Source organism: Phyllobates terribilis, unplaced genomic scaffold, assembly GCF_046119375.1.
Source record: "Phyllobates terribilis strain yellow unplaced genomic scaffold, ASM4611937v1 Scaffold_12__6_contigs__length_324123572, whole genome shotgun sequence".
NCBI lineage: Eukaryota > Metazoa > Chordata > Amphibia > Anura > Dendrobatidae > Phyllobates > Phyllobates terribilis.
The window spans coordinates 89,504,300-89,558,108 of NW_027362772.1; the positions used below are offsets into that span (position 1 = coordinate 89,504,300).

The window sequence follows — 53,809 nt, forward strand, 5'->3', positions numbered from 1 at the left end:
AGGGGGCACAGTGTATAATGTACAGGAGTATAGAGGGGGCACAGTGTTATAATGTACAGAGTATAGAGGGGGCACAGTGTATAATGTACAGAGTATAGAGGGGGCACAGTGTATAATGTACAGAGTATAGAGGGGGCACAGTGTATAATGTACAGAGTATAGAGGGGGCACAGTGTATAATGTACAGAGTATAGAGGGAGGCACAGTGTATAATGTACAGAGTATAGAGGGGGCACAGTGTATAATGTACAGAGTATAGAGGGGGCACAGTGTATAATGTACAGAGTATAGAGGGGGCACAGTGTATAATGTACAGAGTATAGAGGAGGCACAGTGTATAATGTACAGAGTATAGAGGGGGCACAGTGTATAATGTACAGAGTATAGAGGGAGGCACAGTGTATAATGTACAGAGTATAGAGGGGGCACAGTGTATAATGTACAGAGTATAGAGGGGGCACAGTGTATAATGTACAGAGTATAGAGGGGCACAGTGTATAATGTACAGAGTATAGAGGGGGCACAGTGTATAATGTACAGAGTATAGAGGGGCACAGTGTATAATGTACAGAGTATAGAGGGGCACAGTGTATAATGTACAGAGTATAGAGGGGGCACAGTGTATAATGTACAGAGTATAGAGGGAGCACAGTGTATAATGTACAGAGTATAGAGGGGGCACAGTGTATAATGTACAGAGTATAGAGGGGGCACAGTGTATAATGTACAGAGTATAGAGGGAGCACAGTGTATAATGTACAGAGTATAGAGGGGGCACAGTGTATAATGTACAGAGTATAGAGGGGGCACAGTGTATAATGTACAGAGTATAGAGGAGGCACAGTGTATAATGTACAGAGTATAGAGGGGGCACAGTGTATAATGTACAGAGTATAGAGGGAGCACAGTGTATAATGTACAGAGTATAGAGGGGCACAGTGTATAATGTACAGAGTATAGAGGGGCACAGTGTATAATGTACAGAGTATAGAGGAGGCACAGTGTATAATGTACAGAGTATAGAGGGAGCACAGTGTATAATGTACAGAGTATAGAGGGAGCACAGTGTATAATGTACAGAGTATAGAGGGGGCACAGTGTATAATGTACAGAGTATAGAGGAGGCACAGTGTATAATGTACAGAGTATAGAGGGGGCACAGTGTATAATGTACAGAGTATAGAGGGAGCACAGTGTATAATGTACAGAGTATAGAGGGAGCACAGTGTATAATGTACAGAGTATAGAGGAGGCACAGTGTATAATGTACAGAGTATAGAGGAGGCACAGTGTATAATGTACAGAGTATAGAGGGAGCACAGTGTATAATGTACAGAGTATAGAGGGAGCACAGTGTATAATGTACAGAGTATAGAGGGAGCACAGTGTATAATGTACAGAGTATAGAGGGGCACAGTGTATAATGTACAGAGTATAGAGGGAGCACAGTGTATAATGTACAGAGTATAGAGGGAGCACAGTGTATAATGTACAGAGTATAGAGGAGGCACAGTGTATAATGTACAGAGTATAGAGGGGGCACAGTGTATAATGTACAGAGTATAGAGGGAGCACAGTGTATAATGTACAGAGTATAGAGGAGCACAGTGTATAATGTACAGAGTATAGAGGGAGCACAGTGTATAATGTACAGAGTATAGAGGAGGCACAGTGTATAATGTACAGAGTATAGAGGAGGCACAGTGTATAATGTACAGAGTATAGAGGGAGCACAGTGTATAATGTACAGAGTATAGAGGGAGCACAGTGTATAATGTACAGAGTATAGAGGAGGCACAGTGTATAATGTACAGAGTATAGAGGGAGCACAGTGTATAATGTACAGAGTATAGAGGGAGCACAGTGTATAATGTACAGAGTATAGAGGAGGCACAGTGTATAATGTACAGAGTATAGAGGAGGCACAGTGTATAATGTACAGAGTATAGAGGGGGCACAGTGTATAATGTACAGAGTATAGAGGGAGCACAGTGTATAATGTACAGAGTATAGAGGGGGCACAGTGTATAATGTACAGAGTATAGAGGGAGCACAGTGTATGATGTACAGAGTATAGAGGAGGCACAGTGTATAATGTACAGAGTATAGAGGAGGCACAGTGTATAATGTACAGAGTATAGAGGAGGCACAGTGTATAATGTACAGAGTATAGAGGGAGCACAGTGTATAATGTACAGAGTATAGAGGGGCACAGTGTATAATGTACAGAGTATAGAGGAGGCACAGTGTATAATGTACAGAGTATAGAGGAGGCACAGTGTATAATGTACAGAGTATAGAGGGAGCACAGTGTATAATGTACAGAGTATAGAGGGGGCACAGTGTATAATGTACAGAGTATAGAGGGGAGCACAGTGTATAATGTACAGAGTATAGAGGGAGCACAGTGTATAATGTACAGAGTATAGAGGAGGCACAGTGTATAATGTACAGAGTATAGAGGGAGGCACAGTGTATAATGTACAGAGTATAGAGGGAGCACAGTGTATAATGTACAGAGTATAGAGGGAGCACAGTGTATAATGTACAGAGTATAGAGGGAGCACAGTGTATAATGTACAGAGTATAGAGGGAGCACAGTATATAATGTACAGAGTATAGAGGGGGCACAGTGTATAATGTACAGAGTATAGAGGGAGCACAGTGTATGATGTACAGAGTATAGAGGGGGCACAGTGTATAATGTACAGAGTATAGAGGGAGCACAGTGTATAATGTACAGAGTATAGAGGGAGCACAGTATATAATGTACAGAGTATAGAGGGAGCACAGTGTATAATGTACAGAGTATAGAGGAGGCACAGTGTATAATGTACAGAGTATAGAGGGAGCACAGTGTATAATGTACAGAGTATAGAGGAGGCACAGTGTATAATGTACAGAGTATAGAGGAGGCACAGTGTATAATGTACAGAGTATAGAGGAGGCACAGTGTATAATGTACAGAGTATAGAGGGAGCACAGTGTATAATGTACAGAGTATAGAGGGAGCACAGTGTATAATGTACAGAGTATAGAGGGGGCACAGTGTATAATGTACAGAGTATAGAGGGAGCACAGTGTATAATGTACAGAGTATAGAGGGGGCACAGTGTATAATGTACAGAGTATAGAGGAGGCACAGTGTATAATGTACAGAGTATAGAGGGGGCACAGTGTATAATGTACAGAGTATAGAGGAGGCACAGTGTATAATGTACAGAGTATAGAGGGGCACAGTGTATAATGTACAGAGTATAGAGGAGGCACAGTGTATAATGTACAGAGTATAGAGGGGGCACAGTGTATAATGTACAGAGTATAGAGGGGGCACAGTGTATAATGTACAGAGTATAGAGGGGGCACAGTGTATAATGTACAGAGTATAGAGGGGCACAGTGTATAATGTACAGAGTATAGAGGGAGCACAGTGTATAATGTACAGAGTATAGAGGGAGCACAGTGTATAATGTACAGAGTATAGAGGGGGCACAGTGTATAATGTACAGAGTATAGAGGGGGCACAGTGTATAATGTACAGAGTATAGAGGAGGCACAGTGTATAATGTACAGAGTATAGAGGAGGCACAGTGTATAATGTACAGAGTATAGAGGGAGCACAGTGTATAATGTACAGAGTATAGAGGAGGCACAGTGTATAATGTACAGAGTATAGAGGGAGCACAGTGTATAATGTACAGAGTATAGAGGGAGCACAGTGTATAATGTACAGAGTATAGAGGGGGCACAGTGTATAATGTACAGAGTATAGAGGGGGCACAGTGTATAATGTACAGAGTATAGAGGGAGCACAGTGTATAATGTACAGAGTATAGAGGGAGGCACAGTGTATAATGTACAGAGTATAGAGGAGGCACAGTGTATAATGTACAGAGTATAGAGGGAGCACAGTGTATAATGTACAGAGTATAGAGGAGGCACAGTGTATAATGTACAGAGTATAGAGGGGGCACAGTGTATAATGTACAGAGTATAGAGGGGGCACAGTGTATAATGTACAGAGTATAGAGGGAGCACAGTGTATAATGTACAGAGTATAGAGGGGGCACAGTGTATAATGTACAGAGTATAGAGGGAGCACAGTGTATAATGTACAGAGTATAGAGGGGGCACAGTGTATAATGTACAGAGTATAGAGGGAGCACAGTGTATAATGTACAGAGTATAGAGGGAGCACAGTGTATAATGTACAGAGTATAGAGGGGCACAGTGTATAATGTACAGAGTATAGAGGGGGCACAGTGTATAATGTACAGAGTATAGAGGAGGCACAGTGTATAATGTACAGAGTATAGAGGGAGCACAGTGTATAATGTACAGAGTATAGAGGGGGCACAGTGTATAATGTACAGAGTATAGAGGGGGCACAGTGTATAATGTACAGAGTATAGAGGAGGCACAGTGTATAATGTACAGAGTATAGAGGGGGCACAGTGTATAATGTACAGAGTATAGAGGAGGCACAGTGTATAATGTACAGAGTATAGAGGGAGCACAGTGTATAATGTACAGAGTATAGAGGGGCACAGTGTATAATGTACAGAGTATAGAGGGAGCACAGTGTATAATGTACAGAGTATAGAGGGGGCACAGTGTATAATGTACAGAGTATAGAGGGGGCACAGTGTATAATGTACAGAGTATAGAGGAGGCACAGTGTATAATGTACAGAGTATAGAGGGGGCACAGTGTATAATGTACAGAGTATAGAGGGAGCACAGTGTATAATGTACAGAGTATAGAGGGGGCACAGTGTATAATGTACAGAGTATAGAGGGGGCACAGTGTATAATGTACAGAGTATAGAGGAGGCACAGTGTATAATGTACAGAGTATAGAGGAGGCACAGTGTATAATGTACAGAGTATAGAGGGAGCACAGTGTATAATGTACAGAGTATAGAGGGGGCACAGTGTATAATGTACAGAGTATAGAGGGGGCACAGTGTATAATGTACAGAGTATAGAGGGAGGCACAGTGTATAATGTACAGAGTATAGAGGGGGGCACTGATATATATCATTACACCGGGTCCGCACCTTCTTCACGGACAGGTTGATGTTCTCCAGGATCCGGTCTTTCACCTCCCGCGGATCCATCCGCCCAGATCCACCGGTTCTTGAGCTCCGGGGCCGTCATGTGACTGACAGGAAGTGACGTCAGGTCTCGGGGGGGAGGGGGAGCGCTATCAGAGCGCGTGGTTATGGGAATGAGACCAGTATATCGCTGTGTGGGGGGCGGGGCTACCGAATATTTTGACCTGACACGTGACTGTGGTTGTAGGCGTCCACGCGATACACTGCCAGCTGGGAACTACAACTCCCAGCATCCCGAGCTGTAGCACTACTGCGACCAATCAAATTACAGTTCTCATTTGTAGGAAAATGCAAGCAGCGACCGGATTGGTTTGTGAGCGCTCAGCAGTCTCCTAGCAACCATAGATAAAGCCGGCGTCCCTGGTAACCGGCGGCTGCAGGTGTTGTGATGACCGCGGGTCTGGATGAGTCTCTGGCAGCGGTCGGTGTTTTTGGCTCGGGGGTCGATCACTCGGCACATCTTGGCGATCGTTGTCGGCGTCTCCACATCGGTCAGATTGCGGGGGCGTCTCCTGTGTACAGCGCCCTCTTCAGGTCACCACAGATTGCCCCTCAGCGGCTCCAGAGCTTCAGAGGTCGCTCAGGGTCGTTGTCTGGTGAGAGGTGAAATTCCTCCTCATCTTCAGCTTTTATCAGCGGCCGGAAGGTTCTGATGTAGAATTGCCTGATATTTGTTCTCTCCATAAGCCCCGCCCCCTTGGCTAATGCCCCAGATGCAGCTGCTGAAGACCAGCTCCAGAACACAATGCTACCTCCACCATGCCTCACTGTGGGGATGGTGATCTTTTGGTGATGACCGGTGTTGGCTTTGTGCCTTGTGGGATTATGGCCGCAGAGTTCCCCCTCTGTCTCATCACACAGAACACGTCTCTGCTTCTAGCCGATGTGATGGAAGAAGATGGCCGGCCTGGAGGTTTAGTAAGAAAAGGCTCCGTCTCCCCCCCGACCTCACAGGCTGGAGATGCAGCGCTGCTCACCATTATCGGCACCCTTAATTTTTTTTCATAGACTGTACAATATCTTCAGAAATAAATGGAAATGAACCAAAGTTATATCCTCAGGATTATTTAATTAGTGTCCAAAGTAATAGAACAATAAAACATTGCAACATGAAAGTTGAAAAATAATTTCAAAGAAGAAACAGAATAACCAGCATGTGCAGCAATAAAGGCCCCCTAATTAATACCTGGTTGCCCCCCTAATTAATACTCTGTTGCCCCCTAATTAATACCTGGTTGCCCCCCTAATTAATACTCTGTTGCCCCCTAATTAATACCTGGTTGCCCCCCTAATTAATACCTGGTTGCCCCCCTAATTAATACTCGGTTGCCCCCTAATTAATACTTGGTTGCCCCCTAATTAATAATTGGTTGCCCCCTAATTAATACCTGGTTGCCCCCCTAATTAATACTCGGTTGCCCCCTAATTAATACCTGGTTGCCCCCCTAATTAATACTCGGTTGCCCCCCTAATTAATACTCGGTTGCCCCCCTAATTAATACCTGGCTGCCCCCTAATTAATACTTTGTTGTCCCCCTAATTAATACTTGGTTGCCCCCTAATTAATACCTGGTTGCCCCCTAATTAATACTTTGTTGTCCCCCTAATTAATATCTGGTTGCCCCCTAATTAATACTTGGTTGCCCCCTAATTAATACTTGGTTGCCCCCCTAATTAATACCTGGTTGCCCCCTAATTAATACTTGGTTGCCCCCCTAATTAATACTTGGTTGCCCCCCCTTTGGCATTGCTGACGGCCTCCAGACGTTCCTTGTAGTCATCTATAAGCTTCTTGCACTTCTCAGCTGCAGTTTTCTCCCATCATCCTTTGCGGTTTGTTCGAGCTCTTGAATGGTTGCAGGGTCTTTTTCCCAATGGCAGATTTCACCCCAAAGATTCAATAGGATTGAGGTCAGGACTCATTGTGGCCATTTTAAAATAGTCAATTTTTTCTTTCAACCATTCCTGTGTACTTTTGGATGTGTGCTTTGGGTTATTGTCTTGCTGGAGGACTCATGATCTTCTACTCAAACCAAGTTTTCTTACACTGGGTAGGACATTTTGCTCTAAAATCTTTTGATAATGCTCTGATTTCATGATTCTTGTGATACGATCAAGGCCTCCAGTACCAGACGCAGTAAAAAGAACCCCACAGCATTATGGATCCTCCACCATGCTTAGCTGTTGGTAAGGTGTTCTTTTCCATTTAAGCTTCATTGTGCCGTCTGTAAACAGACTGTTGCTTTGCATTGCCAAAAAGCTCTATTTTTGTTTCATCTGTCCACAGAACATTTTCCCAGGATTGTGGCTTGTCAAGGTACTCTTTGGCAAAGATCAGTCATTCCTTTTTATGTCTTTTCTTCAGAAATGGTTTCTTCCTTGGCCTTCGCCAATAAAGCTCTGCTTGGTTTAGTGTGCGGCTTATGGTATTTGTTGAAACCATGACCCCAGACTGTTCCAGGTTGGCCTTCAGGTCTTTGGATGTTTGACGTGGTGTTTTTTTCCACCATTCGCTCCAACCTTCGAAAACATCTCTTCTCAATTTTCCTCTTTCCCCCCCAAGTCCAGGGAGGTTCTTGACGGTTCCATGCTTGACAAACTTCTTAATAACATTGCGCATTGTTGAAACTGGGATATCAAGGTCTTTGGAGATGGCCTCATACCCTTTAGAAGGCTTGTGTTTGATAATAATATCAGTTCTGATGTCCTTAGACAGCTCCTTTGTCTTCACCACTGTGACAAAGGAACAGGGCCTACCATGTGGCTTTTAAAAACAGTGAAGTCATCATTCATTGGCTAATTCATGTCACATGGGCACCAACAATTAATCACAGGTGAATCTCTTTTGTGATTTACCACAGGCGAGTCACAATGTGTTTCCATACTACATTAATGTGAAGGTGCCGATACCAGCGAGAGCAGCTTTAGGTTTTTCTATTTTCCCTCCCATTGTTCTTGGTTATAAATTATTGTTCATCATTTGCTCTTTTGTATTTAACACGAGTCTCTATACAAAAAACTGCTTCACTGGATTCATTTTTTCAGTAGATATTCCACGTTATGTACTGAAGCTTCATGAGTGCAAATAATGATGAGCAGGACTGTATGAGGATTACGGGAGATTGTGGTCACATGCAGGATACAACCAGGACTGGTCAGAAGCTCCTGCAGCTCCTCTAATGTTGTCTCAGCCTCTTGCAGCCTCCAGCACCAATGTTCTGGTCTGTTCATCATGGAGGGACGTCCAGCTCTGGGTAATGTCGCTGTGCGGCCGGATTTCAGCCCCTTCTTGTGAAGTCATCAGTGCCGATGGTGGATCTGATGCCTGAGAAACGTTCTTGTACCTTCTCCTGACCGACAACTTTCCACATTGAGATCCTTTGCTGTGTTGTCAGCTGTTTGCAGACCAGAAAATGTCAGGAAAATCCTCAGAGAGCAGCGACACTTTCTTTAGGGTTAATCAGAATCGATGAAATGATGGCGGCCGGGCGCTGACTACTGTGTAACATGGGGGAATATGATCGGCTGATCACAGCCACAATTATAGCAGGGTGTGCACACTTATGCAAATACATTATTGCAGTTTTGTCATTTTTATTTCCCTTTTATACAATTTCAGTTTCGCACTGGGTTGGTACAGATTATAGCGTGAATAAAGGGGGAAAAAGTTTTGAGAAAATCAATATTTATTAGATTTTATAATGGTCCAATCGCACAATAAAGAGCAAAAAAGAAAAGGATCGGTGGACCATGGACGTCCCATAGACACCATCGGCCGGCGCTATTGTTCCCTGTATAGATGATAGTTACCCGTCCACGTTTATATTGTTGACCCCCCAATAACCACAGACCTAACACGTTTCCTGACTGGGGGCTGCCGCTGACTGTGAGCCCTGATGGTGGCACAAGCCCCAACTATTCTGTGGATCCCTCACAGGTCACCATTGCAGGCTTATCTCTATGGGACATCCATATTCACATTGATCCTAGTCTTTTTTACTTCTCTTTGTGTGCTCCGTTGATTATTAGATTTGCCATAAATAGGAATCACATAATAAACATTCTGATTTCAGCTGATTTTTTTTTTGTAGTTTTGGATTATTTTGGATGCTGCAGTGATTTATGCTGAAAAAGTTATGAAATGATTGGGGTTAGGATTTCCTTTTTACATGACAAATACCTGGAATTATATCCAGTGTTTGTATCCTCTTCCCACTTGTGGTTGGGGTTCCTCAGGGCTCAGTTCTCAGTCTTCTCTTCTCTCTTGCGGTCAGAGCTCACTCTTCGATACCCTCTTTTGGTCGGAATTACTCAGGGCTAACTTTTTGCTCTTCCCTCTTCTGGTCGAGGCTCGTCAGGGCTCAGTTCTGGGTCATCTCTTCCCTCTTGTGGTCGAGGCTCGTCAGGGCTCAGTTGTGGGTCATCTCTTCCCTATTGTGGTCGAGGCTCGTCAGGGCTCAGTTCTGGGTCATCTCTTCCCTATTGTCGTCGAGGCTCGTTAGGGCTCAGTTCTGGGTCATCTCTTCCCTCTTGTGGTCGAGGCTCCTCAGGGCTCAGTTCTGGGTCATCTCTTCCCTCTTGTGGTCGAGGCTCCTCAGGGCTCAGTTCTGGGTCATCTCTTCCCTCTTGTGGTCGAGGCTCCTCAGGGCTCAGTTCTGGGTCTTCTCTTCACTCTTGTGGTCGAGGCTCCTCAGGGCTCAGTTCTGGGTCATCTCTTCCCTCTTGTGGTCGAGGCTCCTCGGAGCTCAGTTCTCACTCTTCCCTCTTGCGGCCAGGGCTCAGTTCTGGGTCTTCTCTTCACTCTTGTGGTCGAGGCTCCTCAGGGCTCAGTTCTGGGTCATCTCTTCCCTCTTGTGGTCGAGGCTCCTCGGAGCTCAGTTCTCACTCTTCCCTCTTGCGGCCAGGGCTCAGTTCTGGGTCTTCTCTTCACTCTTGTGGTCGAGGCTCCTCAGGGCTCAGTTCTGGGTCATCTCTTCCCTCTTGTGGTCGAGGCTCCTCGGAGCTCAGTTCTCACTCTTCCCTCTTGCGGCCAGGGCTCAGTTCTGGGTCTTCTCTTACCTCTTGGAGACATGGTTCCTGAGGGCTCAGTTCTCGCTCCCTTCTCTTCCCTCTTGCGGTTGGGCTCCTCCAGGTTCAGTTCTTGCCCTTCTCTTCACTCAAGGTCGGGGCTCCTCAGGGCTCAGTTCTTCCTTCTCTTCCCTCTTGCGGTTGGGCTCCTCCGGGTTCAGTTCTTGCCCTTCTCTCGAGGTCGGGGCTCCTCAGGGCTCAGTTCTTCCTTCTCTTCCCTCTTGCGGTCGGGGCTTCTCAGGGCTCAGTTCTGGGTTTTCTCTTCCCTTTTGTGGTCGGGGCCCCTCAGGGCTCAGTTCTGGGTCTTCTCTTCCCTCTTGTGGTCGGGGCCTCTCAGGGCTCAGTTCTGGGTCTTCTCTTCCCTCTTGTGGTCGAGGCTCATCAGGGCTCAGTTCTGGGTCTTCTCTTCCCTCTTGCGGTCGGGGCTTCTCAGGGCTCAGTTCTGGGTCTTCTCTTCCCTCTTGTGGTCGGGGCCCCTCAGGGCTCAGTTCTCCCCCTTCTTTTCTCTCTTGCAGTTAGGGGCTCCTGAGCGTTCAGTTCTAGGTCTTCTCTTCCCTCTTGTGGCCGGGGCTCCTCAGGGCTCAGGTCTGGGTCTTTTCTTCCCTCTTGTGGCCGACGCTCCTCAGGGCTCAGGTCTGGGTCTTCTCTTCCCTCTTGCAGTCGGGGCTCAGGTCTGGGTCTTTTCTTCCCTCTTGTGGCCGGGGCTCCTCAGGGCTCAGTTCTGGGTCTTTTCTTCCCTCTTGTGGCCGACGCTCCTCAGGGCTCAGGTCTGGGTCTTTTCTTCCCTCTTGTGGCCGAGGCTCCTCAGGGCTCAGGTCTGAGCCTTTTCTTCCCTCTTGTGGCCGAGGCTCCTCAGGGCTCAGGTCTGAGCCTTTTCTTCCCTCTTGTGGTCGGGGCTCCTCAGGGCTCAATTCTCCCTCTTCTTTTCTTTTTTGCATTTGGGGGCTTCTCAGTGTTCAGTTCTGGGTCGTCTCTTACCTCTCGGCTCAGTTCTGGGTCGTCTCTGGGCTCAGTTCTGGGTCGTCTCTTACCTCTCGGCTCAGTTCTGGGTCGTCTCTGGGCTTAGTTCTGGGTCGTCTCTGGGCTCAGTTTGGGTCTTCTCTGGGCTCAGTTCTGGGTCTTCTCTGGGCTCAGTTCTGGGTCGTCTCTGGGCTCAGTTCTGGGTCGTCTCTGGGCTCAGTTCTGGGTCGTCTCTTACCTCTCGGCTCAGTTCTGGGTCGTCTCTGGGCTTAGTTCTGGGTCGTCTCTGGGCTCAGTTTGGGTCTTCTCTGGGCTCAGTTCTGGGTCTTCTCTGGGCTCAGTTCTGGGTCGTCTCTGGGCTCAGTTCTGGGTCGTCTCTTACCTCTCGGCTCAGTTCTGGGTCGTCTCTGGGCTTAGTTCTGGGTCGTCTCTGGGCTCAGTTTGGGTCTTCTCTGGGCTCAGTTCTGGGTCTTCTCTGGGCTCAGTTCTGGGTCGTCTCTGGGCTCAGTTCTGGGTCGTCTCTGGGCTCAGTTCTGGGTCGTCTCTTACCTCTCGGCTCAGTTCTGGGTCGTCTCTGGGCTTAGTTCTGGGTCGTCTCTGGGCTCAGTTTGGGTCTTCTCTGGGCTCAGTTCTGGGTCTTCTCTGGGCTCAGTTCTGGGTTGTCTCTTACCTCTCGGCTCAGTTCTGGGTAGTCTCTGGGCTCAGTTCTGAGTCTTCTCTGGGCTCAGTTCTGCGTTGTCTCTTACCTCTCGGCTCAGTTCTGGGTCGTCTCTGGGCTCAGTTCTGGGTCGTCTCTGGGCTCAGTTCTGGGTCGTCTCTGGGCTCAGTTCTGCGTTGTCTCTTACCTCTCGGCTCAGTTCTGGGTAGTCTCTGGGCTCAGTTCTGGGTCTTCTCTGGGCTCAGTTCTGGGTCGTCTCTGGGCTCAGTTCTGAGTCTTCTCTGGGCTCAGCTCTGAGTCTTCTCTGGGCTCAGTTCTGGGTCTTCTCTGGGCTCAGTTCTGGGTCTTCTCTGGGCTCAGTTCTGGGTCTTCTCAGGACTCAGTTCTGCGTTGTCTCTTACCTCTCGGCTCAGTTCTGGGTCGTCTCTGGGCTCAGTTCTGGGTCGTCTCTGGGCTCAGTTCTGGGTCTTCTCTGGGCTCAGTTCTGCGTTGTCTCTTACCTCTCGGCTCAGTTCTGGGTAGTCTCTGGGCTCAGTTCTGGGTCTTCTCTGGGCTCAGTTCTGGGTCGTCTCTGGGCTCAGTTCTGGGTCGTCTCTGGGCTCAGTTCTGGGTCTCTGGGCTCAGTTCTGGGTCGTCTCTTCTCTCTTGTAGTCGGGGCTCCTCAGGGTTCAGTTCCCACTCTTCATACTTATAGTCGGGGTTTCTCAGCCTTTGTATTGACTAGGAGGCAGGATACATCTTCCCAGCAGAGTGGCAGACGTTCCCACCAGAGAATGGACCGGTTGCCTTTACTTCCCAACACCCGGGAGGAGCGGGACGGAGTGGCAGATGGCCCTGCTGTTCCACTCAAGTCTATGACCCTGGTGCTGCCCACTCCTCTCACTCGGCTGTCCTTGTCAGCATCTTCTGTGGAGCGATGAGGGGCTCAGAGGTGGCACCCACCTATTTTACAGGCATTACCTAATGAATGGATAAGTGGCTGCTCTTCTAAGTCTCTTCACATCTGCATCACGACTTCTACCACGAAGCAGTGTCTGATGCATCACATGACTGATGTTGGCGGCAGCCGGAAAGGCAAATTAATAATGGGGTCAGTCGGGGCGTCTGGTGGGACCAGCAGCCTTGCTGTCACGGGTGTGTCAGGTGTAATAGTCGCTCTGGGTCTGGCTGTAGAATGTCACTGCGCTTGGCATTGCAGACACCTTCTTAATCCTTCTTCATGACCCAGCGGCGACCTCCCTCCTACTGCTGATTGACACACTCTTGCATGGGAGTTAAAAACTCTGTTTGCTCCAGGCAATTGCCGGTGATACTTCTATGTTCTGTTGTGCATGCTTGGAGCACTAGCTGTTTCTGGCTTCTTCTCTGGTGCCCTTGGAGGACAGTTGGTGTTACTCCTCTGGTGTCTGCTCAAGCTAAGTTAATCCCCTTTGCTTGTCTACCTTGTTGTCTTTAGTTTGTAGTGGGGCCTGACCAGTGCTCACTCCTCCCTATCTAGGGCCTAGCTCTAGGGATATACAGGGTTTAGGGTCCTGCTCGGCGATTGGTGTGGAACCTATATAGGGTCAATAGGGTGATATTAGATCTGCCTTGGGGTCTCCACTCCCCCTTTCCCTAGTGTTTGGGCTTCCTCCCCCTCTTTACTTCGTGTTGCAATTAGTCTTTCCCACACCTTGTGTGACATCTGCAGGCAGCTGCGATCTCATCAAAGACGATGTAACGACGGCCTACGAGACAAGCATCCTGTGCGGCAGGAGATCGGCAGGCTCCTGTTCAGAGGGTGACAACAGAAAGCAATAGCTCAGATTTCACTGCAGCGGAGGAGGAACAGAGGCGGTTTTCTGGAGCGGGATGGTCGCCGTCGGTGGATACAGCCGCCTCATGCAGATATTTCTCTTATGTATTCCCGTGATGGTGGCACCACCCCGCACGTGACCGGGCAGAGCTGACTCATGCATCATTCAGTGACTTTCCTCACCTTGACTGGAGCTGCATTAAAGCTTTTCCTCCAGTCACATCCAGAGCTGCGTTTAATATTCTGCCGCCGCTTGTAAGCAGACACATGACCTCACCGAGCTCCCACAATGCACTACAGTCTTACGGTCCCGACGGGCGTAATCAAACGCGATTGTGGCTGCAGCTTTGGATGTGACCACAGCAAAAAAAAAGGAAACAAATAACCAAACCATGGTGTAAACATAAAACTTTTTACTTTGTTGTGAGTGGGCGGAGGAGACGGCGCTCCGGGAAACTGATAGAAAACGCATCATTATGGCTCTGGGGTTTCTGTAGACTGCCCCCTACAGCTCGGGCGTTGCACCAGCAGGGGTCCTGATTTCGGCTGCTTTCATGGCTACAGACAGTCCTGTCGGGATCTCGCCCACAGGACGACATTCAGGGCGACCGCCGCAGAGACAAGGCTGCAGACCCCAGCGAGCGGGTCCTGTCCTTCGGTGGCTGCCAGGAGCGGAGATCTCCTACAACGGCCTGCGGAGGTGGCACAGCTGCACTCGCTTATGTGGGCACTACAATGTTCTTGGCGAGTAAAGCGAGCAGCGCCAGCTCCACGTCCCCGTCAGCTCTTTCCAGGGCTACAAGGGCATCCTGCCTGGTGAACCCCGCGGCCACAATGTGCTCCACCGCAGAGGGCGGATCTATAGGGTGCATAGAGGGGCTCCGTTCACAGACCACCCCCTCAGGGTCAGCGCTTAGTCCTGGATGCCGCTCATACCCTGCCGCTGAGTCTCCGGAGATACTCGCGGCCCCAGCGATCGCCCCATGGTTCAGCACAGCGTCAGGCAGGGGCTGATCAGGAGCAGATCTACCTACAGACTCCATGCAGTCACTAGAACAGTCTCCGGGGATATCGGCCACGTTACGCTCAGCGACTCGGCCGCTCCAGCCGTTCTGCTCAGATTCCTGATGAAGGTCTTGATTCAATTCACTACAATCGGCCCCAGAGCGATGAGCGCCATCCTCCCCTCCGGCCCGCTGACCGCTGAGGACCACCAACTTATGCAGTTCTTTCAAAGCGGAGGCCAGGGAGAAGCACCCGTCCTCCCCATCATGGCCGCCGTCCTCCCCATCCTGGCCGGAGGCGGCCACTGGCTTCGGGCAGTCTTGCGCGGTCACACTGCACGCGTCTTCAGACCTCTCGGGATTAGGGGGGAGGTTGGTACAGGACAGGTTTTGGCACTCCGGACCCTGGATAGTGAGGATCCCCTCAGATCTGCAGCCATCAAGATCAGGAATCACTTGTGTGTCCAATTCCATCATGTCTTCAGTGATGGCACAAGGGGCCGGCGTCACTTCTCCACCTTCCACTGGGGACGATGTGGAAGGAGGAAGCGCGGCCATAGGATGAGGCCTTCGCTCAGATTCCTCATAAGCCGCTGAGCCAGCATCGGAGGTCAGCGTGGGCCCCAAGCCCCGATCAGCAGCAGAGGTCAGCGTGGGCCCCAAGCCCCGATCAGCAGCAGAGGTCAGCGTGGGCCCCAAGCCCCGATCAGCAGCAGAGGTCAGCGTGGGCCCCAAGCCCCGATCAGCAGCAGAGGTCAGCGTGGGCCCCAAGCCCCGATCAGCAGCAGAGGTCAGCGTGGGCCCCAAGCCCCGATCAGCAGCAGAGGTCAGCGTGGGCCCCAAGCCCCGATCAGCAGCAGAGGTCAGCGTAGGCCCCAAGCCCCGATCAGCAGCAGAGGTCAGCGTGGGCCCCAAGCCCCGATCAGCAGCAGAGGTCAGCGTGAGCCCCAAGCCCCGATCAGCAGCAGAGGTCAGCGTGGGCCCCAAGCCCCGATCAGCAGCAGATGATGGAGAATCTGAAGACTCTGCTCCGGGGAGGTCATCAGTGACTGCAGATCTGAACGCATCGGACATGTCACCCGTATGCCCACTGCCGCCTGGATGGAAGTCGCCGCTGCAGGTGACATCTGCACAGGGAACGTCTGTGGCACCGGATGGGGTGGGCACTGGAGAGGCAGGTGGGATGGTGTCTGAAGCGTGGGCAGGGTGGCCAGATCCATCCAGCGGTGGCACCAGTAACGGACCTGCCTCTGAGGTAGATTCCTTGTCTGCAAAGGAGAAAACAAGAATCATTCATCACAGCAGGAGATCCATCCATCACCAGAGATCAGCGGTGACATCACTGAGAATGCCTCCTATCCATCACTAGAGATCAGCGGTGACATCACTGAGAATGCCTCCTATCCATCACTAGAGATCAGCGGTGACATCACTGAGAATGCCGCCTATCCATCACTAGAGATCAGCGGTGACATCACTGAGAATGCCTCCTATCCATCACTAGAGATCAGCGGTGACATCACTGAGAATGCCGCCTATCCATCACTAGAGATCAGCGGTGACATCACTGAGAATGCCTCCTATCCATCACTAGAGATCAGTGGTGACATCACTGAGAATGCCTCCTATCCATCACTAGAGATCAGAGGTGACATCACTGAGAATGCCGCCTATCCATCACTAGAGATCAGAGGTGACATCACTGAGAATGCCTCCTATCCATCACCAGAGATCAGCGGTGACATCACTGAGAATGCCGCCTATCCATCACTAGAGATCAGCGGTGACATCACTGAGAATGCCTCCTATCCATCACTAGAGATCAGCGGTGACATCACTGAGAATGCCTCCTATCCATCACTAGAGATCAGCGGTGACATCACTGAGAATGCCTCCTATCCATCACTAGAGATCAGCGGTGACATCACTGAGAATGCCTCCTATCCATCACTAGAGATCAGTGGTGACATCACTGAGAATGCCGCCTGTCCATCACTAGAGATCAGAGGTGACATCACTGAGAATGCCGCCTATCCATCACTAGAGATCAGCGGTGACATCACTGAGAATGCCTCCTATCCATCACTAGAGATCAGCGGTGACATCACTGAGAATGCCTCCTATCCATCACCAGAGATCAGAGGTGACATCACTGAGAATGCCGCCTGTCCATCACTAGAGATCAGAGGTGACATCACTGAGAATGCCGCCTATCCATCACTAGAGATCAGCGGTGACATCACTGAGAATGCCTCCTATCCATCACTAGAGATCAGCGGTGACATCACTGAGAATGCCTCCTATCCATCACTAGAGATCAGTGGTGACATCACTGAGAATGCCGCCTGTCCATCACTAGAGATCAGAGGTGACATCACTGAGAATGCCGCCTATCCATCACTAGAGATCAGCGGTGACATCACTGAGAATGCCGCCTATCCATCACTAGAGATCAGCGGTGACATCACTGAGAATGCCTCCTATCCATCACCAGAGATCAGCGGTGACATCACTGAGAATGCCTCCTATCCATCACTAGAGATCAGCGGTGACATCACTGAGAATGCCTCCTATCCATCACCAGAGATCAGCGGTGACATCACTGAGAATGCCGCCTATCCATCACCAGAGATCAGCGGTGACATCACTGAGAATGCCGCCTATCCATCACCAGAGATCAGCGGTGACATCACTGAGAATGCCGCCTATCCATCACTAGAGATCAGAGGAGACATCACTGAGAATGCCGCCTATCCATCACTAGAGATCAGAGGTGACATCACTGAGAATGCCGCCTATCCATCACTAGAGATCAGCGGTGACATCACTGAGAATGCCGCCTATCCATCACTAGAGATCAGCGGTGACATCACTGAGAATGCCTCCTATCCATCATGACTAGAGATCAGCGGTGACATCACTGAGAATGCCGCCTATCCATCACTAGAGATCAGAGGTGACATCACTGAGAATGCCTCCTATCCATCATGACTAGAGATCAGCGGTGACATCACTGAGAATGCCGCCTATCCATCACTAGAGATCAGCGGTGACATCACTGAGAATGCCTCCTATCCATCATGACTAGAGATCAGCGGTGACATCACTGAGAATGCCTCCTATCCATCACTAGAGATCAGCGGTGACATCACTGAGAATGCCTCCTATCCATCACTAGAGATCAGAGGTGACATCACTGAGAATGCCTCCTATCCATCACTAGAGATCAGCGGTGACATCACTGAGAATGCCGCCTATCCATCACCAGAGATCAGCAGTGACATCACTGAGAATGCCTCCTATCCATCACTAGAGATCAGAGGAGACATCACTGAGAATGCCTCCTATCCATCACTAGAGATCAGAGGAGACATCACTGAGAATGCCGCCTATCCATCACTAGAGATCAGCGGTGACATCACTGAGAATGCCTCCTATCCATCACTAGAGATCAGCAGTGACATCACTGAGAATGCCGCCTATCCATCACCAGAGATCAGAGGTGACATCACTGAGAATGTCTCCTATCCATCACCAGAGATCAGCGGTGACATCACTGAGAATGTCTCCTATCCATCACCAGAGATCAGCGGTGACATCACTGAGAATGTCTCCTATCCATCACCAGAGATCAGCGGTGACATCACTGAGAATGCCGCCTATCCATCACTAGAGATCAGCGGTGACATCACTGAGAATGCCGCCTATCCATCATCAGAGATCAGCGGTGACATCACTGAGAATGCCTCCTATCCATCACCAGAGATCAGCGGTGACATCACTGAGAATGCCGCCTATCCATCACTAGAGATCAGCGGTGACATCACTGAGAATGCCTCCTATCCATCACTAGAGATCAGCGGTGACATCACTGAGAATGCCGCCTATCCATCATCAGAGATCAGCGGTGACATCACTGAGAATGCCTCCTATCCATCACCAGAGATCAGCGGTGACATCACTGAGAATGCCGCCTATCCATCACTAGAGATCAGCGGTGACATCACTGAGAATGCCGCCTATCCATCACTAGAGATCAGCGGTGACATCACTGAGAATGCCTCCTATCCATCACTAGAGATCAGAGGTGACATCACTGAGAATGCCGCCTATCCATCACCAGAGATCAGAGGAGACATCACTGAGAATGCCGCCTATCCATCACCAGAGATCAGAGGTGACATCACTGAGAATGCCTCCTATCCATCACTAGAGATCAGCAGTGACATCACTGAGAATGCCTCCTATCCATCACTAGAGATCAGAGGAGACATCACTGAGAATGCCGCCTATCCATCACCAGAGATCAGCGGTGACATCACTGAGAATGCCTCCTATCCATCACTAGAGATCAGAGGAGACATCACTGAGAATGCCTCCTATCCATCACTAGAGATCAGAGGTGACATCACTGAGAATGCCTCCTATCCATCACTAGAGATCAGAGGAGACATCACTGAGAATGCCTCCTATCCATCACTAGAGATCAGAGGAGACATCACTGAGAATGTCTCCTATCCATCACCAGAGATCAGCGGTGACATCACTGAGAATGTCTCCTATCCATCACCAGAGATCAGCGGTGACATCACTGAGAATGCCGCCTATCCATCACTAGAGATCAGCGGTGACATCACTGAGAGTGCCGCCTATCCATCATCAGAGATCAGCGGTGACATCACTGAGAATGCCGCCTATCCATCACTAGAGATCAGCGGTGACATCACTGAGAATGCCTCCTATCCATCACTAGAGATCAGAGGTGACATCACTGAGAATGCCGCCTATCCATCATCAGAGATCAGAGGTGACATCACTGAGAATGCCTCCTATCCATCACTAGAGATCAGCGGTGACATCACTGAGAATGCCTCCTATCCATCACCAGAGATCAGAGGTGACATCACTGAGAATGCCTCCTATCCATCACTAGAGATCAGCGGTGACATCACTGAGAATGCCGCCTATCCATCACCAGAGATCAGCGGTGACATCACTGAGAATGCCTCCTATCCATCACTAGAGATCAGCGGTGACATCACTGAGAATGCCTCCTATCCCTCACCAGAGATCAGAGGTGACATCACTGAGAATGCCTCCTATCCATCACTAGAGATCAGAGGAGACATCACTGAGAATGCCGCCTATCCATCACCAGAGATCAGAGGTGACATCACTGAGAATGCCTCCTATCCATCACTAGAGATTAGCGGTGACATCACTGAGAATGCCGCCTATCCATCACTAGAGATCAGCGGTGACATCACTGAGAATGCCTCCTATCCATCACCAGAGATCAGCGGTGACATCACTGAGAATGCCTCCTATCCATCACTAGAGATCAGCGGTGACATCACTGAGAATGCCGCCTATCCATCACCAGAGATCAGCGGTGACATCACTGAGAATGCCGCCTATCCATCACCAGAGATCAGCGGTGACATCACTGAGAATGCCTCCTATCCATCACCAGAGATCAGAGGTGACATCACTGAGAATGCCTCCTATCCATCACTAGAGATCAGCGGTGACATCACTGAGAATGCCGCCTATCCATCACCAGAGATCAGCGGTGACATCACTGAGAATGCCGCCTATCCATCACCAGAGATCAGCGGTGACATCACTGAGAATGCCGCCTATCCATCACCAGAGATCAGCGGTGACATCACTGAGAATGCCTCCTATCCATCACTAGAGATCAGCGGTGACATCACTGAGAATGCCTCCTATCCATCACCAGAGATCAGCGGTGACATCACTGAGAATGCCTCCTATCCATCACTAGAGATCAGAGGAGACATCACTGAGAATGCCGCCTATCCATCACCAGAGATCAGCGGTGACATCACTGAGAATGCCTCCTATCCATCACTAGAGATTAGCGGTGACATCACTGAGAATGCCGCCTATCCATCACTAGAGATCAGCGGTGACATCACTGAGAATGCCTCCTATCCATCACCAGAGATCAGAGGTGACATCACTGAGAATGCCTCCTATCCATCACCAGAGATCAGAGGTGACATCACTGAGAATGCCGCCTATCCATCACCAGAGATCAGCGGTGACATCACTGAGAATGCCTCCTATCCATCACTAGAGATCAGAGGTGACATCACTGAGAATGCCTCCTATCCATCACTAGAGATCAGAGGAGACATCACTGAGAATGCCGCCTATCCATCACCAGAGATCAGCGGTGACATCACTGAGAATGCCTCCTATCCATCACTAGAGATTAGCGGTGACATCACTGAGAATGCCGCCTATCCATCACTAGAGATCAGCGGTGACATCACTGAGAATGCCTCCTATCCATCACCAGAGATCAGCGGTGACATCACTGAGAATGCCTCCTATCCATCACTAGAGATCAGAGGAGACATCACTGAGAATGCCGCCTATCCATCACCAGAGATCAGCGGTGACATCACTGAGAATGCCTCCTATCCATCACCAGAGATCAGAGGTGACATCACTGAGAATGCCGCCTATCCATCACCAGAGATCAGCGGTGACATCACTGAGAATGCCGCCTATCCATCACTAGAGATCAGAGGTGACATCACTGAGAATGCCGCCTATCCATCACTAGAGATCAGCGGTGACATCACTGAGAATGCCTCCTATCCATCACTAGAGATCAGAGGTGACATCACTGAGAATGCCGCCTATCCATCACCAGAGATCAGCGGTGACATCACTGAGAATGCCTCCTATCCATCACTAGAGATCAGAGGTGACATCACTGAGAATGCCTCCTATCCATCACTACAGATCAGAGGTGACATCACTGAGAATGCCGCCTATCCATCACTAGAGATCAGCGGTGACATCACTGAGAATGCCCCCTATCCATCACCAGAGATCAGAGGTGACATCACTGAGAATGCCGCCTATCCATCACTAGAGATCAGAGGTGACATCACTGAGAATGCCGCCTATCCATCACCAGAGATCAGCGGTGACATCACTGAGAATGCCGCCTATCCATCACCAGAGATCAGAGGTGACATCACTGAGAATGCCTCCTATCCATCACTAGAGATCAGCGGTGATATCACTGAGAATGCCGCCTATCCATCACCAGAGATCAGCGGTGACATCACTGAGAATGCCTCCTATCCATCACTAGAGATCAGCGGTGATATCACTGAGAATGCCGCCTATCCATCACTAGAGATCAGAGGTGACATCACTGAGAATGCCTCCTATCCATCACTAGAGATCAGCGGTGACATCACTGAGAATGCCTCCTATCCATCACCAGAGATCAGAGGTGACATCACTGAGAATGCCTCCTATCCATCACTAGAGATCAGCGGTGATATCACTGAGAATGCCGCCTATCCATCACCAGAGATCAGCGGTGACATCACTGAGAATGCCTCCTATCCATCACCAGAGATCAGAGGTGACATCACTGAGAATGCCTCCTATCCATCACTAGAGATCAGCGGTGATATCACTGAGAATGCCTCCTATCATCACCAGAGATCAGAGGTAACATCACTGAGAATGCCTCCTATCCATCACCAGAGATCAGAGGTGACATCACTGAGAATGCCGCCTATCCATCACCAGATATCAGAGGTGACATCACTGAGAATGCCGCCTATCCATCACCAGAGATCAGCGGTGACATCACTGAGAATGCCTCCTATCCATCACCAGAGATCAGCGGTGACATCACTGAGAATGCCGCCTATCCATCACCAGAGATCAGCGGTGACATCACTGAGAATGCCGCCTATCCATCACCAGAGATCAGTGGTGACATCACTGAGAATGCCGCCTATCCATCACTAGAGATCAGCGGTGACATCACTGAGAATGCCGCCTATCCATCACCAGAGATCAGCGGTGACATCACTGAGAATGCCGCCTATCCATCACTAGAGATCAGAGGTGACATCACTGAGAATGCCGCCTATCCATCACTAGAGATCAGCGGTGACATCACTGAGAATGCCGCCTATCCATCACCAGAGATCAGCGGTGACATCACTGAGAATGCCGCCTATCCATCACTAGAGATCAGAGGTGACATCACTGAGAATGCCGCCTATCCATCACTAGAGATCAGCGGTGACATCACTGAGAATGCCGCCTATCCATCACCAGAGATCAGAGGTGACATCACTGAGAATGCCGCCTATCCATCACTAGAGATCAGCGGTGACATCACTGAGAATGCCTCCTATCCATCACCAGAGATCAGAGGTGACATCACTGAGAATGCCTCCTATCCATCACCAGAGATCAGAGGTGACATCACTGAGAATGCCTCCTATCCATCACTAGAGATCAGTGGTGACATCACTGAGAATGCCTCCTATCCATCACCAGAGATCAGCGGTGACATCACTGAGAATGCCTCCTATCCATCACTAGAGATCAGCAGTGACATCACTGAGAATGCCGCCTATCCATCACCAGATATCAGAGGTGACATCACTGAGAATGCCGCCTATCCATCACCAGAGATCAGCGGTGACATCACTGAGAATGCCGCCTATCCATCACCAGAGATCAGCGGTGACATCACTGAGAATGCCGCCTATCCATCACCAGAGATCAGTGGTGACATCACTGAGAATGCCGCCTATCCATCACTAGAGATCAGCGGTGACATCACTGAGAATGCCGCCTATCCATCACCAGAGATCAGCGGTGACATCACTGAGAATGCCGCCTATCCATCACTAGAGATCAGAGGTGACATCACTGAGAATGCCGCCTATCCATCACTAGAGATCAGCGGTGACATCACTGAGAATGCCGCCTATCCATCACCAGAGATCAGAGGTGACATCACTGAGAATGCCGCCTATCCATCACCAGAGATCAGAGGTGACATCACTGAGAATGCCGCCTATCCATCACTAGAGATCAGCGGTGACATCACTGAGAATGCCGCCTATCCATCACCAGAGATCAGAGGTGACATCACTGAGAATGCCTCCTACCCATCACTAGAGATCAGCGGTGACATCACTGAGAATGCCGCCTATCCATCACCAGAGATCAGAGGTGACATCACTGAGAATGCCGCCTATCCATCACCAGAGATCAGTGGTGACATCACTGAGAATGCCGCCTATCCATCACCAGAGATCAGCGGTGACATCACTGAGAATGCCACCTATCCATCACCAGAGATCAGAGGTGACATCACTGAGAATGCCGCCTATCCATCACCAGAGATCAGAGGTGACATCACTGAGAATGCCGCCTATCCATCACTAGAGATCAGCGGTGACATCACTGAGAATGCCGCCTATCCATCACCAGAGATCAGAGGTGACATCACTGAGAATGCCTCCTACCCATCACTAGAGATCAGCGGTGACATCACTGAGAATGCCGCCTATCCATCACCAGAGATCAGAGGTGACATCACTGAGAATGCCGCCTATCCATCACCAGAGATCAGAGGTGACATCACTGAGAAAGCCGCCTATCCATCACCAGAGATCAGCGGTGACATCACTGAGAATGCCACCTATCCATCACCAGAGATCAGAGGTGACATCACTGAGAATGCCGCCTATCCATCACCAGAGATCAGAGGTGACACTGAGAATGCCGCCTATCCATCACCAGAGGTGACATCACTGAGAATGCCTCCTATCCATCACCAGAGATCAGAGGTGACATCACTGAGAATGCCGCCTATCCATCACTAGAGATCAGCGGTGACATCACTGAGAATGCCTCCTATCCATCACCAGAGATCAGAGGTGACATCACTGAGAATGCCGCCTATCCATCACCAGAGATCAGAGGTGACATCACTGAGAATGCCTCCTATCCATCACCAGAGGTGACATCACTGAGAATGCCTCCTATCCATCACCAGAGATCAGAGGTGACATCACTGAGAATGCCGCCTATCCATCACTAGAGATCAGCGGTGACATCACTGAGAATGCCGCCTATCCATCACTAGAGATCAGCGGTGACATCACTGAGAATGCCTCCTATCCATCACCAGAGATCAGAGGTGACATCACTGAGAATGCCTCCTATCCATCACTAGAGATCAGTGGTGACATCACTGAGAATGCCGCCTATCCATCACTAGAGATCAGCGGTGACATCACTGAGAATGCCGCCTATCCATCACCAGAGATCAGAGGTGACATCACTGAGAATGCCGCCTATCCATCACCAGAGATCAGAGGTGACATCACTGAGAATGCCTCCTATCCATCACCAGAGGTGACATCACTGAGAATGCCTCCTATCCATCACCAGAGATCAGAGGTGACATCACTGAGAATGCCACCTATCCATCACCAGAGATCAGAGGTGACATCACTGAGAATGCCTCCTATCCATCACCAGAGATCAGAGGTGACATCACTGAGAATGCCTCCTATCCATCACCAGAGATCAGAGGTGACATCACTGAGAATGCCTCCTATCCATCACCAGAGATCAGAGGTGACATCACTGAGAATGCCTCCTATCCATCACCAGAGATCAGAGGTGACATCACTGAGAATGCCACCTATCCATCACCAGAGATCAGAGGTGACATCACTGAGAATGCCTCCTATCCATCACCAGAGATCAGAGGTGACATCACTGAGAATGCCACCTATCCATCACCAGAGATCAGAGGTGACATCACTGAGAATGCCTCCTATCCATCACCAGAGATCAGAGGTGACATCACTGAGAATGCCGCCTATCCATCACCAGAGATCAGAGGTGACATCACTGAGAATGCCGCCTATCCATCACCAGAGATCAGCGGTGACATCACTGAGAATGCCGCCTATCCATCACCAGAGATCAGAGGTGACATCACTGAGAATGCCTCCTATCCATCACTAGAGATCAGAGGTGACATCACTGAGAATGCCGCCTATCCATCACTAGAGATCAGCGGTGACATCACTGAGAATGCCTCCTATCCATCACTAGAGATCAGCGGTGACATCACTGAGAATGCCGTCTATCCATCACTAGAGATCAGCGGTGACATCACTGAGAATGCCTCCTATCCATCACCAGAGATCAGAGGTGACATCACTGAGAATGCCGCCTATCCATCACCAGAGATCAGAGGTGACATCACTGAGAATGCCACCTATCCATCACCAGAGGTGACATCACTGAGAATGCCTCCTATCCATCACTAGAGATCAGCGGTGACATCACTGAGAATGCCTCCTATCCATCACTAGAGATCAGCGGTGACATCACTGAGAATGCCTCCTATCCATCACTAGAGATCAGCGGTGACATCACTGAGAATGCCGCCTATCCATCACTAGAGATCAGCGGTGACATCACTGAGAATGCTGCCTATCCATCACCAGAGATCAGCGGTGACATCACTGAGAATGCCACCTACCCATCACCAGAGGTGACATCACTGAGAATGCATCCTATCCATCACCAGAGATCAGCGGTGACATCACTGAGAATGCATCCTATCCATCACCAGAGATCAGAGGTGACATCACTGAGAATGCCTCCTATCCATCACCAGAGATCAGCAGTGACATCACTGAGAATGCCTCCTATCCATCACCAGAGATCAGCGGTGACATCACTGAGAATGCCTCCTATCCATCACCAGAGATCAGAGGTGACATCACTGAGAATGCCTCCTATCCATCACCAGAGATCAGCAGTGACATCACTGAGAATGCCTCCTATCCATCACCAGAGATCAGAGGTGACATCACTGAGAATGCCGCCTATCCATCACCAGAGATCAGAGGTGACATCACTGAGAATGCCTCCTATCCATCACCAGAGATCAGAGGTGACATCACTGAGAATGCCTCCTATCCATCACCAGAGATCAGCGGTGACATCACTGAGAATGCCGCCTATCCATCACTAGAGATCAGAGGTGACATCACTGAGAATGCCTCCTATCCATCACCAGAGATCAGCGGTGACATCACTGAGAATGCCGCCTATCCATCACCAGAGATCAGCGGTGACATCACTGAGAATGCCTCCTATCCATCACCAGAGATCAGAGGTGACATCACTGAGAATGCCTCCTATCCATCACCAGAGATCAGCAGTGACATCACTGAGAATGCCTCCTATCCATCACCAGAGATGAGCGGTGACATCACTGAGAATGCCTCCTATCCATCACCAGAGATCAGCGGTGACATCACTGAGAATGCCTCCTATCCATCACCAGAGATCAGCGGTGACATCACTGAGAATGCCGCCTATCCATCACCAGAGATCAGCGGTGACATCACTGAGAATGCCTCCTATCCATCACCAGAGATCAGAGGTGACATCACTGAGAATGCCTCCTATCCATCACTAGAGATCAGCGGTGACATCACTGAGAATGTCTCCTATCCATCACTAGAGATCAGCGGTGACATCACTGAGAATGCCTCCTATCCATCACTAGAGATCAGCGGTGACATCACTGAGAATGCCTCCTATCCATCACCAGAGATCAGCGGTGACATCACTGAGAATGCCGCCTATCCATCACCAGAGATCAGCGGTGACATCACTGAGAATGCCTCCTATCCATCACCAGAGATCAGCGGTGACATCACTGAGAATGCCGCCTATCCATCACCAGAGATCAGCGGTGACATCACTGAGAATGCCTCCTATCCATCACCAGAGATCAGAGGTGACATCACTGAGAATGCCACCTATCCATCACCAGAGATCAGCGGTGACATCACTGAGAATGCCTCCTATCCATCACTAGAGATCAGCGGTGACATCACTGAGAATGCCGCCTATCCATCACTAGAGATCAGCGGTGACATCACTGAGAATGCCTCCTATCCATCACTAGAGATCAGCAGTGACATCACTGAGAATGCCTCCTATCCATCACCAGAGATCAGTGGTGACATCACTGAGAATGCCGCCTATCCATCACCAGAGATCAGAGGTGACATCACTGAGAATGCCTCCTATCCATCACTAGAGATCAGAGGTGACATCACTGAGAATGCCTCCTATCCATCACTAGAGATCAGCGGTGACATCACTGAGAATGCCTCCTATCCATCACTAGAGATCAGCAGTGACATCACTGAGAATGCCTCCTATCCATCACCAGAGATCAGCGGTGACATCACTGAGAATGCCTCCTATCCATCACCAGAGATCAGAGGTGACATCACTGAGAATGCCTCCTATCCATCACTAGAGATCAGAGGTGACATCACTGAGAATGCCGCCTATCCATCACTAGAGATCAGCGGTGACATCACTGAGAATGCCTCCTATCCATCACTAGAGATCAGCAGTGACATCACTGAGAATGCCTCCTATCCATCACTAGAGATCAGCGGTGACATCACTGAGAATGCCTCCTATCCATCACCAGAGATCAGCGGTGACATCACTGAGAATGCCGCCTATCCATCACCAGAGATCAGCGGTGACATCACTGAGAATGCCTCCTATCCATCACCAGAGATCAGAGGTGACATCACTGAGAATGCCTCCTATCCATCACCAGAGATCAGAGGTGACATCACTGAGAATGCCGTCTATCCATCACTAGAGATCAGCGGTGACATCACTGAGAATGCCGCCTATCCATCACTAGAGATCAGCGGTGACATCACTGAGAATGCCTCCTATCCATCACCAGAGATCAGCGGTGACATCACTGAGAATGCCTCCTATCCATCACCAGAGATCAGAGGTGACATCACTGAGAATGCCGCCTATCCATCACCAGGGATCAGAGGTGACATCACTGAGAATGCCGCCTGTCCATCACCAGAGATCAGAGGTGACATCACTGAGAATGCCTCCTATCCATCACCAGAGATCAGAGGTGACATCACTGAGAATGCCTCCTATCCATCACTAGAGATCAGCGGTGACATCACTGAGAATGCCTCCTATCCATCACTAGAGATCAGCGGTGACATCACTGAGAATGCCGCCTATCCATCACCAGAGATCAGAGGTGACATCACTGAGAATGCCGCCTATCCATCACCAGAGATCAGAGGTGACATCACTGAGAATGCCACCTATCCATCACCAGAGGTGACATCACTGAGAATGCCTCCTATCCATCACCAGAGGTGACATCACTGAGAATGCCTCCTATCCATCACCAGAGATCAGAGGTGACATCACTGAGAATGCCGCCTATCCATCACTAGAGATCAGCGGTGACATCACTGAGAATGCCGCCTATCCATCACCAGAGATCAGCGGTGACATCACTGAGAATGCCACCTATCCATTACCAGAGGTGACATCACTGAGAATGCCTCCTATCCATCACCAGAGATCAGAGGTGACATCACTGAGAATGCCACCTATCCATCACCAGAGGTGACATCACTGAGAATGCCTCCTATCCATCACCAGAGATCAGAGGTGACATCACTGAGAATGCCGCCTATCCATCACCAGAGATCAGAGGTGACATCACTGAGAATGCCGCCTATCCATCACTAGAGATCAGCAGTGACATCACTGAGAATGCCGCCTATCCATCACCAGAGATCAGAGGTGACATCACTGAGAATGCCTCCTATCCATCACCAGAGATCAGCGGTGACATCACTGAGAATGCCTCCTATCCATCACTAGAGATCAGTGGTGACATCACTGAGAATGCCGCCTATCCATCACTAGAGATCAGCGGTGACATCACTGAGAATGCCGCCTATCCATCACTAGAGATCAGCGGTGACATCACTGAGAATGCCTCCTATCCATCACTAGAGATCAGAGGTGACATCACTGAGAATGCCGCCTATCCATCACTAGAGATCAGCGGTGACATCACTGAGAATGCCTCCTATCCATCACTAGAGATCAGAGGTGACATCACTGAGAATGCCTCCTATCCATCACTAGAGATCAGCGGTGACATCACTGAGAATGCCTCCTATCCATCACCAGAGATCAGAGGTGACATCACTGAGAATGCCACCTATCCATCACCAGAGATCAGAGGTGACATCACTGAGAATGCCACCTATCCATCACCAGAGATCAGTGGTGACATCACTGAGAATGCCGCCTATCCATCACCAGAGATCAGAGGTGACATCACTGAGAATGCCTCCTATCCATCACCAGAGATCAGCGGTGACATCACTGAGAATGCCACCTATCCATCACCAGAGATCAGAGGTGACATCACTGAGAATGCTGCCTATCCATCACCAGAGATCAGAGGTGACATCACTGAGAATGCCGCCTATCCATCACCAGAGATCAGCGGTGACATCACTGAGAATGCCGCCTATCCATCACCAGAGATCAGCGGTGACATCACTGAGAATGCCTCCTATCCATCACCAGAGATCAGCGGTGACATCACTGAGAATGCCTCCTATCCATCACTAGAGATCAGCGGTGACATCACTGAGAATGCCTCCTATCCATCACCAGAGATCAGCGGTGACATCACTGAGAATGCCTCCTATCCATCACCAGAGATCAGCGGTGACATCACTGAGAATGCCGCCTATCCATCACCAGAGATCAGCGGTGACATCACTGAGAATACCTCCTATCCATCACTAGAGATCAGCGGTGACATCACTGAGAATGCCTCCTATCCATCACCAGAGATCAGCAGTGACATCACTGAGAATGCCTCCTATCCATCACTAGAGATCAGCGGTGACATCACTGAGAATGCTGCCTATCCATCACCAGAGATCAGAGGTGACATCACTGAGAATGCCTCCTATCCATCACCAGAGATCAGCGGTGACATCACTGAGAATGCCGCCTATCCATCACTAGAGATCAGCGGTGACATCACTGAGAATGCCTCCTATCCATCACTAGAGATCAGCGGTGACATCACTGAGAATGCCGTCTATCCATCACTAGAGATCAGCGGTGACATCACTGAGAATGCCTCCTATCCATCACCAGAGATCAGAGGTGACATCACTGAGAATGCCTCCTATCCATCACCAGAGATCAGCGGTGACATCACTGAGAATGCCGCCTATCCATCACCAGAGATCAGAGGTGACATCACTGAGAATGCCTCCTATCCATCACTAGAGATCAGTGGTGACATCACTGAGAATGCCTCCTATCCATCACCAGAGGTGACATCACTGAGAATGCCTCCTATCCATCACCAGAGATCAGAGGTGACATCACTGAGAATGCCTCCTATCCATCACTAGAGATCAGCGGTGACATCACTGAGAATGCCTCCTATCCATCACCAGAGGTGACATCACTGAGAATGCCTCCTATCCATCACCAGAGATCAGAGGTGACATCACTGAGAATGCCTCCTATCCATCACCAGAGATCAGCGGTGACATCACTGAGAATGCCACCTATCCATCACCAGAGATCAGCGGTGACATCACTGAGAATGCCGCCTATCCATCACTAGAGATCAGCGGTGACATCACTGAGAATGCTGCCTATCCATCACTAGAGATCAGCGGTGACATCACTGAGAATGCCGCCTATCCATCACTAGAGATCAGCGGTGACATCACTGAGAATGCCTCCTATCCATCACTAGAGATCAGCGGTGACATCACTGAGAATGCCTCCTATCCATCACTAGAGATCAGAGGTGACATCACTGAGAATGCCGCCTATCCATCACCAGAGATCAGCGGTGACATCACTGAGAATGCCTCCTATCCATCACTAGAGATCAGAGGTGACATCACTGAGAATGCCGCCTATCCATCACCAGAGATCAGCGGTGACATCACTGAGAATGCCTCCTATCCATCACCAGAGATCAGCGGTGACATCACTGAGAATGCCGCCTATCCATCACCAGAGATCAGCGGTGACATCACTGAGAATACCTCCTATCCATCACTAGAGATCAGAGGTGACATCACTGAGAATGCCGCCTATCCATCACTAGAGATCAGCGGTGACATCACTGAGAATGCCGCCTATCCATCACCAGAGATCAGCGGTGACATCACTGAGAATGCCTCCTATCCATCACCAGAGATCAGCGGTGACATCACTGAGAATGCCTCCTATCCATCACTAGAGATCAGCGGTGACATCACTGAGAATGCCACCTATCCATCACCAGAGATCAGCGGTGACATCACTGAGAATGCCTCCTATCCATCACTAGAGATCAGCGGTGACATCACTGAGAATGCCTCCTATCCATCACCAGAGATCAGCGGTGACATCACTGAGAATGCCTCCTATCCATCACCAGAGATCAGCGGTGACATCACTGAGAATGCCGCCTATCCATCACCAGAGATCAGCGGTGACATCACTGAGAATACCTCCTATCCATCACTAGAGATCAGCGGTGACATCACTGAGAATGCCTCCTATCCATCACTAGAGATCAGCGGTGACATCACTGAGAATGCTGCCTATCCATCACCAGAGATCAGAGGTGACATCACTGAGAATGCCGCCTATCCATCACTAGAGATCAGCGGTGACATCACTGAGAATGCCGCCTATCCATCACTAGAGATCAGCGGTGACATCACTGAGAATGCCTCCTATCCATCACTAGAGATCAGCGGTGACATCACTGAGAATGCCTCCTATCCATCACTAGAGATCAGCGGTGACATCACTGAGAATGCCGTCTATCCATCACTAGAGATCAGAGGTGACATCACTGAGAATGCCTCCTATCCATCACTAGAGATCAGCGGTGACATCACTGAGAATGCCTCCTATCCATCACCAGAGATCAGAGGTGACATCACTGAGAATGCCTCCTATCCATCACCAGAGATCAGAGGTGACATCACTGAGAATGCCGCCTATCCATCACCAGAGATCAGAGGTGACATCACTGAGAATGCCTCCTATCCATCACTAGAGATCAGTGGTGACATCACTGAGAATGCCTCCTATCCATCACCAGAGGTGACATCACTGAGAATGCCTCCTATCCATCACCAGAGATCAGAGGTGACATCACTGAGAATGCCTCCTATCCATCACTAGAGATCAGCGGTGACATCACTGAGAATGCCGCCTATCCATCACTAGAGATCAGCAGTGACATCACTGAGAATGCCTCCTATCCATCACTAGAGATCAGCGGTGACATCACTGAGAATGCCTCCTATCCATCACCAGAGATCAGAGGTGACATCACTGAGAATGCCTCCTATCCATCACCAGAGATCAGAGGTGACATCACTGAGAATGCCTCCTATCCATCACTAGAGATCAGCGGTGACATCACTGAGAATGCCTCCTATCCATCACCAGAGATCAGAGGTGACATCACTGAGAATGCCTCCTATCCATCACCAGAGATCAGAGGTGACATCACTGAGAATGCCTCCTATCCATCACTAGAGATCAGCGGTGACATCACTGAGAATGCCTCCTATCCATCACCAGAGATCAGAGGTGACATCACTGAGAATGCCTCCTATCCATCACCAGAGATCAGAGGTGACATCACTGAGAATGCCGCCTATCCATCACCAGAGATCAGCGGTGACATCACTGAGAATGCCTCCTATCCATCACTAGAGATCAGCGGTGACATCACTGAGAATGCCGCCTATCCATCACTAGAGATCAGCAGTGACATCACTGAGAATGCCTCCTATCCATCACTAGAGATCAGCGGTGACATCACTGAGAATGCCTCCTATCCATCACCAGAGATCAGCGGTGACATCACTGAGAATGCCGCCTATCCATCACCAGAGATCAGCGGTGACATCACTGAGAATGCCTCCTATCCATCACCAGAGATCAGCGGTGACATCACTGAGAATGCCGCCTATCCATCACCAGAGATCAGCGGTGACATCACTGAGAATGCCTCCTATCCATCACTAGAGATCAGCGGTGACATCACTGAGAATGCCGCCTATCCATCACCAGAGATCAGCGGTGACATCACTGAGAATGCCTCCTATCCATCACCAGAGATCAGCAGTGACATCACTGAGAATGCCTCCTATCCATCACCAGAGATCAGCAGTGACATCACTGAGAATGCCTCCTATCCATCACCAGAGATCAGCGGTGACATCACTGAGAATGCCGCCTATCCATCACCAGAGATCAGCGGTGACATCACTGAGAATGCCTCCTATCCATCACCAGAGATCAGCAGTGATATCACTGAGAATGCCTCCTATCCATCACCAGAGATCAGAGGTGACATCACTGAGAATGCCGCCTATCCATCACTAGAGATCAGCGGTGACATCACTGAGAATACCTCCTATCCATCACTAGAGATCAGCGGTGACATCACTGAGAATGCCTCCTATCCATCACTAGAGATCAGAGGTGACATCACTGAGAATACCTCCTATCCATCACTAGAGATCAGAGGTGACATCACTGAGAATGCCTCCTATCCATCACTAGAGATCAGAGGTGACATCACTGAGAATACCTCCTATCCATCACTAGAGATCAGCGGTGACATCACTGAGAATGCCACCTATCCATCACTAGAGATCAGCGGTGACATCACTGAGAATGCCACCTATCCATCACTAGAGATCAGAGGTGACATCACTGAGAATGCCTCCTATCCATCACCAGAGATCAGAGGTGACATCACTGAGAATGCCTCCTATCCATCACTAGAGATCAGCGGTGACATCACTGAGAATGCCGCCTATCCATCACCAGAGATCAGCGGTGACATCACTGAGAATGCCTCCTATCCATCACTAGAGATCAGCGGTGACATCACTGAGAATGCCTCCTATCCATCACCAGAGATCAGCGGTGACATCACTGAGAATGCCACCTATCCATCACTAGAGATCAGAGGTGACATCACTGAGAATGCCTCCTATCCATCACTAGAGATCAGCGGTGACATCACTGAGAATGCCGCCTATCCATCACCAGAGATCAGCGGTGACATCACTGAGAATGCCTCCTATCCATCACCAGAGATCAGCGGTGACATCACTGAGAATGCCTCCTATCCATCACTAGAGATCAGCGGTGATATCACTGAGAATGCCTCCTATCCATCACCAGAGATCAGCGGTGACATCACTGAGAATGCCTCCTATCCATCACCAGAGATCAGAGGTGACATCACTGAGAATGCCTCCTATCCATCACCAGAGATCAGCGGTGACATCACTGAGAATGCCGCCTATCCATCACCAGAGATCAGAGGTGACATCACTGAGAATGCCGCCTATCCATCACCAGAGATCAGAGGTGACATCACTGAGAATGCCGCCTATCCATCACCAGAGATCAGCGGTGACATCACTGAGAATGCCTCCTATCCATCACCAGAGATCAGAGGTGACATCACTGAGAATGCCTCCTATCCATCACTAGAGATCAGCGGTGACATCACTGAGAATGCCGCCTATCCATCACCAGAGATCAGCGGTGACATCACTGAGAATGCCTCCTATCCATCACTAGAGATCAGCGGTGACATCACTGAGAATGCCTCCTATCCATCACCAGAGATCAGCGGTGACATCACTGAGAATGCCACCTATCCATCACTAGAGATCAGAGGTGACATCACTGAGAATGCCTCCTATCCATCACTAGAGATCAGCGGTGACATCACTGAGAATGCCGCCTATCCATCACCAGAGATCAGCGGTGACATCACTGAGAATGCCTCCTATCCATCACCAGAGATCAGCGGTGACATCACTGAGAATGCCTCCTATCCATCACTAGAGATCAGCGGTGATATCACTGAGAATGCCTCCTATCCATCACCAGAGATCAGCGGTGACATCACTGAGAATGCCTCCTATCCATCACCAGAGATCAGAGGTGACATCACTGAGAATGCCTCCTATCCATCACCAGAGATCAGCGGTGACATCACTGAGAATGCCGCCTATCCATCACCAGAGATCAGAGGTGACATCACTGAGAATGCCGCCTATCCATCACCAGAGATCAGAGGTGACATCACTGAGAATGCCGCCTATCCATCACCAGAGATCAGCGGTGACATCACTGAGAATGCCTCCTATCCATCACCAGAGATCAGAGGTGACATCACTGAGAATGCCTCCTATCCATCACTAGAGATCAGCGGTGACATCACTGAGAATGCCTCCTATCCATCACCAGAGATCAGAGGTGACATCACTGAGAATGCCTCCTATCCATCACCAGAGATCAGCGGTGACATCACTGAGAATGCCTCCTATCCATCACCAGAGATCAGAGGTGACATCACTGAGAATGCCTCCTATCCATCACCAGAGATCAGAGGTGACATCACTGAGAATGCCACCTATCCATCACCAGAGGTGACATCACTGAGAATGCCTCCTATCCATCACTAGAGATCAGAGGTGACATCACTGAGAATGCCTCCTATCCATCACCAGAGATCAGCGGTGACATCACTGAGAATGCCTCCTATCCATCACTAGAGATCAGCGGTGACATCACTGAGAATGCCCCCTATCCATCACTAGAGATCAGCGGTGACATCACTGAGAATGCCTCCTATCCATCACCAGAGATCAGCGGTGACATCACTGAGAATGCCTCCTATCCATCACTAGAGATCAGCGGTGACATCACTGAGAATGCCCCCTATCCATCACTAGAGATCAGCGGTGACATCACTGAGAATGCCCCCTATCCATCACCAGAGATCAGAGGTGACATCACTGAGAATGCCTCCTATCCATCACTAGAGATCAGCGGTGACATCACTGAGAATGCCGCCTATCCATCACCAGAGATCAGCGGTGACATCACTGAGAATGCCGCCTATCCATCACCAGAGATCAGCGGTGACATCACTGAGAATGCCTCCTATCCATCACCAGAGATCAGCGGTGACATCACTGAGAATGCCTCCTATCCATCACTAGAGATCAGCGGTGACATCACTGAGAATGCCTCCTATCCATCACCAGAGATCAGAGGTGACATCACTGAGAATGCCTCCTATCCATCACCAGAGATCAGAGGTGACATCACTGAGAATGCCGCCTATCCATCACCAGAGATCAGCGGTGACATCACTGAGAATGCCGCCTATCCATCACCAGAGATCAGAGGTGACATCACTGAGAATCAGATTATCAGGGGGGGATCCTGAGTGTATGGGGTCAGGTCTCCTCCTTGTATGGTAAGACGTGTAACCCCGTCACTGCTGCGGTGGGATTACCTGCGGTGCGGCCCCTCCGGCGGCAGATTACACACACATGCATCACGGGTTCTGCTGGTCTGTGAGGATTAGGAGACAAAACAGCAAACGATATTAGGAGAACACAACGAGCCGCGTGCAGTTAGTCACAAACCCCAGGAAGCCCACCAAACTGGAGCCACCCTGCTGCGGGGGGAGTACAGGAAGCCAGAAGGCTCATTTATAGAGAGTCAATCACTCATGAAGTCAGTAGACATTGCTGGATCTTGGGATACAACCTGCAGTGTAAAGAATGGAGGTTTCATTCTGATTGACTGTCACACCTATAACCTGTGTTGAATTTTACATCTAGGCCACCATTCTTTACACTGCAGGCTTTACAGTCAATATTTCATTATTTATTTCTATACCCCCAATGACCAAGTGAAATAGGAGTCATGTGTCTACGGAGAGCGGCCGGGATGTGGTCAGTGCCACGGAGGACGCAGGCAGGACACGCGACCGCTCCGCGCGGCATGCCATGCAGGACACATGCAGAGAACCCGGCCAGGCGGCGTACCTGCTTCCTCGGCAGACTTCTGCAATACTTCCGCTAGCTCCCGGTCTGCAATGTCCTCGGGGCGAATGTCCTCCGTCCCTGGGCCATATGCCAGTCGGGCACACTCCGGGAGCTCACCCTCAGGCAGGAAGCTGGTGCGCGTGCCCGTGGTGCCAATGATTAAGACGTTCTTCTCCAGGTCTATGGAGCACTGTGGGGAGACCGGGTGATCAGGAAACTTCCAGCCGGGACACAAAACCTCAGCACCGTCCACACTACTAGTGCCTTATTGCCGGAAACAGTCAGCAAGCGCGTGGACGGAGAGCTCCCTAACAGCTAAGCAGGGCTCCTCCAATATAGGGGGCAGTAATGAGAAAAGTGCCCAGAACTACTCTGTGGAGTATAAAAGGTGTTGTCTGCTACTTGGATGCTGATAACCTGTCAGTAGGAGATTGTTGGGGGTCCGACAGCCGGCACCCAAGTCTCATCTTAGGGTGGCAGAATGCAACAGGTTTATGGAGAGGATCTGCACGTGTAGTGGCCGCTGCCGGGTGCTGCAGAGCGGCTACTACAGAGGATGATGAATCTTTTGGATTGTCTCCTTGCGGTGTTGGGATTCACCCTCCTCGGGATGTAAATACCTGATGTCGCTTTAACATGTCCAGGCCAAGCAGCATGTCCATGGGCTGCTCCTCCAGGATCGAGAAGGAGCAGGGCAGGAAATCCCCCTCGATCTGCACCTGAGCTGCAACACACAAGACACTGATCACAGCACAGATCACCGCGCCCCCCGAATACGGGGCCGTCCGAGCCCCCCCGAAGACGAGGCCCAGAGATGACACACAACTATGGCAATATACTCGTCAGTCAGGGTAGTGGGGCGAGCGGCCGCCAGGGACCGGCATCTTGGACTGGTCAGTAAATTGTCTGTGGTGGAATGTCAGGGCGCAGTTCACACTGCCGGCGCTGGCGCAGCATCTATCAGCTGTCAGGGTCCATTTATAATTGGTGGGGAATGAGTGGAGACGGCCGGTGATAGAAGGACTCACCGAGGTGCACTCTGCCGATGATCTTCTGCGTGCCGACCCCCTTGGCGATGCCGGCCCACCTCCTGTCCACCAGCCTCATGATATGGCAGCGCTCGGCACACGCCTGGCTCATTATGGTCATCTGAGCTCCTGTGAGGAGAGCACAGAAGATTGAGCCCCCGCAGTGTGAGCCCTACAAGCCCCCCCGAGAGCCGAACGGCCGCACCTGAGTCCACGAAGGCCTTCACCGGGTAGCCGTTCACTTTGCAGTTGATGTAGAGCATCACCACCTGGCCGAAGCTCTCCGGGGCCTCCTCCATGGCGATGGTCATGTTCTCCTCGATGTTCTGCTGCCTGAGGGAAGAGGAGCCACAATCACTCACAGTCTGCGTACAATGGCCACACAGCAGATTTGGGTGTGACTAGAGAACACTGCAGGACATAGGATAAGCCGGAGAGTGCACAACCATTACTCCTAGTCTGCAGCCGTCAGTGCATGCTGGGAGTAGTAGTAGTGTCCGGGCAGCTTGTGGTCAGTGATCACCGCGGTCATATGCTGCGAGTTCTGTGCCTGACAACAGCGAGACAATACCAGAGCGCACGGACCCCCAGGGGCCGCACCTGATGTCTTCCTCTATCTTAGCCTGAGCGTCAAGGTCAAAAGGGTCCGCGGAGAAGAGTCGGATCCGCTCCTGCTCCCGCCGCGCCCGCTCCTGCTGCTGCTCCACCAGGACCTTGGTGAACTTCTCTGTAAGGATAAAAAAAAGTCAGGCATGAGGGGTCCGCTGCCGGCTCCGCCAGGAGGGGGCAGCACTACGTACCCAGGTCCTGGCTCAGCAGCGCCTCCGCCAGGGGAGGGTTGCGCTCCTTCAGAAGTGAGAGCTCGTGGGGATTGGCCAGCAGCATCTCCCGCAGCAGAGCCGGGTTATCCAGCCCCTGAGGGAAGGACGTGGAGTCTGGAGCCGGCGGCCGGTGCTGGGGGGACGCAGCCGGTGGCCTGGAGGTCCCAGGAACGGCAATGCTACTGAAATCTATCCGGGGCAAACCTGTGGAGAGGAACAAGAGTCAGCGGGGCGACCTCCAGAGGGCGACATCCCCCATACACAGCAGCACGAAGAGCTGATAACAGAGAGTAATCGACTGACGGAAGAGTGGCCCTTGTAAGGCCAGTGGCTGCCAATCAGCGGCCATGACACTCTGGGCATGGAGGAATCTGTGCTCCAGTCACCTTCAGAGCTGCGGTCACAGATCTGCAATGCTGGGCAGTGATTATCTGCAGCTCTGGGTGTGACTGGAGGACTATATGCTGCACTCATGGTGGCCGTGTCTCACCGGGGAAGGCTGCAGCAGGACGGGGGGCAGTGGACCGTGACTCGGCAGCGTCTTTCTGGCGCAGGACCACCACGTCGCCATCCTTTAAGCCGTAGGAGGAGAGAGATCGCTGGTTGTCGGTCAGCGGCTGCTCTGCGTAGATGATCTGCAAGAAGCGGAGCACAACGGGGTCACCAAGGCTGAACCCTCCCCTCCCCCGCAGCGAGGGGACAACCGGGGGGCGGCCAGAGCGACAACAAACATGGCCGCCACCAAGCAAAGCAGAAGAGCTCCGATGGGTGAGAACTGACTGCGCCCTGAGCTCCCAGCATGCACTGCTGTCTGGTGACGGCGTGGAGGCCCCAGGTGCTGCGACGCCTCTTACTGCTCTACCAGTCAGGCAGGAAATGCAGGCTGCAGTCAACTGTCCCTGCACGCCCCAGGGTGATCACACCCAGGTCTCACCCTGCAGGGGGCGGAGCCTCTGGGGACTTTACAGCACGTCCCCCAAGTCATTAAATCTACAGGGCGATCACTGCTCTAGACAAAGCTCCGCCCACTGCTCTAGACAAAGCTCCGCCCACTGCACCAATCACGAGCACCTAAACAAATGTGATGTGATCGTCCTGACACGTGACCCCAGGAGCGCTGCTCTGGAGGAAGACACCAGGCCCCAGGGATCACCACACCCTCCGGCCCGCGTCGTACACAGGCGGTCCCGCACCCTCCGGCCCGCGCCGCCGTACACAGGGGAACCCCGCACCCTCCGGCCCACGCCTTACACAGGGATCCCCGCACCCTCCGGTCCGTACACAGGGATCCCCGCACCCTCCGGTCCGTACACAGGGGTCCCCCCACCCTCCGGCCCGTGCCGTACACAGGGGGCCCCGCACCCTCCGGTCCGTACACAGGGGTCCCCCCACCCTCCGGCCCGCGCCGTACACAGGGGTCCCCGCACCCTCCGGCCCGCACCGTACACAGGGGTCCCCGCACCCTCCGGTCCGTACACAGGGGTCCCCGCACCCTCCGGCCCGCGCCGTACACAGGGGTCGCCGCACAGTACACAGGGGTCCCCGCACCCTTCGGCCCGCACAGTACACAGGGGTCCCCGCACCCTCCAGCCCGTACACAGGGGGCCCCCGCACCCTCCGGCCCGCGCCGTACACAGGGGGCCCCGCACCCTCCGGTCCGTACACAGGGATCCCCGCACCCTCCAGTCCGTACACAGGGGTCCCCGCACCCTCCGGCCCGCGCCGTACACAGGGGTCGCCGCACCCTCCGGCCCGCACCGTACACAGGGGGCCCCCGCACCCTCCGGCCCGCGCCGTACACAGGGGGCCCCGCACCCTCCGGTCCGTACACAGGGGGACCCCGCACCCTCCGGCCCACGCCGCCGTACACAGGGGGACCCCGCACCCTCCGGTCTGTACACAGGGGGCCCCCGCAACCTCCGGCCCGCGCCGCACACGGGGCCCCCCACCCTCCGGTCCATGCCATACACAGGGGGCCCCGCACCCTCCGGCCCGCGCCGTACACAGGGAGCCCCGCGCCGTACACAGGGGGCCCCCGCCCCGTACACAGGGGGCTCCCGCACCCTCCGGCCCGCGCCGCTGTACACAGGGGGACCCCGCACCCTCCGGCCCACGCCGTACACAGGGGGACCCCGCACCCTCCGGCCCACGCCTTACACAGGGATCCCCGCACCCTCCGGTCCGTACACAGGGATCCCCGCACCCTCCGGTCCGTACACAGGGGTCCCCCTACCCTCCGGCCCGCGCAGTATACAGGGGGCCCCGCACCCTCCGGTCTGTACACAGGGGGACCCCGCACCCTCCGGCCCACGCCTTACACAGGGATCCCCGCACCCTCCGGTCCGTACACAGGGATCCCCGCACCCTCCGGTCCGTACACAGGGGTCCCCCCACCCTCCGGCCCGTGCCGTACACAGGGGGCCCCGCACCCTCCGGTCCGTACACAGGGGTCCCCCCACCCTCCGGCCCGCGCCGTACACAGGGGTCCCCGCACCCTCCGGCCCGCACCGTACACAGGGGTCCCCGCACCCTCCGGCCCGCACCGTACACAGGGGTCCCCGCACCCTCCGGCCCGGTCCGTACACAGCGGTCCCCGCACCCTCCGGCCCGCGCCGTACACAGCGGTCCCCGCACCCTCCAGCCCGCGCCGTACACAGGGGGACCCCGCACCCTCCGGCCCATGCCGCCGTACACAGGGGGACCCCGCACCCTCCGGTCTGTACACAGGGGGCCCCCGCACCCTCCGGCCCGCGCCGTACACAGGGGGCCACCGCAACCTCCGGCCCGCGACGCACACGGGGCCCCCCACCCTCCGGTCCATGCCATACACAGGGGGCCCCGCACCCTCCGGCCCGCGCCGTACACAGGGAGCCCCGCGCCGTACACAGGGGGCCCCCGCCGCCTCCGGCCCGCGCCCCGTACACAGGGGGCTCCCGCACCCTCCGGCCCGCGCCGCTGTACACAGGAGGACCCCGCACCCTCCGGCCCACGCCGTACACAGGGGGACCCCGCACCCTCCGGCCCGCGCAGTATACAGGGGGCCCCGCACCCTCCGGTCTGTACACAGGGGGCCCCGCACCCTCCGGTCTGTACACAGGGGGACCCCGCACCCTCCGGTCTGTACACAGGGGGACCCCGCACCCTCCGGCCCACGCCTTACACAGGGATCCCCGCACCCTCCGGTCCGTACACAGGGATCCCCGCACCCTCCGGTCCGTACACAGGGATCCCCGCACCCTCCGGCCCGCGCCGTACACAGGGGGCCCCGCACCCTCCGGTCCGCGCCGTACACAGGGGTCCCCGCACCCTCCGGCCCGCACAGTACACAGGGGTCCCCGCACCCTCCGGCCCGGTCCGTACACAGGGGGCCCCGCACCCTCCGGCCCGGTCCGTACACAGGGATCCCCGCACCCTCCGGTCCGTACACAGGGGTCCCCGCACAGTACACAGGGGTCCCCGCACCCTCCGGCCCGCACAGTACACAGGGGGACCCGCACCTTCCGGTCCATACACAGGGGGCCTCGCACCCTCCGGTCCGTGCACAGGGGGTCCCCGCACCCTCCGGTCCGTGCACAGGGGGGCCCCGCACCCTCCGGTCCGTGCACAGGGGGGCCCCGCACCCTCCGGTCCGTGCACAGGGGGGCCCCGCACCCTCCGGTCCGTACACAGGGCGCCCCGCACCCTCCGGTCCGTACACAGGGCGCCCCGCACCCTCCGGTCCGTACACAGGGCGCCCCGCACCCTCCGGTCCGTACACAGGGCGCCCCGCACCCTCCGGTCCGTACACAGGGCGCCCCGCACCCTCCGGTCCGTACACAGGGGGCCCCGCACCCTCCGGTCCGTACACAGGGCGCCCCGCACCCTCCGGTCCGTACACAGGGCGCCCCGCACCCTCCGGTCCGTACACAGGGGGCCCCGCACCCTCCGGTCCGTACACAGGGCGCCCCGCACCCTCCGGTCCGTACACAGGGCGCCCCGCACCCTCCGGTCCGTACACAGGGGGCCCCGCACCCTCCGGTCCGTGCACAGGGGGTCCCCGCACCCTCCGGTCCGTACACAGGGCTCCCCGCACCCTCCGGTCCGTACACAGGGGGCCCCGCACCCTCCGGTCCGTGCACAGGGGGTCCCCGCACCCTCCGGTCCGTACACAGGGGGTCCCCGCACCCTCCGGTCCGTACACAGGGGGTCCCCGCACCCTCCGGTCCGTACACAGGGCGCCCCGCACCCTCCGGTCCGTACACAGGGCTCCCCGCACCCTCCGGTCCGTACACAGGGGGTCCCCGCACCCTCCGGTCCGTACACAGGGCTCCCCGCACCCTCCGGTCCGTACACAGGGGGTCCCCGCACCCTCCGGTCCGTACACAGGGGGTCCCCGCACCCTCCGGTCCGTACACAGGGGGTCCCCGCACCCTCCGGTCCGTACACAGGGGGTCCCCGCACCCTCCGGTCCGTACACAGGGCGCCCCGCACCCTCCGGTCCGTACACAGGGCGCCCCGCACCCTCCGGTCCGTACACAGGGGGCCCCGCACCCTCCGGTCCGTACACAGGGGGCCCCGCACCCTCCGGTCCGTACACAGGGCTCCCCGCACCCTCCGGTCCGTACACCGGGTTCCTCCGCTCGGTGCCGGCTCTTCCTCTCACCAGGCACTCCGCGGCCGGGATGCCGCTCTCCAGCTCACACAGGGCGCGGAAGTTCTCCAGCTCGAAGTCCTGGTCCACGTCCAGGGAGAAGGTGATCTCCGACAGGTCGCGGCGGACGCAGTACACGGTGATCAACATGGCGGCTTCGCTGCGATCGCCCACACCGAGCACCAACACCGGGGGGCGGGGCCTCGGCGCCACTCACGGCGCAGGCGTAGTGCCCGGCGAGGAGAATCACCTGATCATCACGTGACTCACACAACTTCCGCCCGCCGCACGGCGCTCGCACCTCCCAGGATCCTCTGCGGCTGCGGCCATTTCTTGACTCCAGGACGCTGCTCTCATGATTGGGGGCGCTGTAGTGCCACACGGCGCAGAGCATCATGGGAGTAACAACACTGAGGACAGCGCACTGGGAGAGAAGGGGCAGAGGGTGGTCACCTGAGGGGAGAGGAGGCCGTCAGCTACTGCACAGGCCGGTGTACGAGGACACGGAGCGGAGGGGCAGGACACGTTTATTGTTCCAAGAAAGCAAAACAAAACCGTTAAGTGTCCAAAACCACCCCACAGTCATCATGTGACCCTCCTGAGGGGCGGCCGCCGCCGTATGTGACCACCCGAGGGGAGACCACCGCTGCTCCCCAGCGACAAACACAGAAAGGAATCAAGTGAACAAAATCACCAGAAATAAAAATAACCAAAACATTTACAACCATAATCCCCCACCCCCTGCTGGACCCCGGATCATGACTGCAGCTGTGTCCTGGAGCATCCAGTCCGTTTATTTCAGTCTGCTTTTTCTTTCTCCTTCATGTGCAAGAAAACAACGCTGAAGATGAAGAGGCCGAACATCATGGAGAAAGCGCTGCCGTAATATGGAAAGGCGGAGGGGATAAATCGCTCATACTGGGTGTGCTGGAGCGGCCGGACAGACACCTGCGGAGCAGAGCACAGTCAGGGGAGAGATAGTATTCTACTCCAGAGCTGCACTCACTATTCTGCTGGTGCAGTCACTGTGTACATACATTACATTACTGATCCTGAGTTACCTCCTGTATTATACTCCAGAGCTGCACTCACTATTCTGCTGGTGCAGTCACTGTGTACGTACATTACATTACTGATCCTGAGTTACCTCCTGTATTATACTCCAGAGCTGCACTCACTATTCTGCTGGTGCAGTCACTGTGTACATACATTACATTACTGATCCTGAGTTACATCCTGTATTATACTCCTGAGCTGCACTCACTATTCTGCTGGTGCAGTCACTGTGTATATACATTACATTACTGATCCTGAGTTACATCCTGTATTATACTCCAGAGCTGCGCTCACTATTCTGCTGGTGCAGTCACTGTGTACATACATTACATTACTGATCCTGAGTTACATCCTGTATTATACCCCAGAGCTGCACTCACTATTCTGCTGGTGCAGTCACTGTGTACATACATTACATTACTAATCCTGAGTTACCTCCTGTATTATACTCCAGAGCTGCACTCACTATTCTGCTGGTGCAGTCACTGTGTACATACATTACATTACTGATCCTGAGTTACCTCCTGTATTATACTCCAGAGCTGCACTCACTATTCTGCTGGTGCAGTCACTGTGTACATACATTACATTACTGATCCTGAGTTACATCCTGTATTATACTCCAGAGCTGCACTCACTATTCTGCTGGTGCAGTCACTGTGTACATACATTACTGATCCTGAGTTACATCCTGTATTATACTCCAGAGCTGCACTCACTATTCTGCTGGTGCAGTCACTGTGTACATACATTACTGATCCTGAGTTACATCCTGTATTATACCCCAGAGCTGCACTCACTATTCTGCTGGTGCAGTCACTGTGTATATACATTACATTAATGATCGCGAGTTACATCCTGTATTATACTCCAGAGCTGCACTCACTATTCTGCTGGTGCAGTCACTGTGTACATACATTACATTACTGATCCTGAGTTACATCCTGTATTATACTCCAGAGCTGCACTCACTATTCTGCTGGTGCAGTCACTGTGTACATGCATTACATTACTGATCCTGAGTTACCTCCTGTATTATACTCCAGAGCTGCACTCACTATTCCTGCTGGTGCAGTCACTGTGTACATACATTACATTACTGATCCTGAGTTACCTCCTGTATTATACTCCAGAGCTGCACTCACTATTCTGCTGGTGCAGTCACTGTGTACATACATTACATTACTGATCCTGAGTTACCTCCTGTATTATACTCCAGAGCTGCACTCACTATTCTGCTGGTGCAGTCACTGTGTACATACATTACATTACTGATCCTGAGTTACCTCCTGTATTATACTCCAGAGCTGCACTCACTATTCTGCTGCAGTTACTGTGCACACTGGAGTACCATGCAGATCTCACCTGGGTGGTGGAGTACAGGTGAGTGTATCCCAGTCTGTTATAATCTACTTTGAACTGGAACACGCCGTACACGTCTGGAAGCTTGAACTGGACGCTGTACTTCCCACCTGTATAAGAGGAGAATTATAGGCGGGGCGTCAGACAGACGGCGGCGGCGTAGGAGGACAGACAGCAGCGGCGGCGGAGGACAACGCGCTCACCATTCTTCTTCAGGAAGGTCCGGACAAATGGATCAATGCGGACAAATTCCAGCTGAATGTCATCTCCATCAAAGGGAATCCACTTCCCGTCAGAAAGCTTCTCGATCACGACGCTGTACTCCTGTGGAGAGAAGAACAGATCAGGATCTGGTGCAGAAGTCACCTAGCGCCCCACGAAAATAGCAATTCCTAAGGAAATCAATTGGGCTGCGGCAGACAACAGCAGGCAATAGCGGGGTGTGAGCAGCTGGCAGAGGGATCGTCCTTACCACGAGGTCGGTGATGGTGTAAGCGCTGGGCGGTTGGGCTTCTCCGACGCGGTGGTGAGACACGGCTCCGACCCTCAGCACGCCCTCCTCCTTAAACACCCACTGTGACAGGGCGAGCGCCAGCTCCTGGTTCCCGGTCTTTGCGAATCTGAATCAGGAAAGAGCAGAATAGACTCATGAAAATAACCAGAGAGCGGAAGGCTCTGGTGTCAGCCACCCGCTATAACACGGGCGTGCATGACGGCGGGTCGCACCTGGTGGAGCCGGGAGCTGCTTTCTGCACGGCAGAATTAAAGAAAGCGTCACTGAAGAAATCCAGCGAGCCACTGAAGACCACGCGGGCGTTATTCCTGGCCTGCAGCCCCGCGATCAGGAGGGTGTTCTTCCCAACTGCATGAGGATACTGTGCAACAGAAAGCAGGAAATCAGACATGACCCTGCGCAGAGGAGCTGCGTACACCGACGCCAGGGGTGATGAAAGGACGATCACCCCTATCTGACTCACCTGGGTGATGGGTTTATCAGGGAAGAAGGAGTAGGATGTGGAGGAGCCGGTGAGGATGTCCAGCACCAGAGGGTTGTCCGGATCGGCCACCATTCTGTACAGGATACCAGGACAATCGTTACATGCAGATCCCGGCGCAGTCACATGACACCGCGGACAACGGGCACTTACCCCACGCCTCGGAACAGGATGGGGTTCAGGGCAGTTTTCCCCACAATAGTTGGGGCCTTCAGCAGGTTGTCGGGGTCAGCTACGATCAGTGTGTGCTGCAGGATGATAGACAGACACCGTGTGGTGAGGAAGGGGGCACAGAGAATCGGCAGACGCCAGGCCAGCCCCACCCCGGGCACCCACCTGGCCGGGGTCTGACACGTCATAGTTGTGGTGGTCAATGACGGCCGTTTTCTCTTCATCAAACTCAATACCACATTCACTTCCCAACTCACGGAGCGGATCTCCTGACAGCAAAAACACAAGATATGAGCGCACGGAGAGTGGCGGCCAGGGGAGGAGCGTCCCCCTCTGATGGGGGTTGTTTTCCTTCGTCAGGACGATAAGTTGCACTGGACGGACTTGTATCTCCTTAGACAGTACGAAATAAGCCGCTGTCCCCGAATGCTGGGACCGGGCGACATCTTACCTATGTCAGAGCCAGCCGCCACCAGCACGCTGCCACCGCCGTCTATGAAGGAGCTGATCGTCTCCACATTGATGTTCCCCCCAAAATCTGCAGGAAGAAGAAACAGAAGACATTACAATCGGCGCAGGACAGAGCACCGGGGAACCTGTAGGAGGCAGCAGTGAGCGGCTAATCGCCCAGGATGGCCCTTCACAAACCTTCCACCGACGGAGAGAAGATGATGAGGTTGTCGTACAGGAACTCTCCGTACTTTATCAGGGACAGGCTGGGGTCGTCCGCCGTCTTAAAGGAAAGGTCGAAACCGCGATCTGTAACCAAGAGGACAATGGTAGAAGGAGCGATAGGCGGAACGCGGAGTCTGGAGAGACAAGACCCCCACCTTCTGCATAATCCCCCCTCCCCATGTCTGATGATGTGGACACGGCTGGCTGGAGAGGCGAGACCCCCACCTCCTACATAATCCCCCCCATGTCTGATGATGTGGACATGGCTGGCTGGAGATGGAGACCCCCACTTTCTATATACCCCACCACCATTCATGTCGGATGATGTAAACATAGTTCAGGGGGTTGTGTTTATTATGCTCTCACCCCCCATGCTCTACCCTGCAGTAGCTCTTATACCCCCTGTATTATATGGGTTGTGCAGCGTTGTCATTTCTGTACTGGGAGGCAGGATGGGGCCCTGGCCCCCTGTCAAGACACCCTGGAGGGGCCCTGGCCCCCTGTCAAGACACCCTGGAGGGGCCCTGGCCCCCTGTCAAGACACCCTGGAGGGGCCCTGGCCCCCTGTCAAGACACCCTGGAGGGGCCCTGGCCCCCTGTCAAGACACCCTGGAGGGGCCCTGGCCCCCTGTCAAGACACCCTGGAGGGGCCCTGGCCCCCTGTCAAGACACCCTGGAGGGGCCCTGGCCCCCTGTCAAGACACCCTGGAGGGGCCCTGGCCCCCTGTCAAGACACCCTGGAGGGGCCCTGCCTGTGTCCTACTTTCATGGACTGGGTATGGAGCGCCGGCCTTCAGAGTCTCTCTGCAAGCAGAGCAGAAATACAAGGAGCAGCTGAAACTCTGCACTTCAGTGAGAGAAGAGCTGCTGCAGGATAAAGCACAGAGGTGAGATGATCAGTAAAGCGGAGCCATGTGTGATGGGGTCTCTCTCGTGTCCGGCAAGTCTCACAAGAGGTTCATCAAGGTCTCTACACTGAATATGGTGGAAGAAATGGAACAGAGTTTGGTGGACGCCACTTGTCTGCAGGCGCGGCCTCCGGATATACAGTCATTACTGGAGACATCACCGGCAGAGACCACAGACGCCGGGTGAGCCGAGACCCAAGCCGCCTCCCTCCTGGCAGATCATGGAGCTTTCCCTTGGGGCCGCCATCCTGACTGCTCAGACAAGGGCCTCTGGCCGAGCTCTGCACTCCCCGGCCACTGCAGAGGCGGCCAGTTACCTGGGTAACCAGCAGTACAGTACAGGAGAGCCCCGCGCTCCTCGGCCACTGCTGACACTGCAGAAGCGACTGGTTACCTGGGTAACCAGCAGTACAGTACAGGAGAGCTCTGCACTCCCCAGCCACTGCTGACACTGCAGAGGCAGCTGGTTAACTGGGTAACGAGCAGTACAGGAGAGCCCTGCGCTCTTCGGCCCCTGCTGACACTGCAGAGGCGGCTGGTTACCTGGGTAACGAGCAGTACAGGAGAGCCCAGCGCTCCTCGCCCAGTGCTGACACTGCAGAGGCGGCTGGTTACCTGGGTAACGAGCAGTACAGGAGAGCCCAGCGCTCCTCGCCCAGTGCTGACACTGCAGAGGCGGCTGGTTACCTGGGTAACGAGCAGTACAGGAGAGCCCAGCGCTCCTCGCCCAGTGCTGACACTGCAGAGGCGGCTGGTTACCTGGGTAACGAGCAGTACAGGAGAGCCCAGCGCTCCTCGGCCACTGCTGACAGTGCAGAGGCAGCCAGTTACCTGGGTAACGAGCAGTACAGGAGAGCCCTGCGCTCTTCGGCCCCTGCTGACACTGCAGAGGCGGCTGGTTACCTGGGTAACGAGCAGTACAGGAGAGCCCAGCGCTCCTCGCCCAGTGCTGACACTGCAGAGGCGGCCGGTTACCTGGGTAACGAGCAGTACAGGAGAGCCCAGCGCTCCTCGGCCACTGCTGACAGTGCAGAGGCGGCCAGTTACCTGGGGAACGAGCAGTACAGAAGAGCCCAGTGCTCCTCGGCCACTGCTGACACTGCAGAGGCGGCTGGTTACCTGGGTAACGAGCAGTACAGAAGATCCCAGCGCTCCTCGGCCACTGCTGACACTGCAGAGGCGGCTGGTTACCTGGGTAACGAGCAGTACAGAAGATCCCAGCGCTCCTCGGCCACTGCTGACACTGCAGAAGCGGCCGGTTACCTGGGTAACGAGCAGTACAGAAGAGCCCAGCGCTCCTCGGCCACGGCTGACACTGCAGAGGCGGCCGGTTACCTGGGTAACGAGCAGCACAGGGGAGCCCAGCGCTCCTCGGCCACGGCTGACACTGCAGAGGCGGCCGGTTACCTGGGTAATGAGCAGCACAGAAGAGCCCAACGCTCCTTGGCCACTGCTGGCACTGCAGAGGCGGCTGGTTACCTGGGTAACGAGCAGCACAGAAGAGCCCAGCGCTCCTCGGCCACTACTGACACTGCAGAGGCGGCTGGTTACCTGGGTAACGAGCAGCACAGAAGAGCCCAGCGCTCCTCGGCCACTGCTGGCACTGCAGAGCCGGCTGGTTACCTGGGTAACGAGCAGCACAGGGGAGCCCAGCGCTCCTCGGCCACTGCTGGCACTGCAGAGGCGGCTGGTTACCTGGGTAACGAGCAGCACAGAAGAGCCCTGGCGTCTGAGGACAGGGGGCAGTAATGTCAGACCTCCGGCCTCTGCGCGGTCACCGTCCATCCCTCCAATCGCACAGCTGAGGGGCCGTCACAGTCGCCCACTGACACGACCCCTCAGCTGTGCGAGCTGCACACAATACAATGGCGCCGGCTCTCACCGTTCAGACTGCGGAAGAACAACGAGTGCGTCTCCCGCAGGTTGATGTTCTCCAGCAGGACCAGGGTGCGGGGTCCGGCAGAAGCCCCGGGGCTCAGCAGCAGCACAGCGGCCAGGAGCAGCAGCGAGGAGCACAGGGGAGCAGCCATCATTCCCGGTCCTGAGAGGCCTCTCCACGTCACCGGAAGTGCCCGCAGCCGCCCAATCACACCGCGCCACCTCCTGTCAGTTCGCCATCACGTGACTGACGCCCTTCTCTCGCCGCCGTCATCTTTGTTGCGGGCAGAGGACGTCAGTTTCTGGGTTTTAGTCTCGGGTAATTATGCGCATGTGCAAGGGAACAGGTTTGCTGTAAACCAATCAGTGCGCGGAACGTGAGTCACGTGATGTATTTAGAAAAGAGCGGGAACTCTGGGGTGACAGAAGCAGGGGTGAGGCTGCGCCAGGTCCTAGGGGAACCACAAGTCTCAGCCAGCCATTATCCCGAGCGGGTGAATGTAGGCGTAATAAGGAGAAGGAAAGCAAAGCTGCTGTCATGGCCAACCTGATGTGCACTACAACCCCCAGCATGGTGTGCACTAGAGACCTGTATGTGTTAACCCTTCATGTCCCTCTGTCCTCATGGCGGCGCAGTCTGTGCCGGGGGGCCTCCGGTCTGGGCTGCGGGGCGTCTTCTGTGCCGGGGGGCCTCCGGTCTGGGCTGCGGGGCGTCTTCTGTGCCGGGGGGCCTCCGGTCTGGGCTGCGGGGCGTCTTCTGTGCCGGGGGGCCTCCGGTCTGGGCTGCGGGGCGTCTTCTGTGCCGGGGGGCCTCCGGTCCGGGCTGCGGGGCGTCTTCTGTGCCGGGGAGCCTCCGGTCCGGGCTGCGGGGCGTCTTCTGTGCCGGGGGGCCTCCGGTCCGGGCTGCGGGGCGTCTTCTGTGCCGGGGGGCCTCCGGTCCGGGCTGCGGGGCGTCTTCTGTGCCGGGGGGCCTCCGGTCCGGGCTGCGGGGCGTCTTCTGTGCCGGGGGGCCTCCGGTCCGGGCTGCGGGGCGTCTTCTGTGCCGGGGGGCCTCCGGTCCGGGCTGCGGGGCGTCTTCTGTGCCGGGGGGCCTCCGGTCCGGGCTGCGGGGCGTCTTCTGTGCCGGGGGGCCTCCGGTCCGGGCTGCGGGGCGTCTTCTGTGCCGGGGGGCCTCCGGGCTGCGGGGCGTCTTCTGTGCCGGGGGGCCTCCGGGCTGCGGGGCGTCTTCTGTGCCGGGGGGCCTCCGGGCTGCGGGGCGTCTTCTGTGCCGGGGGGCCTCCGGGCTGCGGGGCGTCTTCTGTGCCGGGGGGCCTCCGGGCTGCGGGGCGTCTTCTGTGCCGGGGGGCCTCCGGTCCGGGCTGCGGGGCGTTTTTTCTGCTTCCCTCGGATTTCTTTATTTCTGTGTTGGGTAGAGGAGGCGATTTTAACCTTTTTTCTTTGTGTTTGGCCCTTTTTCTCCTGAGCTTGTGGTTCGCTCTGAGCAGTGGCATTACTGCCTCCTGCATCGCCGGCCATAATCCACCCGGACCGCAAAGATTGCGGCCATGGAAAGCAATTCCCCCCCCCCCGCAGTCATATGTTGTCAGGAGCACCAATCAGCGGCACTGGTGGGGCAAGTGTTTGAGTAACCTCTTATCCTCCGCTCCTGATGAGGGCTCGTGTCTGAGGAGCCCCGTGTCACCGGCTCCTGCCGTGGGGGCCAGTGTCTGTGACGAGCCGCGTGTCACCCGCTCCTGACGAGGGGGCCCGTGTCTGTGACGAGCCGCGTGTCACCCGCTTCTGACGAGGGGGCCCGTGTCTGTGACGAGCCCCGTGCCACCCGCTTCTGACGAGGGGGCCCGTGTCTGTGACGAGCCCCGTGCCACCCGCTTCTGACGAGGGGGCCCGTGTCTGTGACGAGCCCCGTGTCACCCGCTTCTGACGAGGGGGCCCGTGTCTGTGACGAGCCTCGTGTCACCCGCTTCTGACGAGGGGGCCCGTGTCTGTGACGAGCCCCGTGTCACCGGCTCCTGACGTGGGGGCCAGTGTCTGTGACGAGCCGCGTGTCACCCGCTCCTGACGAGGGGGCCCGTGTCTGTGACGAGCCCCGTGTCACCCGCTTCTGACGAGGGGGCCCGTGTCTGTGACGAGCCCCGTGCCACCCGCTCCTGACGTGGGGGCCAGTGTCTGTGACGAGCCTCGTGTCACCCGCTTCTGACGAGGGGGCCCGTGTCTGTGACGAGCCCCGTGCCACCCGCTCCTGACGTGGGGGCCAGTGTCTGTGACGAGCCTCGTGTCACCCGCTTCTGACGAGGGGGCCCGTGTCTGTGACGAGCCCCGTGCCACCCGCTTCTGACGAGGGGGCCCGTGTCTGTGACGAGCCCCGTGCCACCCGCTTCTGACGAGGGGGCCCGTGTCTGTGACGAGCCCCGTGCCACCCGCTTCTGACGAGGGGGCCCGTGTCTGTGACGAGCCTCGTGTCACCCGCTTCTGACGAGGGGGCCCGTGTGACGACACAGCTTCTAATCTTAATTACCCAGACGTCTATATTTGTTAAGCCAGGAGAAATACACTATTGTGTTTGTGTTGACTCTTTTAATTTGTGTTTCTTTGGTGGGTCAAGAAGGACAGACCAGTATTTGTATAAACCTGAATGTTAACATTTGAGTTTATATTGCAACTTATTGTATGGGGGACAGCGACTCAGGGTTGAGGAATAATGATGTTTGTTAATATGCTAATTACATATTGTACTAGGCCAGCTAGTTTATTCATTTACAAGCAGGGAGATACAAACTATGCTAATTGGTTAAATGCTCAAACAATGAGACATGAGCCCTGCACCCACCCCCCCCTGACCCGTGAATGATGACCTGAGCCACAGACGTAAATATAAACAGGGATTTCTATTGTGCTGCAGGGAGAATCAGAGAGACTCTTCAGGACAGTAGTTTGGTAGCATGGCTCCATCCAGAGGGACACAGATTCGGCTTCTACAGGATGCCAGCCTAAGGGAACACTGGCTGGAAGGATACAGATCTGCTCCATTGACCGTCACTGACCAGG

The 53,809-nt window shown here is 53.5% G+C and overlaps 2 protein-coding genes across 3 annotated transcripts; both read right to left on the reverse strand.

Moving 5' to 3' along the window:
- Window positions 1–13,994: 13,994 nt before the first annotated feature.
- Window positions 13,995–43,962, reverse strand: LOC141172172 (protein DDI1 homolog 2). 2 transcript variants are annotated; one of them, XM_073656089.1, is made up of 10 exons: window positions 43,732–43,960; window positions 39,580–39,724; window positions 39,069–39,293; window positions 38,869–38,995; window positions 38,474–38,601; window positions 38,269–38,397; window positions 37,861–37,964; window positions 37,241–37,430; window positions 36,703–36,761; window positions 15,730–15,868 (listed from the first exon to the last, which is right to left on the reverse strand). In XM_073656089.1, the coding sequence occupies exons 1-9, from the start codon at window positions 43,867–43,869 to the stop codon at window positions 36,745–36,747; spliced, it is 1,203 nt and encodes a 400-aa protein (XP_073512190.1). In that variant the 5' UTR covers window positions 43,870–43,960; the 3' UTR covers window positions 15,730–15,868; window positions 36,703–36,744. The 2 variants fall into 2 exon arrangements, with proteins under 2 accessions (XP_073512189.1, XP_073512190.1); XM_073656088.1 differs by lacking the exon at window positions 36,703–36,761 and having other exon boundaries at window positions 13,995–15,868; window positions 43,732–43,962.
- Window positions 43,963–44,229: 267 nt separating this feature from the next.
- On the reverse strand, window positions 44,230–50,977 carry DDOST (dolichyl-diphosphooligosaccharide--protein glycosyltransferase non-catalytic subunit). The gene is made up of 11 exons (XM_073656090.1): window positions 50,769–50,977; window positions 47,952–48,062; window positions 47,755–47,841; window positions 47,469–47,572; window positions 47,286–47,380; window positions 47,115–47,208; window positions 46,864–47,012; window positions 46,610–46,757; window positions 46,341–46,461; window positions 46,141–46,247; window positions 44,230–44,667 (listed from the first exon to the last, which is right to left on the reverse strand). Exons 1-11 carry the CDS (start codon window positions 50,917–50,919, stop codon window positions 44,518–44,520), a joined length of 1,317 nt encoding a protein of 438 aa, XP_073512191.1. The 5' UTR covers window positions 50,920–50,977; the 3' UTR covers window positions 44,230–44,517.
- Between the last annotated feature and the right edge of the window lie 2,832 nt (window positions 50,978–53,809).

What these genes read in the sequence shown, in the direction of transcription:
- LOC141172172 (XM_073656088.1), bottom strand. Translation starts at nt 43,869, where the DNA reads ATGTTGATCACCGTGTACTGCGTCCGCCGCGACCTGTCGGAGATCACC. An exon ending in TCCTGCTGCAGCCTTCCCCG is followed by an intron (nt 39,294 to 39,579) that starts GTGAGACACGGC and finishes TCCTCTCCACAG; the next exon opens with GTTTGCCCCGGATAGATTTC. An exon ending in GAAGTCTGCCGAGGAAGCAG is followed by an intron (nt 15,869 to 37,240) that starts GTACGCCGCCTG and finishes TCTCCTTTGCAG; the next exon opens with ACAAGGAATCTACCTCAGAG.
- DDOST (XM_073656090.1), bottom strand. Translation starts at nt 50,919, where the DNA reads ATGATGGCTGCTCCCCTGTGCTCCTCGCTGCTGCTCCTGGCCGCTGTG. An exon ending in CTTCTCTCCGTCGGTGGAAG is followed by an intron (nt 47,842 to 47,951) that starts GTTTGTGAAGGG and finishes TTCTTCCTGCAG; the next exon opens with ATTTTGGGGGGAACATCAAT. An exon ending in ATCCTGTTCCGAGGCGTGGG is followed by an intron (nt 47,209 to 47,285) that starts GTAAGTGCCCGT and finishes TATCCTGTACAG; the next exon opens with AATGGTGGCCGATCCGGACA.